At 39.4% G+C, this 72,089-nt stretch overlaps 4 protein-coding genes, 1 long non-coding RNA gene and 1 other non-coding gene across 6 annotated transcripts; 2 read left to right on the top strand and 4 right to left on the bottom strand.

Moving 5' to 3' along the window:
- Positions 1-22,495: 22,495 nt before the first annotated feature.
- On the bottom strand, positions 22,496-25,032 carry LOC133790464 (nitrogen regulatory protein P-II homolog). Its single transcript, XM_062228116.1, has 8 exons — positions 24,734-25,032; positions 24,585-24,630; positions 24,364-24,391; positions 23,778-23,865; positions 23,618-23,685; positions 23,406-23,475; positions 23,003-23,038; positions 22,496-22,876 (listed from the first exon to the last, which is right to left on the bottom strand). Exons 1-8 carry the CDS (start codon positions 24,918-24,920, stop codon positions 22,812-22,814), a joined length of 588 nt encoding a protein of 195 aa, XP_062084100.1. The 5' UTR covers positions 24,921-25,032; the 3' UTR covers positions 22,496-22,811.
- Positions 25,033-26,100: 1,068 nt separating this feature from the next.
- On the top strand, positions 26,101-27,027 carry LOC133790472 (uncharacterized). Its single transcript, XM_062228128.1, has 3 exons — positions 26,101-26,378; positions 26,459-26,533; positions 26,617-27,027. Exons 1-3 carry the CDS (start codon positions 26,235-26,237, stop codon positions 26,776-26,778), a joined length of 381 nt encoding a protein of 126 aa, XP_062084112.1. The 5' UTR covers positions 26,101-26,234; the 3' UTR covers positions 26,779-27,027.
- A 215-nt stretch (positions 27,028-27,242) lies between these two features.
- On the top strand, positions 27,243-27,315 carry TRNAF-GAA (transfer RNA phenylalanine (anticodon GAA)). The gene has a single exon. It is a non-coding gene; the product is annotated as a tRNA-Phe (tRNA).
- Positions 27,316-27,738: 423 nt separating this feature from the next.
- On the bottom strand, positions 27,739-29,384 carry LOC133790481 (uncharacterized). The gene is made up of 2 exons (XM_062228139.1): positions 29,228-29,384; positions 27,739-28,228 (listed from the first exon to the last, which is right to left on the bottom strand). The coding sequence occupies exon 2, from the start codon at positions 28,216-28,218 to the stop codon at positions 28,003-28,005; it is 216 nt and encodes a 71-aa protein (XP_062084123.1). The 5' UTR covers positions 28,219-28,228; positions 29,228-29,384; the 3' UTR covers positions 27,739-28,002.
- Positions 29,385-51,311: 21,927 nt separating this feature from the next.
- Positions 51,312-58,037, bottom strand: LOC133809673 (uridine kinase-like protein 3). Its single transcript, XM_062245971.1, has 11 exons — positions 57,950-58,037; positions 57,465-57,534; positions 57,033-57,151; positions 56,727-56,823; positions 56,371-56,450; positions 55,770-55,964; positions 55,601-55,688; positions 55,449-55,508; positions 52,833-52,893; positions 52,514-52,649; positions 51,312-51,401 (listed from the first exon to the last, which is right to left on the bottom strand). The coding sequence occupies exons 1-11, from the start codon at positions 57,995-57,997 to the stop codon at positions 51,312-51,314; spliced, it is 1,044 nt and encodes a 347-aa protein (XP_062101955.1). The 5' UTR covers positions 57,998-58,037.
- A 2,875-nt stretch (positions 58,038-60,912) lies between these two features.
- On the bottom strand, positions 60,913-61,779 carry LOC133821771 (uncharacterized). The gene is made up of 3 exons (XR_009887755.1): positions 61,508-61,779; positions 61,257-61,319; positions 60,913-61,164 (listed from the first exon to the last, which is right to left on the bottom strand). It is a non-coding gene; the product is annotated as an uncharacterized LOC133821771 (long non-coding RNA).
- Between the last annotated feature and the right edge of the window lie 10,310 nt (positions 61,780-72,089).

A 72,089-nucleotide genomic window follows, 5' to 3' on the forward strand; every position in this document is an offset into this window, starting at 1 on the left:
CAATTGAAATCATATTCCTAATTTCACATCCATTGTTAAACTCTTTTTATTTATTGTTTTGCTTATTGTGTTTTCTGCATTATAATTTTAAAAATCAATTTTTATTGTTGCCAAATAGAAATATAAATCCAATTTGATTAGTACTTAGCTGCAATTCCCTTGGGTTCGACCTCACCTGTGTGAGTTACTACTTGTATGATACGTGCACTTGCGTGTAAAAAAAATATCGCAACACTTACCTTTACCACAGTCATTTGGCATAAGTGGGGTTCCATCTCCAACTGGGTGAACGGGAGGCATGCCAACTGGCAGATCTCACGCCATCTCAGTCGGGTGCTCGAGAGGCACACCGACCGGTGGGAAAGGTGGCATTCCAGCTGGGGTCATAAGGGCCACACCAGTTGGGTGCCCAAATGGTACTTTGCCATAGAGGTTGTAAATGCCCAAATTACCTAATAAGACTTAGGGCATGTATTAGGGGGTCAGGATGGAAAATTATGTTTTGTGTGATATTTATGTGTATCTTTGTATGATTATGTGAGTTATATTATAATATGACTTGATATGCATACTTAGGTGTATTGAATATGCATGTGGGCTCGTTTCTTATCAGAAGGGAAATTTTCGTAATTTGGCTTGTTATGGTTATATTTGGTATTTATGTGATATATGTGTGAGACCACATTATTATGTGGATATGTTTGGGTTACTCCACACGAGGTGATCCTAAGGAGCAAGCTAGTGGGAAAGTCGCAACGGGATTAATACTTGACTCGGGGTGAGTCAAAGGGTATTTTGGGTATTTAGTACATTACCGAGATATTGGGTAATGGGGATGAATATTTGCTTATATATTTGGAGTTAGTGAGATCACGAGGAAATTCTAGGAATTTTGACTATTTTACCCTAGGGGCGTTTTTGGGACCCCAAGCCTTGGGTTTTACTTAAGGTTACTTGAGTTTGAAGTAAACTAACAAAACAGAAGAACACGTTCAGACACTTTTCTCTCTCTCTCTCTCTCTCTCTCTCTCTCTCTCTCTCTCTCTCTCTCTCTCGTTCTCCTTTTTATTTCTCATTGCATTTTTTGAAGGAAACTCAAGTTTTAGGACTCGGATTCAAGCAAGGTTAGAGTCGTATCGATTCTTGGAAAGATTCATAGCTTGTTAGCCGGAGGATTTAGCAAGAAACAACATAATCAGAGGTAATTTAAGCTTTGAATTTCCAATTTTCCTGTTGACCACGATTTTGGCCAACGACAAGTAGATGTCAAAATGACAATAAGCCTTGAATAGAAAATACGACACCAATAATTTTATAGTGGTTCAGCCCCAATTTATCGGTAATAGCCTAATCTACTTGGAGTTGTGATATATATATATATCCTACACTTAAGATTAGATGAACTTGAGTCAATTGAGTTTCTTAAGTGTAAGTAGAAAAATACAAAGTTTCTCTCTCTAGAGAATACAAGCTTTCTCTCTCTAAACTCTCTCATAAATGCCCAAGAATGCCCCAAGTAACAGTCCCAAGTTCTCCAAACCAGAGAGCTCTTTTTTCTTTCAAAAGACCAGATCCCCCTAAATGATGCCATGAGCCATTTATTTATGGGCTCATGGATCGTACATCAGATATATCCCTTTGACCGAGTCCTTGGTTCTTCCAACAGACTTTAATTAATAAATTTAAATTACAATAATATAGCTATTATTTTGGGATATCTGAGAGATTCCCGCGGAAGTTGAAAATGATTCGAGTTGAAGCTGTTACTGAGGCTTTACTGAAGAGTCACTAGATGGTAACTTCTGAGATTCTGATCTGTGGACTAACCAAATCCATCCCCGAAGTGACTGATCGGCGAAGACAACTCACCGGTCAACATAGGCAAGCCCCTCTCATCGGCATAGGCAAAGCTCACCTCTAACACACCTCTGATTGGTATAGGCAAAGCACTCCTCTAGCACACCTCTGGTCTAGCATGACACATCTCTGGTCTAGCATGACACATCTTTAGTCTATCATGACACATTTCTGGTCTAGCAAAACACTTTACTGGTTGGGCAAAACAAATGACTGGTCGGCCAAAATACTCCACTAGTCAGCCAGAACATTTTACTGGTCAGTCAAAAGTCTTTACCGGTCGGACAAAAGTTCTACCTGGTTGGTCAAATCACTTCCAAACCAGATAAATCATTTCCATGACCAGTAATATCACAACTCTGAAGAACCAATACATTTATTGACTATTAATGTGTCATTTATTGACCATGCATTGCCACTTGTCACTTCTGATTGCCACGTCATCAAACTGAAATTTTGGGGATAACATTTCCGTTTCCTTAAGTTTCTTAAGTTTTGAGTTGGATTCTATGTTTTGGTGAGTTTTTGAGTTGTTTAATGCTTAGATTATGATGGGTTTGGGCCATTGAGTTTAATGGAAACTTTGTTTATGGGATTTGGCTATGTTTGGGTAGGTTTATGGAGGGAATTGGCATTAGAAAAATGAAGAAAAACTGAGCTTTTCAAGTTGAGTCGCGACCCTATTCTTGGGGCACTGCGGCTCAGATTGGGCGAAGGAGAAGCAGGTAGTATTTGGGGCTTTTGAGCCACGGTGCATGTGAGTGTGCATCACGGTGCTTGTGCATACAGAGAAGAGGCTCGGGCCTCTGACTTGAGCAGGTTGCGACACTTAAGGGATTTTGGGCCTCGGGGAGGTTTTGAGTGCAAGAACTCAAACCTAAAGGCATGGGATCGTTCCTACTACCCGATGTAGTAGGATTCGATGTTCTGGAGGATAGGACTCAGTCCAAAAGCATTTATTTACTCATTTTGGATGGGATTCTATAACTGGTTGTGACTAGGTTATTGCTAGAGGCTAGGGATCAAGGTTGTGCTCGAAGGTCGTTCTTATTTTACATTACACTCCGGCCTATGGTAAGAAAACTACACACAATACGTGATGTACATGATTAGGGCTTGGCCCGAATGTTGAATACATATTTGATTGGGCATTGTCCTTGTAAATGTGCATGATTATGATTATGCCTGTTATTATTGATTAAGCATGTTGAATGCTCTGTATATGGATACTTGCTATATGATAAATGCCTGTCAGCATTATACATTTGAGAAAATCATTGACTTATCAATCAAGGACCACAATAGTGTTGGTCGAAAGGCATTGACTTATGATTCAAGGGTGGCAATAGTGCGCTGAGCACTGTTCGATATGATTAGACCTAATTAGGAGCGCATTATTCGCTTGTTGGACCCAATGGTCGTAGAAAAACCAAAGCGCCAGGTATGCTGGGCCAGCTCCAAGGCTGATTATACATAGGATAGGGCAATGGGCACCGGGATGACTTATTAGTCCTAGATCCTAGGGTGTTGAGCCCAAGAGTGACTTATTAGTCATGTAATTGGGCAACGAGCCCTGATTTGATTCAGTTAATCATTTATTTAGGGCATTTGGTCCCATATGACACTGTAGTCATTTATATGAATGGTATGCATGCATGAGTAGGGTTATTACTACTGGGCATATTTATTATGATTTAGAAATGTGTCAATCACTGCTTATGAGAATGTTAAAGTTTTCTTGCTAGGCCTTGGCTCACGGGTGCTATGTGGTGCAGGTAAAGGAAAAGAAAAACTAGACCAGCCATGAGTTGGAGAGCTTAGGTGGCGATGTGTACATATTCGGCTGCTTGACCACCACGGCCAAGGTTTCTCAGAGGAACTAGGGTTAAACCCTATTTTTGCCGCTTAGGTCAGCGGGTTGTAGCTTTTGAGTTGTAATGACCATTTTGGAACTATAACCAACTTTGTAAACGTTTATTATGGGATCCCATGTACAATTTTATGTTTTAATGAAATATCCATTCCTTTTAACTGAAATTTTTAACCCGAGATCATTAATCACATTTAAATGCACGTTTACGGCCTAAGACTCGTTTAGTGAGTTAAGCACTATTTAAAATACACAGTGTAACGGTCTTGGCTAACCAGGGCGTTACAACTTGGTATCAGAGCATGCCAAGGTTAAGGGTTTCTACAGACAGGCTGGGCATGTACATTCATCACTAAAGACAAGCTTGACTCAGGGTTCGGTAATTATTTATGTGGTTATGTGTTTAACTGGTTAAATAGAATATAAATGCCTTATCTGCATGCCTTATTAGGTAGCATGAAATTTACTGATAAGGCCTAGCCATTGACTATTGCATGATATAAAAGGATGTGCTTATTAGCACTGATATTGCTTGTGAATGCCAAAGAACCGCTTATTAGCGCTGTTATATGGACATGTAGGTCCGGACACGCTCATTAGCGCTGTCATAGACACATGTATGCCAGAGCATGCTTATTAGCATTGTTAATTGTTATGAATATCAGGAAGTGCTTATTAGCACCAGACTTGGATATGAATATGATTTGACATGATTGTTGTATGTGAATGATGATTTTCTTGATCTTGGACCGTGAGGTGGCAAGAGGTTTAGTTATCACTACCTAACTGGTCGAATTGATTATTGCAGCAAGGTATAAGCTTGGAAGTATACTTCCAAGGCAGATTGAATCACCAGCTGGCCAGGAAGGTCAGGACCAGAATGATAGACAAGGTCAGGATAATGACCAAGGTCAGACTCCTCCGCCAGCTCCTGAGAACTAGCAGCAGGTGCTTGCTGATTTGCAAGCCAGGGTATTGAGGCAGGAAGAAGAAATCTGCCTCCTGAGACAATAACAGGTTCCTGCAGGGAACATTTTACCATAGGCACCACCTGTGATAGTGCCAATAGTTGAGCAGCCACCAAAGGCTGGGAATAAATGGGAACCTCTTTATGAAAGGTTCAGGAAACAATACCCTCTAGTCTTTAAGGGTAGTGCAGATCCGGCCAAGGTCGAATAGTGGATGAGTATGGTTACCACCATCCTAGACTTTATGAGGGTAAATGGTAATGAGAGGGTGGCTTGTGCCACATATATGTTTCGAGAGGATGCCGGAATCTGGTGGGAGGTGATATCCCAGACAATAAATGTTAATTCCTTGGATTGGGAAGAGTTTCAAACTCTGTTTAATGAAAAATATTACAATGATGTCATCAGGGCAGCAAAGGCTGAAGAGTTCAGCAGATTACTTCAAGGCGAGTCCTCAATGACTAAATATGCTCTGAAATTTGATAGATTGGCAAAGTTTGTCAGGGAACTATTGCTCACTGATGGGACCAGAAGGGAGAGGTTTCTCCAGGGGCTACAACCTATGATAGCCCGGGATGTTCATATTACCATTGTGCCAGGAGTGACTACCTATGCACAGGTTGTTGGGAATGCGCTCATAGATGAGAGCGCAGATAACAAGATATGGCGTGAGAACACAGCCAGAAGAGACACTAGGAGGGTAGGACCTCCATTTTTGAGTTCAGGTTGGGGCGGGGGCCCCAGCGATTAAAAAAGGAAGGCTCTTGATGCCTTTCCAGCTCCAGGCCCTAACAAGAGACCACGTGGTATTACAATAGGCCACCAGGGTGGCAATGAGAGCTGGAGAACTTTTCCTAAGTGTGCCAGATTCAGGAGGCGCCATATAGGAGAGTGTCGGGCAAAGGCCTGCTTTTTATGCAGGATAGTGGGACACTTAAAGAAAGATTGCCTGGAGGAAAGAAAGGAAGATAGCACAACCCCAACTCGAGTGTTCGCATTGACATAGGCAGAAGTTGAGGCTTGTCCCTCAGTAGTCACAGGTCAGTTTTTTAGTGTTGGAACCCCTTATACTGTTTTGATTGATTCTGGTGCTACACATTCTTTTGTTGCTAGTAAAATCTTTGATAGATTGTGTAGACCATGTGATTATTATGGTGTGGGGTTTGGGACCTTATTGCCCATGGGGGAGTTAGTAGTATCTAGAAGGTGAGTTAGATCATTTCCAGTGACAGTGGAAGGTAGAGAGTTGTCAGTTGATTTGATAGAGTTTGTTATGATCAACTTTAACATGATTCTGGGTATGGACTGGTTAGTGAAGTATGGGGAAATCATAGATTACAAAAGGAAAATGGTAACCTTTGAGCCTGAAGGTGAGGATCATTTTGTGTTTGTTGGCACTGTGCACGGACCCCGTATACCTATGATATTTGTATTGAGGGCTAGAGATCTATTGCAAGGTGGTTGCATAGGATTATTAGCCAATGTAGTGTATACCACTCAAGTCGTGCCAGTGGGACCAGAGGAGACCAAATTAGTCTGTGAGTTTCTGGATGTGTTTCCAGAGGATTTACCAGGATTGCTGCCACACAGAGAGATTGAATTTGATATTGAACTGGCACCAAGAACAGAGCCAGTGTCTAGGGCACCATACAACATGGCCCCATAAGAGTTAAAGGAATTAAAGGTACAGTTGCAGGAGCTGTTAGACTTGGGTTTTATTAGACCCAGTTTCTCACCATGGGGTGCACCAGTCCTGTTTGTAAAGAAGAAGGATGGTTCTCTGAGGATGTGTATTGACTACAGAGTACTAAACAAGTTGACAATTAAGAACTAGTATCCTTTGCCAAGGATAGATGACTTGTTTGATCAGTTGCAGGGTAAGATGGTATTCTCAAAGATAGATCTTCGATCTGGTTATCACCAGCTGAGGATCAAGGAGGGAGATATACCAAAGAATGTCTTTCGTACCAGGTATGGGCATTACGAGTTTTTAGTCACGTCATTTGGTTTGACTAATTCCCCAGCTGCCTTTATGGATATAATGAAAAAAGTGTTCAAAGATTACCTAGATCAATTTGTGATCGTCTTCATCGATGATATTCTAGTTTATTCTCAGTCAGAGTCAGAACATGAGTAGAATTTGAGGTTAGTACTACAGAGACTAAGGGAACACAGATTGTTCGCAAAGTTCAAGAAGTGTGAGTTCTGGTTACCTCAGGTAACTTTCCTTTGTCATATTGTCAGTAGGGATGGGATCAAGGTGGATCCAGCTAAGATTGAGGCAATCAGGGATTGGCCAAGGCCAAGGAACACCTCAGATATCAAGAGCTTCCTTGGATTGGCAAGGTATTGCATGCATTTTGTGGAAGAGTTCTCCAGGATTGGTACTTCATTGACTGAACTGACACGCAAGAATCATAAGTTTGCGTGGTCAGATAAGTGTGAGAATATCTTCGAGGAGTTGAAGCAGCGATTAATCACAGCTCCAGTTCTGAGTCTTCCAACAGATCAGTAGAAGTTCGTGATTTATTGTGATGCCTCACATCAGGGTTTGGGTTGTGTTCTTATGCAGTCGAGGAAGGTGATCGTGTTGGAAAAAGCTTATACAGGATCTTTATTTATTTTCATGTATATCTAATATTAAACAAATTAATACGAGATAGCCTAAAACATGTTTCTAAAATTGAATTCAAAGAGAAACAAATAATATAATACTTACAGTATACGCAGCGGAATTAAGAATCCTTCCTTCAGTTTCTCTAACTCTTGTATCCTTTCTGTCGCAGAGTATTATCAAGAAACTGAACCGATCTTCTATTTTCTTCACAATCTTCCAATGTATCCTTAGAACCACCTAGACTAGTGTGGGAAATTCTCAACACATGAGATAGATATAGAGAGAATAAGAGAAAATAACAAAGAGGTTTAGAAAATGACTTGTGTTTAGAGAGAATCTAAAACTATCAGAAAATCTGACTTGTGACTTATCAAACTTATATTTTGACTTCTCTATAAGCACTCCTTTTATAGACTCAATTAGGCCATTTAATTTAATTAAAAAATCAATAAAATAACAGTCATTTTGAAGCCCTAGGTCGAAATTATCATGGGCTATAGGCCCGTGAAATTTCTCATTTGATTATAAGCCCATTAGACTTAAAATCAAGGCATGTATTATTTTCTATTGATTTAATTAATTAAATAATTATTTAAATCCTTTATCAAATTAATTATTTATAATTTGAACCTTGATTTAAACTTATTTATTAATTTAGATACCAATTTATCTTAATTAATAAATCTGCCATAATTTCTCTTTTCTTCTCAAAATTACACAACTCTGTGAAACTATCCAAAATTGACCTGGTCAACTTTGATAATTCTAATTGATAATTAAATCAATTAATTGAGACTATCTAGATGATTTTATCCAAGGTACAATGGGGACCATGGGCCTATGAAATCAAGCTCCAATAAGTTATCATAAATCTAACAAATAAATTTACTAACTTATTAATTCCTCGTGACTCCACTATAGACTTGGAATTGCACTCTTGAATTCATAGAACGCTCTATAACAAATATAGATACGCTATTAATTATCCATTGTTACAACCATAATTGTCACTCAATCCTCTATAGACGGTCTACAATGAGATAGGACTAAAATACCGTTTTACCCCTCATTGTATTTTATCCTTAAAACACTTAGTTCCTTGTAAATGATATTTCAATAAACTATAATGTGTAATGTGTAAGTAGATCATATCGTAGATTGGCAAGTCAGTGTAAATCCAATGCACTGACTAATCTTAGGACTCACTTATTTTGAACATATAATCATATTTATATTCCACTGTGATTACGTCACTATAAATAAGATTAGCTATATGCTCGGGATTGAATAGAAGTTTATATTAAACAAATAATCATGAAAATAAAACATGTGAGCAAAGTGATTGACCAAGTCAAAAAATGATTTCTATTATTTTATTGATAATAAAATGAGATTACAAAGAATTTGGGTTTTAATTAGGGCATAAAACCCCAACAGATCGCATATGCATCAAGCAAGTTGAAAGATTATGAACAGAGATATCCCACTCATGATCATGAGTTAGCAGCAGTGCTCTTTGCATTAATGGTATAGAGGCATTAAGCCGGAAGAGTCCGAGACAAATATATGTCTTGGCCCGTTATGGGTATATTTGGCATATATGTGATATATGTGTGAGACCACAATATTATGTGGATATATTTGGGTTACTTGGCATGAGGCGATCCTGGGGAGCAAGCTAGTGGGAAAGTCACAACAGGATTAATACTTGACTTGGCGTGAGTCAAGGGGTATTTTGGGTATTTAGTACATTACCAGGATATTGGGTAATGGGAATGAATATTTGATGATATATTTGGAGTTAGTGAGATTAGGAGGAAATTTTGAGAATTTTGACTATTTTACCCTAGGGGGCATTTTTGGGACCCCAAGCCTTGGGTTTTACTTAAGGTGACTTGAGTTTGAAGTAACCTAATAGAACAGAAGAACACATTCAAACACTTTTCTCTCTCTCTCTCTCGTTCTCCTTTTTACCACTCGTTGTATTTTTCGAAGGAAACTCAAGTTTTAAGAGTCGGATTCAAGCAAGGGTAGAGTCGTATTGATTCTAGGAAAGATTAGAAGCTTGTTAGCCAGATGATTTAGTGAGAAACGACATAATCAAAGGTGATTTAAACTTTGAATTTTTTATTCTCCAATTCCTTAAGTTTCTTAAGTTTTGAATTGGATTCTATGTTTTGGTGAGTTTTTGAGTTGTTTGAAGCTTAAATTTTGATGGTTTTGGGCCATTGAGTATTGGAAACTTTGTTTATAGGATTTGGCTATGTTTTGATAGGTTTATGGAGGGATTTGGCATGAGAAAAATGAAGAAAAAAAATTGAGTTTTTCAAGTTGAGTCGCAGCCCTATTCTTGGGGCGCCGCAACTTAGATTGGGCGAAGGAGAAGCATGTGGTTTTTGGGGCTTTTGAGCCGCGGTGCTTGTGAGTGAGCGTCACGATGCTTGTGTAGATAAAGAAGAGGCTAAGGCCTCTAATTTGAGCAGGTCGCGGCGCTTAAGGGATTTTGGGCCTCGAGGAGGTTTTGAGTGAGGGAACTCAAACCTAAAGGCTCGTGATTATGATTATGCCTATGATTATTGATTAAGCATGCTGAATGCTCTGTATATGGATACTTGCTATATGATAAATGCATGTCAGCATTATACATTTGAGAAAAGCATTGACTTATCAATCAAAGACAACAATAGCGCTGAGCGCTGATCGAAAGGCATTGACTTATGAGTCAATGGCGGCAATAGCACGCTGAGCGCTGGTCGATATGATAGACCTAATCAAGAGTGCATTATTCGCTTGTTTGACCCAATGGTCGTAGAAAAACCAAAGCGTCAGTTACACTGGGCCAGCTCCAAGGCTGGTTATATAGAGGATAGGGCAATGGGCTCCTGGATGACGTATTAGTCCCAGATCTTAGGGCGCTAAGCCCAAGAGTGACTTATTAATCATGTACTTGGGTAACGGGCCCTGATATGATTCAGTTAATCATTTATTTAGGGCATTTGGTCCCATATGACACTGTAGTCATTTATATGAATGGTATGCATGCATGAGTAGGGTTATTACTACTGGGCATGTTTATTATGATTTACAAATGTGTCAATCACTGCTTATGAGAATGTTAAAGTTTTCTTGCTAGGCCTTGGCTCACGGATGCTATGTGGTGCAGGTAAAGGGAAAGAAAAACTAGACCAGCCATGAGTTGGAGAGCTTAGGTGGCGATGTGTACATATTCGGTCGCTTGACCACCACGGCCAAGGTTTCTCAGAGGAACTAGGGTTAAACCATATTTTTGCCGCTTAGGTCAAAGGGTTGTAGCTTTTGAGTTGTAATGACCATTTTGGAACTATAACCAACTTTGTAAACGTTTATTATGGGATCCCATGTACAATTTAATGTTTTAATTAAATATCCACTCCTTTTAACAAAAAAATTTAACCCTGTACTATTAATCACATTTATATGCACATTTAAGGCCTAATGACTCATTTAACGAGTTAAGCACTATTTAAAATACACAGTGTAATGGTCTTGGCTAACCAGGGTGTTACAGGGGTCCACTCGTAACCCTTGGGCCGCCAAAGTGGCCCTCATGGTGTTAATCATCTCCTGCAGGGAAACGATGTTACCCTCTTGGGTGTCGATCTTCTGCTGTTGAGTGGCCACCTGGTCACGGAGCGCCACCACTTCTGGTGTCTCCTCCACGTCCATGGGGTGAGGATATTCCTCCTCATAGTATTCATCGTCGCCCCCGTCTTCCATGTTGTCATAATCGACATTTTCGTCGTAGTCTTCCACCACGTCAGGGTGGTCTTGCAGCAGCATGTGACTAGTTTCTCCTCCCTCAGCTGTGACGTGAGGGGCGATATCGTCTGGTGCATTCCTTTGAGTGGTCACCATGACTATTTTCCAAGCTTCCTTCAAGCTCTCAATGAAAGCACCAAAATGTCGACTGTCTTTTTCGTTGTCAATGTAATCCAAAAGATTAAAAAAACAAGGAAATAACACAGGATTTTACGTGGTTTAGGCTGTAAAAAAGCCCTAGTCCACGAGTCTCTATTATTTAGTGAGCTTAAAGCTTGTGAGCAAGCTTTAATGGATTTTCTCAGGTAGTGTATATATTGCACTAAACACAGAGCTTCTTTCTCAAAAAAATCAAACATTTTTCAAGGAGATATCTTAGCCCTATTTATAGAGGTTGGGGTCATTAATGTTAATCACCTCTCATTAATATCAAATTCCCCCCTCTTGGGGCATTAATATTAAGTTAATACAAAAAGAGTCATGCTAAAATAAAGACTATGGCCCACGTGATTCTATGGGGCCCATTGTAAAAAGTTACGCACCAACTTTATGGGGAACATATCAGTGACTATCAAGGTGCGGCGTACGTTTGCCCATGTCAAGCGGCATTGTGGGAAATGCCTATTGTCAAGTGTACGAACTCGACACCACTAATCGAGACTTACTAAAAGCTGTCAGACAATCACCTAGTGGCCCACAATTGCAGTGATTAACACCTGGCAGCTTTCGAGGACTGGAATCATAAACCTGGTGGATGAGTGAGCGAAGAGAGCTCCTCCGGACATGGCCTCACCTGTAGAGATCCCTGCCCTGAGGACAGACCTCGGGGCGTGACCCACTTGGAGACATCCACGACTTATCTAGTGGCATGGGAGGTGGCATCACTTGGAGGTACCCTCGCCTCGAGGACAGACCTCGGGGCGTGGCCTACCTTGGAAACGTCCACGACTCATCTAAACTGGGTTTCCTGAAGGGGTTGCACTCCAAGCACCTCATGATTTACCTCCTCACTAATCACTATTAATTGTCACATGTCAAGAGGTGAAAATACGGACAACATATGTAAATAAAGCTTCAGAATAAACTTTAAATTTTGGTGATGAACTCAATTAAATTCAACAAACTTTTTTTCTTTTAATCACCAATGTCCAGCTATAATAGAACTAGAAAGAAAAAAAAAACTATTTTTTTAAATGTATAGAATTAAAATATTAAATGCATTATCTTATTTTGTTTTTTATATTCTTTATATATATATATAGATTATTTGATAGAAAATATAAAATGAATGCCATTATGAGGGTATGAGATCCTCTATTACTTTTTTTTCATCCAGAGAAAATTTAAAAAAATAATTCGATTTTACTAAGATGATCACATTGCATATACAATTGCCAAATAATGTATATATTGATCTACTATAATCGTTCTCTCTCTCTAAATATATATTATAAAAAATAGGAAACTAGAAAAAAGAAAAGAAAAAAACTAATTGAAAAAAATACTATTGTTAAAAGTCGAGAGATCATACCGTCAACATTGTTAGTTGCCTTTAAAACGATGAAGATGTATTTAACCAAAGTGCTTAACGTGATTGTGTAAAAGCACCCAAAACATCATCATCATCATCTTTGATACCATTAGTGATGTTCTAAAATCACCATAATTCAGGGACGGTGCTAGAAAAAAAATATTATGGGACAAAATATAAATAAAAATATTTGGGGGCATTGATAATTTTTTATTATATTAAAATATATTTTTTTACTAATTTAATATATGAATATATAAAGAATTAAAAAAAAATTGGGGGCTTCAGCCCCCAACTTCTATTACTGCCTCTGTCTCTGACCATAAACAACTCCAATGCTTCGGAACGCTAGAAGAAAGATCATTGACCATTTCATAACCTAATAATAAAATCATTGTAACAAAAAAAATCAAGTGATGGCCTATTATATATGTGATATTATAAATAAAAATTACTTTGGAGTCATGGTGGGGATCGGGAAAGTAGTTGAGAGGTTTGATATCGATCAAGAGAGTCATAATTTTTTAAAGTATTTTGCAAGAAAAGTGTGTTGGATCCATGTAGTTCTTGGACATGGAAAACTTGGTTTGTTTCTTCTTTGTTCGTAACATATATATCTAAAAGTTATTTCTAGTTAGGTAGTTGATAAATGAAGAAATAATCCAAGAAAATAATAATTACAAAAGTCTTGCATTAACAAGAATTAGATAATTACCGGTAATTCTCCAGTAGTCTCTCTTAAAAAGAATTACCGATATACCTCTTGTGTTATGAAATAGATATTTAATTATAATTCTAATTTTTTTATAACTATATACATTATAGTCATAACATACATTTTAATTGAGAAATTCTGAATAATTTAAAGTGTCAAAAACAATGTTCAAAATATTATGTTGCATGATAATTTTGCAAAATAAACAAAAGGAGATTTGAGAGAGAATCAAAAGGGAAGCTAGGTTTTCATTATATCAAAAGAGATGAAAATAAGAGTATAAGAGCAACAAAATATATAGTCAAAATAATGAGAGGCTAAAAGACTAAACTACCCTTACATATTAATAAAACTTATATTATTAACATCCCCTCAAACTCACGATGCATTTGCGGGAAGCATCGAGAGTTTGCTAACTAAGAAACGAAAACGATAAATAGTATGAGCCTTCGTAAACAAGTCGGCAATCTGCATAGCGGAAGTGACAAATGGTAAAGTGATGGTCCCACTCTGATAGTGGTGACGAGTAAGATGACAATCTATCTCAATATGTTTCGTGCGCTCATGAAAAACGGAGTTACGAGTAATCTGAATAGCACTAACATTGTCACAATGCATCGGAGTGAGATCTGAGAGAATAACACCCATATCAGCAAGTAACCAACGCAACCAAAAAATTTCAGCGGTAGTGGAGGCCATGGCACGATATTCTGCTTCTGTAGACAATCGAGAGACAACAGTCTGTTTTTTACTCTTCCAAGAAATAAGAGAATCTCCCAAAAATATACAAAAACCAGTGGTAGATTTGCGATCAGTACAATCACCACCCCAATCTGCATCTGAGTAGGCACGTAACTCTAAAGTAGACGTAGATGGAAAAAGCAGACTCTTAAATTGAGTTCCCCGAAGATATCGAAGAATACGAAGCACAGCTGCCCAATGAACGGTAGTGGGAGATGCAACAAACTGACTGACAATGTGAACTGCATAAGCGATGTCTGGCCTGGTGATAGTAAGGTACACTAAGCTACCAACCAGAGTGCGATATAGAGAGGGATCTGACAAGGCAACACCATTAGATGAAGAATACCTGACATTAAGCTCAAGAGGGGTATCAACAGTGCGAGCATCAGAGAGACGAGCCTGATCGAGAATATCAGCAATGTACTTAGATTGAGAAAGAAGATAGCCACGAGGAGAGTAAGCTACTTCTATCCCTAAAAAGTACCGTAGGGAACCCAAATCTTTCATCTCAAATTCACGAGTCAAGTGCGTTTTCAACTCCGTTATCCCATTCGCATCATCACCGGTGATAATCATATCATCAACATATAAAGAGAGTAAAGTGCGACCAGAAGAAGTACACCTAATAAAGAGAGCTGCATCATGTGCACTGGGGTGGAAGCCGAGAGAAGTAATCACGATGGAGATTTTTTCAAACCAGGCTCGGGGAGCTTATTTAAGCCCATAAAGAGCCTTCTTCAATATGCAAACTTCTCCTGAATTATGAGGAACACCTGGTGGAGGAACCATGTAAACTTCTTCTTGAAGAGTCCCGTTCAAGAAGGAGTTTTTAACGTCCATTTGAGAAATGGACCACTGTCGAGCAGACGCAACAGCAATGAGAGTACGAATAGTGGTATGTTTGAAACTGGAGCGAAAGTTTCCTCATAATCCATCCCATACTCCTGAGCAAAGCCTTTAGCAACCAAACGAGCTTTGTACCGCTCTACTGACCCATCAGACTTAGTCTTGATCTTGTAAACCCAACGGGAACCAATAACACGCTTCCCCACAGGAAGAGGAATAATATCCCAAGTACCTGTCTTGTACAACGCAGAGAGTTCTTCAGCCATTGCCTGTGTAACGCCCTACTACCTTAGAGCCGTTACTTAGTGAGTTTAAAACAGAAATCGTGCTTTTAACTGACTCTACGTGGTTTCTAAAACCAAAAGTGTGAATAAACCAGAGTTTAAGGCTGTACTCTTTGAAAATGTTTAGTTTCATTGAAAACATTTAGAATCAAACATCTGGGATCCCAAAAATAAGGTTTACAAAATATTTACAACTCAAAAATAGATTTACACCAGGTTAACTATCAAAAGAATGAGTTAATACAGCCATATACAAAATGCCCCCAACCAAAGCAGTCGAGCAGGCCGAACATGTACGCGCCGCCCCCACGCTCTCCATACTCATGGCCGGTTGACTGACTCCTTGCTTTTACCTGCCACACAGAGCACCCGTGAGCCGAATCCCAGCAAGAAAACCCAAATAGTACATAACATATGCATAGTATATAGCTGACATAATCCACTGATAAATAGGAAAACCATCAGACTAAACAAGCACGGCCATGCCGCCCCAGAGGCCTTACCAAAGCATGGGGTCTCGGTCCTCACCGTCAGGATAACTCATGTATCCCTTGGGTCCCACCTTGGCTATAAGCACCCCATGTGCTGAGTGTTACTTCCGGCCCCAAAGCCGCACCTGGCCCTTGCCGCTCTCGGCCTTAGCCGTTCATTTCATTATAATCGCACGCATAATACATTTCGAAATAATCATTCAAACATATAATAATTCACCCAAGGTCATACATTTGCAAGTAAAACAATCTAGGGCCATGCCCTGCAATAACACTGTGGGCCCATGCCCTGATCCCGGGGGTTACGGTTTTCTTACCTTTAAATTCGATGGCCTTGATCAACCTGACTCCTTGAGCACGATCCTACTCGAGCCCTAGCGCTTACCTAAGCAAAATCCATAAGTCAAAGTCATTACCAAACCTCAAGTCCAAAACCTAGCCTCGGGACCAATCCCGAGCCCCCGGGAAGTCCTAGATCCCCAAAACAAAGTGGTGGAATCGAGCCCCGAACCCTAGGTCAAAATCCCTCATCAAAAACCCAAAAATCCCCTTCTGTGAACAGTGCAGCGCTACAGCGCTCTAAAGAGGGCGCTTTAGCGCTACAAGCAGAACCACCCCCCCCCCCCCCCCAGAAGCAGGGGCTAGCGCTACAGCGCCCCCTGACTAGCGCTAGTTGCAGACCAGCAAAACCCAAAAATCGCATCTTGCGATTTCCTTCTACCATTTCAACCCCAAACTTGTCCAAATCATTCCCAAGCCCAAAAACAAACTTAGCAACACCTCACACTCATCCCAAGCATCCCAAAAACTCATACCCCAAGCTCAAGCAACCCAAAACTCAAGATCTACCATTATGAACCCAAAAACCAGAAATTCACTCAAACAACAAGGATAAGGTCTTAGAAATCATACCGTGGATGGAAATTCGACCTTGAGTTGAACCCTAGACCTCCTTAGCCTGCACCTTCACAACCTTGACCTGATTTCCCTAAAAATCCCATCCATTTAGCTCAAAAATACAGTTCAAACCAGTAAAGCCCTAAAACTGAAATCCCCAAGAACTTACCTCAAATTTCTGATGTGATCTTGCTAATCCCTTGCCAATCCTCAAGTCTAGCTTAGGATCCTTGATGCCTAGCCTACCCTAGCTCTCCACTGAGCTTAAATCCAAGAAAAATGAAGGAAAATGGTTGGGAGAGCCACAAACCGAATCTTGGAACAAAACCCTTCAGCTTTTCTCTCTTTTCCTTTTTCTTCCTTCTTCTTTCTTTTCAGCCTATAACTCTTTTCCTACAAAATCCACTAAGTATAAAGCCCCCCTTTAATTCATCTCTTACAAGCCTAAAGACCAAAATGCCCTCCCTTAATAATTCTAAACCTTTATGCCCATAGGGGCATTTTAGTCATATTACCCAAATTCTCACTAATTCCTCAAGTGTTCCTAATAATTCCCGCTCGCTACCCAATACCTGATTAATCACCAATTATACATTCCTCATCATCAAGATTAACCTCAATATATTTTCCATATTCTCATTTAAACTCCCCAGGCTTAACCCAAGCCGGTTATAGATTCTCGCTTTGACTTTTCCGCTAACCCGCTCATTCTAGGATCGTCTCGAGTCATAGATCACAGATACCAACACAGTCATGCCCAACATGGCCAAATTACAATTATGCTCTTTCTAAGATAATCAGGTCTACATGCATACTAATTCACATAGTCATGCATCTCAAATAATCAAATAGTCATATAACATGCATTAAATCATAATCATGCATTAAACTCATTAAAGTCACACACAAAATCCCATTATGCCCTCCAGGCACACTACTCAAGGCCCTTAAGCCTTAATAGCGAATTTGGGTCGTTACAGCCTGCTACCAAAGAGGGTCAAGAATAGCCTCTTTATAGGAAGAGGGCTCAGAGAGTTGGTGAATAGAAATCAAAAAAGAAGAGAAAGAATCAGAATAAGTGGAGTAGACAAAATCAGGTAACTGTGTGGACTTACGAATTCTTTGAGGGTAGCGAGGAGGAGGAGCAGGATCCACAATCTCAGAAGCATATTGGGCAGTAGTAGGGACAGAAGGGACTTCAATAGGCTGAGAACCGACATCTGCAGAGTTAAGAGTATCAACAGTACAAGAATCAAATGGATCAATACGAGTGAGATCAGATTTGTGTAGATTGGGGGTGCCCGATGAAATAGAGTAGAAAGGTATATGCTCAAGAAACACAACATGACGAGAAACATAGAGTTTTTGACTACAGGATCATAACATCGATATCCTTTTTGACCTTCACCATAACCAAGAAATACACAAAGAGCGGAACGAGAAGTAAGCTTACTACGTTCAACATAAGGACGGAGAACAAAACATGTGGAACCAAAAACTCTCAATGAAGAATAATCAGGAGCGTGACCATAAAGTTTTTCAAAGGGAGACAGACCTGAAGTGATAGATGATGGAATTCTATTGATTGAATGAACTGCAGTCAGAATGGCTTCCCCCCAGAACTCACTAGGAACATAAGCAGACAATAAGAGAGAACGAGCAGTTTCAACAATGTGTCTGTGTTTTCTTTCGGCAACCCCATTTTGCTCTGGTGTATCAGTACAAGAGGTTTGATGTAAGGTACCATCTAAAGAAAGCAATTCAGAGAAACGATTGGAGGTATATTCACCACCCAGATCACATCGAAAACATTTGATAACAGCATTATGTTGAGTTTTAACAAAAGCACGAAACATATGATAAATCGCGAGGAAATCAGAACGATGTTTCATAAGATAGACCCAACAAAAACGAGTATAACCATCAATAAAAGAGACATAGTAACGTGATCCACCTTTTGTTAGAATGGGTGATTGCCCCCACACATCAGAGTGAATCAAATCAAAAGGTGCAAGAGAAACAGAAACACTCTTATAAAAAGGTAAAGCAGAAAATTTTGCCAATTTGCAACCACAACAATCTGAAATATCATGGGTTTGTAACTTTCCTAATGCTCCTATGGAAGCTAAGTACTTTAAACGTGAACCAGATACATGTCCAAGACGAGAATGCCATAAATAAAAACTAGACGAAGACGAACTTAAACGAAATGAAGACAAATCGACACTAGAAGCTGCAACATCAGGAACTCTCAACTCATCTAAAATGTAAAGCCCCCCTGCCTACGGCCTGTCCCAATCAGCTTCTTGGAATGAGGATCCTGCACATAACAACAAGAATTAGAGAAAATAACTGAGAAACCAGAGTCACATAATTGACCAACAGAGACAAGATTCAAAGTAAGATTTGGAATATGATATACATTAGAGAATGACATTTTTGGAGTGCAAATCGAGCCAATCCCTGCTAATGGCATGGGAGTGCCATCAACGGTCATGATACCATGGCATGGGAGTGCGCAGCGAAAGCGTGGGAGTGCGCAGCAGAAGCGTGGTGGGCCCATAACCCACAGGTCCCAGGATCGTAACCTGGCTCTGATACCATGATAATTTTGCAAAATAGACAAAAGGAGATTTGAGAGAGAATCAAAAGGGAGGCTAGGTTTTCATTATATCAAAAGAGATGAAAATAAGAGTACAAGAGCAACAAAATATATAGCCAAAATAATGAGAGGCTAAAAGACTAAACTACCCTTACATATTAATAAAACTTATATTATTAACATTGCACTCGTGTCTATTCGATTAGAATATCTTAAAAACTTGTATATTATAACTATAATATACACATCCATATAAAAAATTATTAAAACTTAAATGAGTATGTGTGCCAAGAACACAAAGATATACCGGTAGTCTTCCCCTTTTCTTAGGGACTATTGAATAACTACCCACATAAATACACATATGAGCTACACAAAAGCATTTTCTTAGTTAGTTTTTATGTTATTTCTGCGTACTATTTATAAAAAATGAGTTATTTCCGTGTGTTTTATAAGAAGAAGAATAGTTTGATTTTTGAATTTGCGTGTGTAGTAAATACAAAGTTGAAGTTGATTACTGTATGTAGTAACAATTCAAAAATTGAATAGGAATAATCAATGTATCGTAAATCCCCGACTAGAATAAGAAGAATATTTTGAATTTAAATGTTAATCTTCACTTATGTATTTAATTTTCAAATGTACTTGAAAGGCAAGGCAAGTCATTTTCCGTATAAATTATTATAAAAGATTTTGTTGTTTTTCTTTTTTGTCGTATTTAGAAAAAACATCTGATATACATTACTTAAAATTTACACATTTTTCAAATTAAGTGGAACCATACCATATGCATGAACTATGGAAAAAAAAAAAAGGAATACCTGTGTCAGTGTCCTACAAGTCAAGAAGAAATGGAGGATATAAAAAAGTTCCCTACTCAAATGTTATAGGATCTGTTATCTAATGGTATGAAGGCTACACGGATTGTGCAGGTGACAGAGATAGAAGAAAATCTACCTCAACCTATGTGTTTATGATTGGGGGAAATTGTATTAGTTAGAAAGTTCAGCTTCAACCTGTAATAGCACTCTCTACTACTGAACTCTCTACTACTGAATCTGAGTATATAGCTACTACTGAAGCAATTAAGGAAGTTATATGGATAAAAGGTCTCATGGGTGAACTTAAGATTCTACATGGAACACCTAGTGTGTATTCTAATAATCAAAGTTGTATACATCTGTACAAAAACCTTGTTTTTCATGATAGGACTAAATATGTGAAAATTAAATATCACTTTATCAGAGACAAAGTGACACAAGGGGAAATCGACATTGAAAAGGTTCCTACGGAAGACAACATTGCTATATGGGTACTAAGGTTGTGACCCTAACTAAGTTTATACACTATATGAACTTACTAGGGATTGCTACAGGCAAATAACCCAGAGACCTACGAGTTAGGACCCTCAAAGACTACTGCACTAATCTACCTAGCTCATAAGGGAATTTAGGTGGAATTTTGTTGAATAAATCCCCTCGTGAGCTGCACATTCAAGAATAACAAACAATCAGTTACATTCAATTAAAACCTTCAGACACATCTCAACAAATTTATGACAACTCAACACAACAAACTCAGATAACTACTTCTATTTTAATCTACTTGTATAGAGTATATAAAAATTGTAATAGTTTAGTTTAGGGTTTTACTTGTGATTTGTCGAGCTTAAGAGAGAGAAAGTAGAGAAAGATGTGTAATCTTAGGGAGAGAGAGTTTCTTCTTCAGTTGTTCATGTAAAAGAAAGAAAATAGTAAAAGCTAGAGAGATAAGAGGAACAATAGAAGAAATCACAGAGAAATGAGATAAGGAGTTCGATTACCTGTCAAATTGTGGTATTGGAATCGAACTTGACGTTGTAACTGGATCTAAATCGATTTAGTGCATAAATGAGTTGTCTTTGAGGCGAGCTCAACGAGGACGTAGCCCAATTTTCGAAGGTGAACCTCGATACATCTGCTGTTTTCTTTTACCTCTCATTGTTTTCTGAATTTTTCTTGTAATTGCTCAGTTGTGGTTGATTCAATTTCTGGTGCCCTAGATTTGTAAAGAGTTTTGAAGTTTTTGTTAATCTCCGCATTTGGAATCAATTCTTTTACTTGAGGAACAAGGGATTTAATTGAGTCAATTCTTTTACTATGCTAATAGTGATACATGTATGGTGTTTGTTAATCCACATTCAAAAGCTTGTGAGGTCAAAGGTCATAAATGACCTTGGTGTTCCTGATTTAATTGTGTGTTGGTGTAGGGGTAATTTCGGTACTAAAATCCTACAAATATACTACCAAATTTTTTTTAAAAAATTAAAAAAAACATAAACAACATCTTGTTGGGACATGAAGTGTCATTCCCACCCCTTCCTTATTTAACATTCTTGATAGAAAATTGTTCTCATCCCCACACTCATGCTTTGCTGCACTTTGCTACAACAAAGTTCACTTTTTAGCTTCAAAAAAATTTCTACAAAAACTTTGACGCTAAGATTTCTTAGCATTACTTCTTCTCAACCTTCAAAATAGAATTCACACCTTTTAGCTCTTTATATTCATTTGCCAACAATAATCAACAATAAACAAAAGCTAAACTCACGAACACAATTAAAAGACAAAATACATCAAAAGAACATAAATCACTCTTCATTAATGTAGAATTTAAGTTCAAATGCCCTAAAGATATAGAGTTATCATACCTTTGAACTTAAACTATTTGTTCCTCCTCGAATGGTGACTACAACAAAGGACACTAGTACACTCCACAAATAAACAAAACAAAGAACAAGACTAAAAACACGACACATACACCACAGAGAAATCTTTCTACAAATTATAGTGCCTAAACAGAGGTGAATTGCTCTCATAAAAATTCATCCCTAAACAATGCATATATATTTACATCTTGTTCGATCATAAGCCAATTTTCTCAAGTATTAAAAATGATAACAAAAAATGACTAGAATGTTCATCCTGAATCATCCTCCTTTCCTTAAATCAAACTAAGCCTTGATTCCATAGGGTGACTAGTTAGCTCAGCAGCCTAAAACGATAGTTTTTTTTTTTTTTTTTCAATTGTAACATATGCAAGGCTAGGGGTGGGAATAAAGAATGAGAAATCTAGGCTAACTATCTACAAATTCATAATATTTGCTTTTATTTTTATGTTTTTTTTTTTGTGGAACATTTTGTACCAAAACATATAACCAAACGCGACCAGAATGAGAATGGAGATGAGATTAGTATCATAAGATTTCCTTTTTATTATTATTATTTAAAAAGAAATAAAAAAAAAACCTCTAAAATTTTATTCCTTTTCAACAGGTCAAAAATAAATATAGTAATTGTTTTTGTTCTACATAACAGTGAAGATTCCTCTTTACTTCTGTTCCAACAAAATAAGCTATAGCTCACGGATCACTTTAATGATTCTACAAAATGAGAAGTTACATCTCATTATCTTATTTTATTCTCTACTTCATCTCACACCATTTTGGAGATTAAAACCATCTAATTACTCTACGCTCTTAAAGGATAAATGGAGAAATGCAGTGAAGGGTGGTTGATCATAGCAGAGAGTTAGATGCTAATCTTGCAACAATCATGCAGCACCGGACATGTCAGAATGGCCCCCGGTCATCCTCTCTGCCTTCTCCCCGCGCTCGCCTATCAAAGTTTGACACACAGCAAGAAGTGTCAAGAGTAAGATTAAGGATCATCAATCCAAATGGTGATAGAAACAAAAACAATAAGCTTCCAAGAAGTTTTGATTATCAAGTGTGGAAAGTTTACCTGTGCGAACTCTAATTATATCTGCCACGGGTATCACTATAGAAACAATAAGAGCCTTTGTTAGAAGCTAACATAAAATCCAGAGTTTTGTTACGAGAAGTTTGACAAAATATATATATATTTTAAATGTCACTCTGCGAAATTGCATTCTTTTTAATTCTTTGCAAATAGCTTCCTCACATACTCAACAGGCGTTCGGGAAGACTACTTTGTAAATAATTATCATAAAAAACTATTTTGTAAAACTAACATTAAAAAAATACCATTTTCACTGAATACTCTTTTGTTTGTTATACATGTAAAAAATTAGCACAAAGATTTCAGAAGATTTGGCATGAATGGACTCGAATTAATGCAATGCCTCATAAATTCCACACAGGGCAAGAAAAGTAAGAGGTCTTACAGAATATTTTCCCATCACCAATCTCTCCAGTCCTGGCCTCCTCAATAATCTTGTCAACTACTGCTTCAACCTACAAAGAAGTAAGACAGCTGCAAGGTTTAAACTACAGTACTATAGACTCTTTTCTCTAGAACTGAGTCATTGATATGCTAATTACAAATATGTAAGATAAATCAAAGCCGGGAATTTCATTATAACACTTCTTATTGTACCTGATCTTTCCTCACCACAATCTCCATTTTAACTTTAGCAATGAAAGTATCTTCAGAAAATTCAGAACCTGTAAATTAAGAGCAAATATATTAAAGAAATAAAGAAAACAGAGGTTAAACTAAAATAGATAAGATCCACGCCAACATATAAAGGACATACCACCCTGCCTCTCTGTTGAACCACCTTGAGAACCAAAGCCACGAACATCAGAAACCGTAACACCACGAATCCCCATTTTTAGCAGTGCCTTTGTTTTTCAGAAAAATAGAGATCAAAAGTTAGAAACAATGGTAAAGAGAGTCATTGAATATGCATATATGATCTTGTCAACATTTCTAAAGTTTAGTATATGGTAACATGGAACCAGTACATAGGTCTTGAATTTTGAATATGTATATTGTCTAGCCAACATTGTCTTAAGTTGTCGCACTAGTACACAGGCCTTGATGACAAAGCTTGAAACATTTGATTATGAATATCGGCTAGTCATTATCATTTAAACTTTGTTAGTATATGGTAAAAACAAAGCTTGAAACTTTTTGAATATGTATATGATCATTGTCTGCAGTTGTGACTATATGGCAACATGGAATTGGTACATCGGCCTTGAAGACAAAGCTTAAAACTTTTTGAGCATGTAAGAGTGAATCACAAGAGTCATAAGCTTATATATATAAATATATATATATATATATATAAGAGGTTAATTAAGAATTGAAAGGGATTGATGTTGCTTGACACTTACCGAAGAAACGTTTTCTACTCGCCATGGCCTGTTTCGTTCCAAAATAAGCGAGCAGCAGACATAAAAACGGAGTTGAGATAGAGTTACTTAGAACTTAACAAGCTCATATTGTATATATACATATATACATGTATTATATGTACAATCAGTCACTTAGTAAGAAAATTTTAGCACACATTTCACAAAAATAAAGAGATAATAAAATTGGAAGAGCTGTGCACCTCAAAATCGCTTCCACTTTGTAAAACTGGGAATCTGGAATATAATCTACTTGCCCAACAAACCAAATAAAATGAAAATGGCAGATACCCATGTCAGAAAATTGAAAGAAAAAGGTGAAATTGAAGAGTGGAATGAGATAATTACAGACCAGGAGAGCTTTGGGCTCTAACGACAGGAACAACAAAAGCATTTCTTGAAGGTGTTAGAGTGAGATTAGGTGGAGATAAGTGAGTATGTTTGAGGGTTGTGCGGATCGAGGTGGAGTCTACGAGAGGAAGGCGTTTCAGATGGGAGTGAATGGGAGAAAGGGCGCCTGCTTTCGCCATTGAAGCCATAGCTGAAGAGAAAGCTCAATCTCAATATGTACAGTACAGTATAGGCGAGCGGTGATAGTCTCTATGACTGCTAGACTTGAAAGTTGAAACTGTGTTGTGTTCTAAAATTCTAACAGCATAATAGTATATGGCCTTTGTTTGGACCTGCTCAGCTTAAATGATGTTTTTCAAAAATACTTGATTTTTGCTTACTTTTTTTACAGAAATACAACAATAATTTTCTTAACTATCTACGAACTTTGAATTTCAAAATCATTGTTTCAGGTCTGTTCAGTGCTCAGTGTTCACTACAAATTTGGTATTTTGGTAGATAGTATTTAAAATATAATTTCTAAATTTTTTTTTATTAAACTAATATACTTCTACAATAAACATATCAAATTACAATAGGATACGAAATTATATTAAATAAGTTTGTTAAATTATGACCAAAATAATATTTCCTTTTCTTTTTGTTTAAAAATATAGTAATAAATAAATTCATACACACACTAAAATTAAAAAGTAAATAAAATAATTCTTGATTAAATTTTATTTTAATATATTTGAAATAAAGTTTTGTAATTTATCATTTTTTTTTGTCAGAATTTATCATTTAATTTTGAATCAACAACAAATTTAATTATACACTTAAGTTCAAGAAGAGATTTTTTTCATTTTCGCTAACTCAAAATGAATTATATAATTCTATAAAAAAAAAGAAGATATTTTGGTTAATTTTTTTTTTACATGCAATAAGATTTTCTATAATATTTGCAAGAATTTTTTTTTTATATACATATATTTTTAGGATTTTGTCTATATAAGGTTTATGTTACATGTTGGGTAAGTTTTTAGTGTATGTTTGGGAAATCTCGCTTGTTAATACGTACACAAAATGATACTTTTGTGTAACAAAGACATAATAAAAGGGGAAATACCACTTTCTTTTAATATTCCTTATAAGTTTATAAACATAAGGAAATACCACATAACATCAAACTATAAATCATGAAAGTTTATAAACATATTTTTTTAAGGAATAAAAGTATTCCTTATTAGATTAAGAAAAAGATAAGTCTTTTACTTCTTTTTTTTTAACTCTGGTTCTCCAATTTAAAAAAATTTATAATAATTTCAATTTATAAGTTGTGTGCATGTTGAGGGGGGTGGGCACCAAAATTAGGTTAAAGATGTGGAATCTTGGATGAAGTAGGTCTAAGACCTTTCATTTTTTTAATATATAAAAGAAAAACAAAACAAATAAAAGGCAAAAGAAAGTTGAAGGGAGAAAACAAACAAAAAAAAGTTTTGATTTTGAAGGTGAAAATTGAAATGGGTGGAAATGGAAGAGAGGAAAAATTTGTTTACCGGATCAGCAGAGCAGAAGAATGGGAAGAGTTGCAGAGAAACAGCTCTACTTTTGGCGGAGACCTTGATAAGTCTTCTTGCTTCATTCACCTAAGCGATCTTCATCAGGTAAACTCTCTTCTCTTCTCGTTTCTTTTCTCTTCTCAATTTTGATTAATCCAATCCAGTCCAATAATCTTCAAATTCAGGTACAGTCCACTCTGCAAAACTTCTTCCTCAACACCAACCATGACCTGTACCTCCTCCAAATCGATGCCAACAAGGTCTATATCATCATCCTCTTTTGTTTTGTTTTGTTTTGTTGGGTTAATTTGATTTTTTGAATATGGAATGTGAAATGTTGCAGCTTGGGGATGGATTGGTGTATGAAAAAGTGGATGAATCGAATAGTTTCCCTCATTTGTATGGACCATCTGGGAGCTTCATGCCTCTTCCTTTAGATGCTGTTACAAAAGCTGAGAAGCTTTCCTTTGTGGATGGCCGATTCAGCTGTACTTTGCTCGACTGATTCACTTCATCATTTTCATTATCTTCTATTTCATCTTTGTAATAATAGGTGATGATATGGTCACTTTCTTGCATTATTGTTCTTCTAGTTTAGTTTCATATTATGATACACAACTCGTTCTGTTTCTTTTATACTTGAAATATATAGCTTAAATAAGAATTTGATGTAGTGTGTGAAAACTTTTTTTTATTTTGGCTTTTGAAAATGTGTATGGTAAACAAACCTGTCAAATGCTAGACCACTTGCCCACTTTGTCAGCTACTGTATCAAACTTTCTTGGCAAAAGCTCAGCATCAAAATTACTAAATTAGGAATTAAAAACAGAACTTGATAGTATTTTGCAGGAACAAGCTTAGCTAATAATTCAGCTTCTAATGTAGAAGTGCATCTCAGATAACCTGCAACAATTAAGCAAATCATTTAATAAGTAACATATATTATTGTTTCTTTTAGACAAACATCAAGCGGGGATAGCTCAGTTGGGAGAGCGTCAGACTGAAGATCTGAAGGTCGCGTGTTCGATCCACGCTCACCGCATATTTTTTCCTTTTTCTACTAAAAAATAAAGTACACAGTTTTAGGCTGATTTCGGTGTGTGTATCTCCAGCCATGTGCCCAATGGTTTGAACAAAATATAATCTTCCATACACATGCTCATTAATATTAATATTAATATTTTTTACCTCCAATAATCAAAGTTTTTGTAATGTATGAATAATGGTTACTTCTGTGGCAATTTGAGTTACGATTTTATGAGTAGAAAATAAGTTGAATCTATATAAGTAGGATTATATGAAACCATATCTCAAACCAACTCCACATCAACTATGAAAGGGCACAATAAAATAAGAGAAAAGCCAGTTCCAAACTCATATGATGACAATAATCTTGGTAGTCTTGGTGGCAAATAATAAAACGAATCAAGCTTCGCAAATTTAAATGACAGAGGGCAAAATACAATTCCAAAACCAAGTAAACTGGCCTGTTAACATTGACACAAATTTTATTGGTGCAAACAGTTTAGCATTTCTCTCAACGCTCACAAAAAAAAAAACAAGCAAAGTTAGATAACAATGGCAAAATACAATTCCAAAGCAAAGTAAACTGGCTGCTAACATCACTTCGCCACAAATTTATATAATAAAAGTGCAAACAATTCATTCATATCAGAAAATGGAACTTTGTTCTTCATTGAACATTGTTCGCAAGCATTTCTCTCAATGCTCACAAAAATTTTCTGTATGGTCTACCGTTATCTTCATCTTGCATATGAAATTCTTTGACGATACCCTTGTAGACGAAGATTGGGATGGCTATGCCGAACAATCCAATAAGGGCAAAGTTGCGGCGTGTCCAACGGAAGTTGTGCTCAAGGTTCTCTCTTGCAGAACCCCACTCCTCTATGAACTTGTTCTTGTTAGCCTCCATTCCTCCCCCCATTTTGGCCGTCCTGTGTTCAAAGAAGAATGTTTAATACTCAAGAAGAAATGTTTTGAAAGCAATAATCATTATTCGTTAAAAAAAAAGTGCTACCATCTCTGCAAATTAACATTCAGTTCACAATATTTTGTCCCAAAGACATATTATAATACATTCAATTAATAACCTTCCAACCAAAGAAAACAAAAGCCAAACATTTTCAATATTTGACATTAAATTACAATTTCTGCATAGAGAAACTTATAAACATGCTCCTAGCTCCATAAGAATAAGAGCAACATAATTAAGAGGAATGAGAGACTCATGGCCTGAACAAAGAGGTGGAGAATGCAGCTTCACAAGGCCATGGAAAATGAGACTGCCCACAATAGAGAAGCTCCCATAATAAAGAAGGTCATCAACATTGTTAAGCTTTAATTTACAAACACAAAAGAGGTATGCTAATGCTCCTCCAACGAAGCAAGCAATAGATTTCATTTTCTTTGAAAAAATCTCATGTCACGTTAACCACCACAAATGAACACAAACCAATCAAGTAAAACAAGAAATTAATAAAACTTCAGCTCAACAAAAGAGACAATGTTGAAGTTATTGATTTCTGCCTATTGTCTCTAACTTTGTGACTTGGAATTCAGGCTCTATAAAGTATGTTGTCAAATGTTACCCAACTTCAGATTGTTACAATCTGCCTAATTTATTTTTGATATCTTTGGACTTTGGGGGCAATGTGAGGGTCTAGAACTAGCAGAAGATTGAAGGGTTTTCACAGATGGTGTCTTACTATCTATCTCCATCTAACAATTAGAAAACAATATACAGATTTAATCCCCAGAGCAGCACACAACACAATACATACATATGTATACGTAATTCTCCAAAGTCCAAACAGCACACTACACAAAATTCAAACCTAGTTCTTAGAACATTAATATATATTTATAGAGAGAGAGAGCAGTTCTAACGATCACAATACAAGATAAATTAACATAAATCAGGTTCAAGAAAGTACCTTTGGCCTAGTCTGAAGGGAAAAGTTTGGCAAAGCGGAGTCGCTGAAAAATTCTGAGTGAAGGAGAAAGAAAGATTGAAGCGGAGGTTGACGGAGGCAGAGAGAGATCGAGTCGGAAGGATTGAGAATGAGGTGAGTTGAGGAAGAAAGAGATGGAATTGGAAGGTAGACGGACTTAGTATTGATTGGGCTCATCAAATTGGGCTTGCGCATGGGCTGAAGAAAGTGTTAAAAATCTAAAGGGAAGTTTACAAAAATACCTAAGTTTTTACAAAAAATACTAAAAACACGGAATTTGGAAAAAAAATTACAAAAATACGGAGGGATATAATCGTAAATATGAATTTTTTTTAAAACAAAGTTTACAAGTAATGAGAGGTAAAATGATGAGAGAGAAAATGATGAGAAAGAAAGAGATGAGAGAAAAAATGATATAGTAAGTAATGAGAGATAAAATGATGAGATAATAACAGATAAGAGAGAATATAAGATGAAATGTGAGAAAAAATAATAAGAGAAAAAATGTGAAGATAGAAAGTGAAAAGAGAGAAAATGGCGAGAGATAAATTGATGTAAGAAAAAGTGATGTTAGAATAAATGATGTCAGATAATAATAATAATTAAAAAAATGATGTGAGAAAAAAATATATAGATAAAAAAATTGAGAACAACATAAAAATAATTTTTTTTTGTTCTCAAAATTTTTTGTGTTTTGTAACTTTGTTTTTAAAATTGTTTTCTAAAAATAATGTCAAACATCCCTACTTGTTTTCAAAAAATTGTTTTTAGCTTTTCAAAATAAAAAATATCTTTTTTAATTAAGGAGGCAAATCCTCTAAGTAGCCATTGTTAGTGTTTTAGTTAAATTGTATCATATTTAGTCACAATTTCAAAAAAAAAAATCAATACAAACAATTTTAATATTTTAACAAACAAGCTATAGTTAGTGTTAAGTTTTTTTAATTATTGTTGTCAATGGAAATTTTATAATTTTTATGTTAATATTTTTATTATTGTAAAAATCTTTTTAGTATATTATGAATATTAATATGTTGACGCGGCTTTTCGCCAACAGGTAATTAAGAAAACAAGAGAAAGAGATTAGTGCTTAATAATGAACCGAAATAGATGAGTGATCTTTAAATGGACTGATGACACAAATACGTTTTTAGGTGGTTCAAAGGTTAAAATCCTTCTACTCCACCAGCCAATATTATTGCTATATTTTTTGTATTCTTTACAGGATACATTTTTACATAATAGAATCCAACCCCTTGCAACTCCCAGGGTTTCCATATTTATAGGAGAGGGTACCTGGGAGTTGGTAAGGGGGGGTCATCCCGTGACCTTCTTACCCATCATGTCACTCCTGTGACATTCATGATTAATTCCTAAAACCTGACAAATGAAGTGTGGTCTAATCAACAGGTAAGAGGGATATTGGGCCGCACGGCCCAACCCAGTCGTGGGTGCCTGAATACGCACATTCATGCTGCGTGTCCGAGAATTCAGGGATATATCAGACACGTGATGTCTGATATATCCACGTTTACATTGCGTGGTTGACTTTATAAAAGGTCATAGCTTCCAACTCCAGCCCGTATCCGGAGCTGGATGCCTTCTCAACCTGCGGCCTTCATAGTCCTGACTCGGCCCTTAAGTAGTCTTGGCGAACCTTTGGCTACCTCGAGTCAAAGAGGTAGGACCTGACGACAGCAGCTCCGGTCATGGGGTATCCACGTGGCTGATATAATTAGGCCATATCTCAGCTCGATAATAGCCCGTTGGAAAATCAAGGCGTACATTTGCCCCCCAAGTCCCTGCTCGTGGCACACGACGTCGTGTAGGGCCACAGTAGGGGATTTTAGGCTTCTCCATGGACTCTCCATATTCCACCTTTTACGCAGGCGCCGAATACGTGGAACATCGTGGTTGGTGACGGTACGTCTTCCGAGAACCGCATTAAATGGCCTAGCCTATACTCAGCCGCCGTTTCGCCTTTCGAGTGGGGAGCGTCGGATCCCACATCAGGGCAATCCAACGGCCCTCCTCACGTGGCCTTTCACGTATATAAAAGGGGTGGCCACCTTACACATGGGCCACCCGTTTATTCGAAAATTTTCTAAATTTCCCATCTTCTTATCTCTTCTCACCCTCAAAAACCCTCTTTTTCTCCCGGTCACCGTTCCCAGCACTCCAGAAGATCAGGTGCAAGGACTCCTTTGAGGTCTTGGAACCAGTCATTCCGCGCGAGGACCCAACTCAGACGACCCCTTCATCTCCCCCACCGCAAAACACTTTGTAAGTTCTCTGACTATGCACGCTGTAAATTTTCTTTTCACTGTAGCTTAGGTAAATAGTTCCTGTAGCTGCATGCAATATTCTGTTGGTTTTTTATGGGTACGAAGGGTGTAGGTTTTTATTTTAGGGCATCGATTGTAGAAGAAAACCATTTAGGAGCATGGTTCAGTAGGGTGCGTTTTCTGGGGAAATCTTCCGGGTAGATTTTTGGGTATGCTTGTTAAAAATATCCAGCATTTTGGGTGCAAAACCGGGTAGCTTAGGGGACACGCTTCACATGCGGTTTTTCACCTCTTGCCTATTGAAACTTTCCTTCCAAGGCAAACTTTTACCCTGACCCTTCTGACACACGAATTCCGAGTAATCGGGGATCTGTTGGGAGCACAGGCGCGTGTTCATAGAACCATGTGGTCTCACTCTCCACAGGCTGAGATTACCTCAGCCCGTGCAAAGGAAACACTTCTCTTTAGATTCTCCCCTATGTTTAGGTCGCCCTTTTTTAAAATTACTTCTTTTGTTCGCTAGGCGACCAGATGGGACCCAAGAAGAACGCTCCTAAGAGGATCGCAGGCAGCTCGTCCTCCCAACAATCCAAAGGAAACGAGGTGATGACAGACTCCCCAATCCCCGTCTTTGGGCCGGCCGTGGAGCAGGAGCTCGAGGTGGCGCCCGATGCTTTCTTCGAGGCCGAGAGGATCGTCTCGAAGATCACTAACTAGGGGAAAGTGAATAAAATATTCCTTTCCCACAACATCGAGCTGGGGAGGGGCGCCCTGATCGCCCGACCTCCCGCAGAAGGTGAGCGGAGCTGCGCGCCGCTCGACGAGGAGTATGCAGCCTGGAGTGACGAGCATTTCAAGGCTGGGGCCTTCCTCCCGCTGGACCAATACTTCACCGACTTCCTCAATTACGTGAAGTTGGCTCCTTTCCAGCTCCCCCCCAACTCCTACCGTTTGTTGGCGGGGTTGAGATACCTGTTCCTGAAACAGGAATGGGAGGTCCCCACTTCGGTGGATATCTTGTACTTTTTCTGCCTCAAGGCCAGCCCGGAGCAGCGGGGGAGAGGCAACAAGTTCTATTACTTGACCCGATTTCCAAATATAGTTGTGGTCATTGAGCTGCCCAGCCACCCCCAACGACTTCAAAGACCAGTTCTTTATGTCCAAGGGGTTTCGCAATTGCGAACTGCACTACTTCAACCGTCCTCGTAAGTACCTTTTACTCTTAGCTCGTAAGTTAAGTATTGGTTAGCTCCCCCCTTTTATCCATTTCTGACTTAGAATAATTATGCAGCCATTTTCGCGAGGACATACAAGTCTGTGATCCTCGGGAGTCAGTACGAGATACTGGCGGGCTTGCCCCCCAGTGAAAAGGACTATCGCCAACTCGTGACAGACGAGACGATGTTGGCGTGCAAAATGATCTCTCCGGGCCAGACTTTGGCCCTGAGGAGACCCCGGGGGCTTCCCCCTGCTCGCGAGATGAGGCCCATCCCCGAGGAGGAGGCCGCGGGGGAAGGAGAGGATGAGGACGAGGTGCCCCTCATAAGGACGAGGAGGAAGAGGGCACTGGAGGTCGCCCAAAGAACGAACGAGGAGAGGATCCGGTCCGGAGCAGCCGTAGGTCCCTCTGGGCAAGGTAATCCTTACATGTTCAGGGGCTTAGATAGGGCCACCGCCTGTAACGACCCAAACTCTCTAATTAGGCTTAAGGGCCTTGATTAGTGTGCCTGGAGGGCATAATGGGAATTATGTGTGATTTTAATGATTTAGATGTATGGTTATGATTTTAAGCATGTTATATGAATATGTGTATTATGTTATGTGATAATTATGATATGTGATTTGTACCACGTGGGTGCGGTGATTTCAATGTGATGCACGTGCCGAGACGGTCCTAGAAAGCTAGATAGTGGTAACTGGTGTTTTGGTAACCTGTGTAACTGTTAGTAACCATAGAGGGTAACAAGTTTTGTTGGAGAGGTGGTAGAATTGTAAAGCTAGTAAAAGGACAAGTAAGCCCTTGAGGTCTAGTTAGAAAGGGATACTAATAGAGGGATAAATTGGTCTTTTGGCAGTAAATAGGTGAGTTTGAGCTGAAGGAAAATACACTTACGTATAGCATTTTGGGAAGTTGGTTTTATGCTGAATTTTGGAGACCTAGAAGTAGAACAAAAGAAAGATAGAAAAGGGAAGCTGAACTTTAGCTCTTGGAAGGAGAATCAAGGGGTGTTTGAAGTTATCAAGCAAGCTTAGGCCAAGAATACTCAGAGGTAAGGATTTAGCTATAATATGTTTAAGTTTCAAGTCTGGTTTTTAGATGATGAGTATGAATTGAAGCAAGTTGGTGGCTGGTTTTGCATGAATTCAGAGTTGGAATAATCAAAAGAGAAGGTGATTTGAAGCTAGAGTTGAGGAGAGTTCAAGCTGGGTTCTTGACTGAGGTAAGAGTGTATCATGTTTAAATTTTCGTAGCTGTTATGGTTTAAGAATCTAAAGGGGCTGGTTTACACTTTTCTCAAGCTTTGGTTCAAGGGTTTGAATCTGAATTTAAGTGTGAATTCTGTGGGTGGCTGTGTAATTGAGCTAGATTATAATGTTTATAGGTTATTGGTTGGTCTATGTGGGGTTTTAAATTGGTTTTTGGGCTTAGGTATGAAATTGGGATGGTTTGGAGTGATTTGGGTTCGGGAAAAACGCAGGGAAAACCCAGATTTTCTGGGCTCGCGAAGGAGCGCTGTGGCGTAAGGCTGTTTCTGAGCGGTGTGTGTGCTCTCTGACTTGCTGAGCGCCGCGGCCCTATAGGGCAGTGTCGCGGCGCTAGGCCAATTTCAGGATGTTAGAATTTGCAATTTTGAGCCTTTGCTTCGGGGGTTCGGGGGATGTCTTCGGTGCATTGTTTTAGGGATTTGGGGGTTCCGAGAGTGTGGGATTGGTTTCAGAGAGGTAGCTTTGGTTTGATTAGTGACAAAGGATGTTTCATTTGTGTTGTGATTAGGACTTTGGAGAGGCTCGGGGTAGAGGACCGTGCTCGCGGCTTCGTGGCATCGGAAACCAGTGAATTGAAAGGTAAGAAAACTGCACCCGGGTAAATGTTGGTAATGGGACCAAGTGCTCCCAAGAATTGTGTCGTGTCAATGTTGGTATCACGCCAAGGGACATGTAAAAGCGGCCTAAGAGTGCCGTACTTGATATCAGCGCACAGGGCGCGGGTTGGCCATTGGGAGCCAAGAACAACAGGATAACAGAGGGAGCAGCCTGAGGGCGCTAGCCCTGGTTATCGTTTGTGAATTGTGTGTTATGAACTGAAATGCCTAGTATGTGGAATACTTGATTATACCGATTGATGATATATCTGAGTCTGTGTGATGCAATATGAGTTATTGACTTGTCTGTTAATTGTTCATGCTTTGTTGTTGTTGTGTTTTCTTGCTGGGCCTTGGCTCACGGGTGCTACGTGGTGCAGGTAAAGGCAAGGGCAAGCTGGACCAAGCCTGAGGTGGAGAGCTCCGAGGTGAAATGTACATAGCCAGCTGTTCGATCACCATGGTCGAGGAGTGTGACAGGACAGGGATTACCTAACTGCTCGTTTTGCCTTAGTATGGCTGGTTAATGTATTTTAACCTTGTAACTTTTGGTAAATGGTCGTTAAACTGATATTTTTCGGGATCCCGTGTAAATAAACAATGTCTCTTAATGATAACGTAACTTTTGAGACCAAAACGCTTTTAACCCTAGTTCCTTAATAGTTTCAATAACACGATTTTATTTAAATGACTTGGTTAGCAAGTCTGGCACTTTACAAACACACAGTGTAACGGTCTTGGCTATCCAGGGCGTTACACCGCCGATCCTCGGTTAGCTAGGTTTAATCCCAACCAGCCCGTCCAACGCCATCGAAACAACCCCGACCTCGACGTAACCCTACTACAGTGTGTCGACCGGCTCGTGCTGGATTATGAGAGTAGCCGCCCTAGGGGTACTGTAGTCGTAGACAACACCTTAGCCTTTAGGTCAGCCCTCTTTGAGGAGTATGGGACTAATCTCCAGTCGTGGCCCTCTCTTCGGGAGGGTACTGTAGCTCCGGGTCTTAGGCAGTATGTAGAAGAGTCTAGTCCCGAACCAGATTCGGACCCAGAACCTGTTCCAGCTCGCGAAGTCATTGTCTTAGATTCCCCCGCAGGAGCTCCGGGGCCGATGGTCGTGACCATAGATTCCTCTTCTAGCTCGGGGGTAGGATCCCTTTCAATATATATACTTGAGTTCCGCTTTTTCCCCTTTATTTTAGTTCTTGCATAAATGCTTACTTGTATACTAATGTTGTCTTTGTTTTGCCAGAGGAAATGTCTCAGCCCGGGAACAAAGACCTGGGAGCTATGTTCACCGGAGGGAACTCTTCTGCTGGAGCCTCTGGGCCCAAAATGAAGAAGCTCCGGGTGGAGAAAGCCGCTGGTACCCCAACCAAGTCCCCTGCAAAGGGGAAAGACCAGACCCCAGTTGCCCAGACCAAGGTACCTCCACATCCTGCCGCAGTGGAGAAGATGCCCCCGCCCCCTCCATGAGCTCCCGCATTTGTCCGGGATATAGGGGCGGAGCCCGGGATTTTGGCAACCGTAGCCCCCGAGGTGCGCATTCCGGTGGACCCCCAGGCCCTGGAGAAAATTCCTGACGTCTTTCGGGGGACGGTGTATGAGACGGCAACCTACACCGTCGACCACTACTACGGCGCCACCGAAAGGGACCTGCGGGCGATCGAAACAAGGAGCCCGGAGAGCGTGATGGAGTCTTCACTAGGAATGGCTCTAACGGTAAGCTGGCTTTACATTTTGTACCCTTCGGTTACCATGCATCATACGTTCTTTTTTTTTTTTTTTCTAAGGCAGTTGCCTCTTTGCTTTGCAGGGTGCCCTGGCTCTTCACCGGAGCATATCCAGGTCCAAGGCTCGCCTCGAGGACATGAGGGGCAAGCATTAGGCTGTTTTGGCCGCCCAGCAGACTACTTTGGCCGCCCTGAAGACCGCCCAAAAGCAGGAACAGGAGGCCAAGGATGCCTTGGCGGCCGCGCGGGCTGAGCTGGACGCGTCCCGCCTCAAGCTGGAAGAGGCCAAGGCTAACAAGGCCGCCCTAGCCGCTGTAACGGCCAAACTCAAGGAGGCCAGGACTGCCCGGGCCGCGCTGGACTCCGCAAAAACCGAGGCCGAGGAGGCTAAGGCCACCTTGGAAAAGGAGAAGGCGGCTTCCAGCTCCGCCATGGAGGACATGCTATACCACTTCTGGGTCTTCAACTCGGATGGCGACTTTTCCTTCCTAGGAGTAGAAGTCTGGGAGCCCTTCCTAGAGGGGTTTAAAGCCTGTCTTCAGCAAGAGGCACCCTCTGAGAACGGGGAGACCTCCACAGTGGCCGAGCAGGAGGGCGAGACGGCGACCTCAACGGAGCAGCCCGGTGGGGCCTAGGGCATTTCTTTGTCGAACACTTTTATTATTATTATTTTTTGTAACTTTTGTATGAGGTTTTTCCACCTTGAGACAATTGGCTTTATCCATTTTTGCTTCTATACACTTTTCTTTTTGTTGGTGCTATGATTGACGCTTTTATGCTTTTCTTAGAGAACACGTTAACCAATCTTGACCCAACTTCTAAGATAAGTCCCGGTTGCACTCCGGACATTGCATTAAAAACTTAGTTCGTGTTAACCTCTTATTGGTATCTCGTGCTTTTTAAGAAAAACAACGATCAATCAATTTGAATTAACTTCTAAGTTTTATGACCTGGTTATGTCCAGGACGTTAGTTTGAAAACTTAGTTCGCGTTAATTTTTATCAATATCTCGTGCTTTTTAAGAAAAACAACGATCAATCAATTTGAATTAACTTCTAAGTTTTGAGCTGACCTGGTTATATCCAGGGTAGGACTTAGTTCGCGTTAATCCTTTATCAATATCTCGTGTTTTTTAAGAAAAACAACGATCAATCAATTTGAATCAACTTCTACGCCTTTAAGGCGACCTGGTTATATCCAAGCACCATATGCCCCCAAGTAACTAGGAAAGGGTCTTTCGTGGTTACTTAAGATTACACCCACAAATATACACAATAATAAACAAAGATTTAATCCTCATTGCTTAAAAAAAAAAGTGGCCTTTAAGCCTTACAAGGGTGCTACTGATAATATTTATTCAAATGGATGGCGTTCCAAGTTCGTGGGATGGCCCCTCCATTGAGCCGAGCTATTCTATAAGCTCCGTCCTTAATGACCTCGGTGATTTGATATGGCCCTTCCCAGTTCGGTCCCAATACTCCATCTTTGGGATCCTTACCGGCCAAGAAGACTCTTTTGAGGACCAGGTCGCCAATGCTAAAGGCGCGTTTTTTGACCTTTGAGTTGAAATAACGAGTGATCTTTTGTTGGTAATGCTAAAGCTGGGAATCTTCTCGTCTTTCATTAATCAGGTCGAGGGAGGCGCGAAGTAGTTCGTGGTTGCGGTCCTGGTCATATGTCTGGACTCGATGCGAAGATACCTTAACCTCAACAGGGAGGACTGCCTCACTCCCAAAAGTTAGAGAGAAAGGAGTATGACCCGTAGGAGTCCGATGCGAGGTCCAGTATGCCCACAAAACCTGGGGGAGCTGTTCTGGCCAGACCCCCTTAGCTTCGTCTAGTCTTTTCTTAAGGCTCGCCTTTAGCGTCTTATTGACAGCCTCGACCTGGCCATTTGCCTGGGGATAGGCTACGGATGAGAAGATTTTCACAATTCTGTACCTTTCACAAAATTTGGTGAAGAGGTCGTTGTCGAACTGAGTCCCATTGTCGGATACGATCTTCTTCGGCAGCCCGAACCGGCAGATAATGCTCTTGACCAAAAATCGAGGACTTTCTTGGAAGTGATTGTTGCCAAAGGTTCTGCCTCAGCCCACTTCGTGAAGTAGTTGATGGCCACCACAGCGTAGCGGACCCCGCCCTTTCCAGTAGGGAGGGTGCCAACCAAGTCGATTCCCCAGACTGCAAATGGCCATGGGGACGAGATTATCTTCCGCTCAACTGGGGGGAGCTCGGGCAACTGAGGCGAATCACTGGCACTTGTCACATCTCTTGACGTATGAGATCGAGTCCTTTGATAGAGTGGGCCAATAATACCCTTACCTTAAGACTTTTAGGGCCAGGCTTTGCCCCCCAGTGTGATCCCCGCAAAAATCTTCGTGCACTTCCTGTAGGATGGCCTTTGTTTCGCCTGGCAGAACACATCGTAGGAGAGGTATAGAATGCCCACGTCGGTATAGCACCCCATCTACCATCGTATACCTTGGGGCCTGGTACAGTACCCGCTGTGCATCATTACGTCCTTCGGGTAACTTTCCTTCAGTGAGGTACTCGAGGATGGGAGTCATCCAGGTTGGTCTGGCGTCAATCATCTCGACCTCCGCCCCGACCTCTTCTATACTTGGTTTTTCCAGGAATTCCACCGGTACTAACCCCAGCGTCTCCGTCTCCCCGGAGGTAGTGAGCTTGGCGAGGGCATCTGCGTTAGCGTTATGCTCTCGAGGAATCTGCTTTATTGTGCCTCGTTCAAATGTGGACAACTCAGCTTTTACCTTGGCCAGGTAAGCAGCCATCCTGGCTCCTCCTGCCTGATACTCACCCAGCACCTGGTTTACCACGAGCTGGGAATCGCTGAAGCTTTGAACGGAACTGACCTTTAGCTCCTGGGCTACCCTCAGTCCGGCCAGCAAAGCTTCGTATTCGGCCTCGTTGTTGGAGGCCTTGAATCTGAATCTCAAGGCCGAGTGGAACCTATGCCCTTCAGGGGATATTAAAATGATTCCAGCCCCGGAGCCGTTCTCATTGGATGAGCCATCCACGAAGATCTTCCAAGACGTCTAGGCCGAGGTGACTTGGGGTGAGTCTTCCACAGGATCCTCCCTGAATCCTGTGCACTCTGCCACAAAATCAGCCAGGGCCTGACTCTTTATGGCAGTTCAGGGGATGTACAAAATTTCAAACTGATTGAGTTCGATAGCCCACTTTAATAGGCGTCCCGATGCTTCAGGTTTTTGCAAAACCTGCCTTAAAGGCTGATCAGTCATGATGTGTATTGAGTGGGATTGGAAATACGACCTGAGCTTTCAGGAGGCCGTGATAAGACAGAATGCCAATTTTTCCATCAACGGGTATCGGGATTCAGCCCCAAGAAGTCTCTTGCTGATGTAGTAGACCGGTTTCTGAACCCGGTCTTCTTCTCGGACCAATACGGCACTAGCTGCATCCTCTGTGACAGCTAGGTAGAGGAAAAGGGGCTCTCCTACCTTTGGTTTGGACAATACGGGCGGCTCGGCCAGATGTGCCTTCAGGTCGAGGAAAGCACTCTCGCACTCCTCTGTCCATTCGAATTTCTTATTTCCCCGGAGTAGGTTGTAGAACGGCAGGCACTTGTCGGTTGAATTTGAGATAAACCGATTTAGGGCTGCCACCCTTCCTATCAGGCCTTGAACATCCTTACGCGACCTGGGTGAGGTAAGCTCGAGCAATGACCTGATCTTATCGGGGTTCGCCTCGATTCCTCTAGTGTTGACAATGAAACCCAGGAATTTTCCAGACGCGACCCCAAAAGTGCACTTCTGAGGGTTAAGCCTCATGCCGTATTCTCTTAGTATCTTGAATCATTCTTCCAGGTTGGAAACATGGTTATCGGTAGTCTTTGACTTGACCAGCATGTCATCAACGTACACTTCCATGTTCTTCCCGATCTGGTTGGCGAACATTCTATTCACTAATCTCTGGTATGTAGCACCAGCGTTCTTCAGCCCGAATGGCATGACCTTGTAACAATAGACGTTAGTCGGGATCATGAAGCTGGTGTGCTCCTGGTCCGCCGGATTCATGGCGATCTGATTATAGCCTGAGTACATGTCCATAAAGGACATGAGCTCGTGCCCCGCCATGGTATCCACCAACTGATCAATCCTTGGCAAGGGAAAACAATCTTTGGGGCAAGCTTTATTCGGGTCGGAGAAGTCGATGCAGGTCCGCCATTTCCTGTTGGGCTTTAGGACCAGCACGAGGTTGGCGACCCAAACTGGGAACTTGGCTTCACGGATAAAGCCGCATTTCTTGAGCCAGGCTACTTCTTCTTCTAAGGCCTCAGCCCGAGTTTTTCCCAGGCGCCTCTGCTTCTGGGACTTTGCAGGAACGCTCTTATCCAAATGAAGGGTGTGCATGATGACATTTGGACTGATTCCCACCATGTCCTCGTGTGACCATGAGAACACATCCAGGCTATCCTGCAAAAACTTGATTAGCTCTGCTTTCCTCTTGCCACAGAGGTTTTTCCCGAGCTTGACCATCCGTGAAGGATTTTGTGGATCGATGTTTACTTCCTCAAGCTCTTCAATAGCTTGGAGCTCGGACTTGTCCTCGCCTATTCGGGGGTCAATATCCTCACTTAGGATGATACTTTCCCCCTCGGTGCTCTGAGGTTTTTCAATCTCAGGATTAGTTAAAGGTTCCTGAGATTCCTCTCCTCCACCTTGGATGGCCATCGTTAGTTGCCCGGGTTTCGATTTTCCCTTCATGGAAATGCTGTAGCATTCCCTGGCAGCGAGCTGATCGCCACAGACCGTGCATATTCCCATGGAAGAAGGGAATTTCAGTGCGAGGTGGCGAATGGAGGTGATGGCCTCAAAAGCTATAAGTGTGGGTCGGCCCAAAATTGCATTGTATGCGGCGGGGCAGTCGATGACCATGAACTCGAGGAGTTTTGAGACTGTCCGAGGTCCCTCTCCTAAGGTGATCACCAGCTCGATCGTCCCTATAGGCGCTGATCATTCTCCCGAAAAACCATACAGCATCATGGAGGTCGCCTTCAGCTCGGCGACAGTCAAACCCATCTTCTCCAGTGTGGACCGGAATAGAAGGTTTACCGAACTCCCATTATCGATCAGCACTCTCCTAACCCTCCGATTAGCGAGCTGCACTGCTACGACCAGAGGGTCGTTATGAGGGAACTGAACATGGCCATCATCTTCTTCTGTAAAAATGATTGGTTGCCCCTCCAACCGCTGTTGCTTTGGCAGATGCTGCTCAATGACAAACTCTACTCCATTATGAGCCTTGAGTTCGTTTACGTACCTCTTTTGGGCACCCCTGCTCGTGCCAGCCAAATGTGGACCTCCCGAGATTGTGGATATTTCTCCTCCTATCACTGGAGGAGGGACGTCTTGATCGACCCGAGACCCGGGCTGACTGACCGGGGCTTCCGGAGCAGGTCGGCTTGTTGGAACCCTGTTCTGCGCGTACTGAGCCAAGGGGTCGGCTCTGATGAGAGTTTTGATCTTATCTTTCAAATGCCTACAATCATCAGTATTGTGGCCAACGTCGTTGTGGAAATGGCAAAACTTGGAGGTGTCTCTCTTCCCCTTCTGGTGCTTCAACGGCTCCGGCTTCTTCCAGGGGAGGCGAGCAGAGTTCGCTAGGAAGATGTTCTCCCTAGAGTGGGTGAGCTCTGTATAAGTCGCGTAGACTGGCTTAAATTTTTCTACGAACCTATTCTTCTTTGGGCCGTGCTGGTTGCCCTCGCCGTTCCCCTTTCTTTTGCCTCCACCGAACTGGTTATTCTGCGTAACGTTCTGGGTCACTGCCACAACCTCCGTTCCCACTCCAGCAGGCTTCTCAGGGACCTGGCTGGTTCCTGTAGCGGAGGCTTGGGCCTCCTCCAAGTTGATCCACCCTTGGGCCCTATTTAGGAATTCGTTTACTGAGCTGACTCCCTTCCTTTGTATTTCATTCCAGAGTCCCCCTCCGACGAGGATTCCAGTTCTCAAGGCCATGAGCTTGGAGCTGTCATCTGCGTCTCTGGCCCGAGCAGCGACATTTGCGAACCTGCTCAGGTAAGCCTTCAAAGGCTCGTCGGGTTGTTGCCTCACGTTAGCCAGGGAGTCGGCCTTGACGCGGGCAGCCTGGGAGGCTCGGAATGCCCTTTTGAAATCAGCAGAGAAAGTTTTCCAGGAGCTGATTGATTGTTTCTTGCTTTGTTTGAACCATTGTCTGGCTGGCCCGGTCAGTGTGGAGGGAAATATCAGACACCTCAGCTCAGGGCCAATGTTGTGGGCCATCATTAGGGTATTGAACATCCCCAGATGATCCAACGGATCTCCATCTCCGTTGAATTTGGACAGGTGCGGCATACGAAAACCGGGTGGGTATGCCGTTGCTGCTATGCTGGGGGCGAAGAACTCAAGCTCGTCCCCCGAATCATATTCATCTTTCTCTTTCTCCGATAGGAGCTTCCTCATTAGCTCCTCCATCTGAGCCAGGAGTTCAAGGGTTTTGTCCTAATTTCCTTGGTTACTCAGGGGCTGTTCAACAGCTCCGGATCCATTGTATACGTTTGGTGGGTTATTGCCCCTCCTATCTTGAGATAGGTTATTTGGGACATTCCCGCCATTACGTACCTCAGACAGGTCCCCCCCTGAGCGAGCATGGTTGCCACCTCTTACCGGGTCCCCCCTATGAGAGTTAAGGCGATCTCGTAGGTCGCCCCTCGGGGTGGCTTAAGGACTTTGCGCCGAGCTTAAGCGTTGACGCATGTCTCCACCAGAAAGGTCACTCCGGCGACTGCTGGTCCAGTAGCTCCCGTTAGAGAAGCTCGGAGTCCGCCTCTGGGGGTGAGGATCCGGGCTCCCTCTAGGAGCCCTGCTACGACGGGAAGGTCCCGCAGATGGCGGGTTTCTCCTGCTGGTTCCATAAGCTGGAATATCTCGGATAGGCCGAGGAGGAGACGGATATCTTATTGGTGATGGAGGATGTCTGACCGGGGATGCGATCCTGGTTCCATCCGGGCGGATCAAGTTAGGTGGGGGCCTTTCGGCACTGCCAACCTGCGGGCCCTGTGCCTGGCGATCTGGATGAGGCGCAGGACGTCTGGCGGGGACGGGCTGGTGCTGTGAGCCCTCCCCGGATCTCCTTCTGGAACTCCCTCAAGCCCTCCTGGGCGTGCTCGAGGCTGGTAGTGAGCTGGGAGTTGAAGTTCGGACCGAGCGGCTATACTGTTGTTTGGCTCTAGGTATTTCTTCGAAGTTTGCCTCTTGACAGTGCGATGAGGGAGTAGAGTTGGACGTCGGAGGTCTAACCGAGCGGCTAGGCCTGGACCGATTACCCCGACGGGACTTACGAGTCTCGCCTTGCCTCTTTCCGACGTTAGCGTTGGTTGTAAGAGGGGGTAGCCGGGCCAACACCTCCTTAATCTGCTGACTAGCTTTCGCCAGTTGACTCCTTAGCTGAGCGTTCTCCATCTCTACCACCGTGCAAAAATCCGGGTTTGGATTAGGTGGCCGGGGTGCCGAGCTTCCAGTGTCATCCTGGCCTATCGGCTGCTTGCCCCACCGCTGCTGGACTTCAAGATTTTGCTCACTAGAGATGGCAGCATGATGAGCCTCCTACCCATCATGTTGTTCTGCCTCGTTACCGTGTCTTGATCGAGTGGTCACCATAGTTGGATATTCGCGATAGCACCAATCTAACAAGCTCTCAATGAAAGCACCAAACTGTTGATGCGATTCTTCGCCAACAGGTAATTAAGAAAATAAGAGAAAGAGATTAGTGCTTAATAATGAACCGAAATAGATGAGTGATCTTTAAATGGACTGATGACACAAATACGTTTTTAGGTGGTTCAAAGGTTAAAATCCTTCTACTCCACCAGCCAATATTATTGCTATATTTATGATATTCTTTACAAGATACTTTTTTACATAATAGAATCCAACCCCTTGCAACTCCCAGGGTTTCCATATTTATAGGAGAGGGCACCTGGGAGTTGGTAGGGGGGGGTCATCCCGTGACCTTCTTACCCATCATGTCACTCCTGTGACATTCATGATTAATTCCTAAAACCTGACAAATGAAGTGTGGTCTAATCAACAAGTAAGGGAGATATTGGGCCGCACGGCCCAACCCAGTCGTGGGTGCCTGAATACGCACGTTCATGCTGCGTGTCCGAGAATTCAGGGATATATCAGACACGTGATGTCTGATATATCCACGTTTACATTGCGTGGTTGACTTTATAAAAGGTCATAGCTTCCAACTCCAGCCCGTATCCGGAGTTGGATGCCTTCTCGACCTGCGGCCTTCATAGTCCTAACTCGGCCCTTAAGTAGTCTTGGCGAACCTTTTGCTACCTCGAGCTAAAGAGGTAGGACCTGACGACAGCATCTCCGGTCATGGGGTATCCACATGGATGATATAATTAGGCCATATCTCAGCTCACTAATAGCCCGTTGGAAAAGCAGGGCGTACATAATATATACAATTTTATACATACTATATTTTTTTCGACACTACAATATTTTGTATTCTTCCACTTCTTTTGCCGATGGTGCTGCTGGATTTGGTTTTGTTGGTCGATTGTCAGATCTCGTCGAGAGCGGGTTAGCTTTCCAACAATCAATCTCCATTGATGCGAACATCATATCCATCTCCATAGGTGGAGCTAGTAAGGACTATTTCAATGACCCAATTGATATTGGACCTTTCCATGGCACGAAGAAAGGGGATCTTACTTCCTGCTCAGTTAGGAACGACGACCTTGTTACCTTGCCTATCTAATGTGTTGCTCCATCTATGCCGAGATAATTCGGATCAACGTCGAAAGCCAATTTGCAAATATTATCAAAACTTAACCTTACCAAAATGTTTTGTAGAACTATAATCTGACTTGTTTCAGAGGCCTTTTGTTAGGATAGTTTTTATAGTATTTTGGAGAGAAATTTTAGGGAATTTATATGCATTTCTCGTTATGTTTGTGCAATATGTCGCTTGTGTTTGCTAATGTTTTCAGGATCTTATGCGGAATGGATAAATGGACTAAATTATGGAGATATCTTGGGATTCTGAGAATAAAATTCCTAAATTGGAGAAACAAAAGTTAAGAGATTTCTGCTGGATTGATTTTGTCCTTCGATGAGGTTCTCAAGATTGAAAAGGAAAATTTTGAAAAAAAAATAATTTTGAGTTGCAGCGCTACATTATTAGGGTCGCGGCTCTGTGGAAGACAGAGAAGGCAAAGGCTGGGTTGAATGAGGGCCGCGACACTGGACTTTTGAGTCGCAACACTATTATTTGAGAAATTTGAGCCACTGCGCAATCAATTTAGGGCTGTGGCACTTATAGGTGAATAGTTGATGAAATTGATAACCCTATATTTAATCCATTGAATTATAATTTTATTGGTTGAGTTCTTTTCTGTTCTTGATACTTATTTCATTTAGTTTGTTTAGTAATTTCTGAAATTTGATCTTCTTAAATCAATTAGAAATAAAGATTAATTCTTGGTAGTTAGTAGTTAGTAGGCAGTCCATGTTGGTTCGACACTTCACATAATTATATTACTTTGTTCGATTGCATACACTTGCGTACCTAAAAATTTCCAACAAGTTTTTGGCGCCATTATCGGGAACTGTGTTATTAATATCGAAATAGTTAATCTTTATTCTAACTTGTTTTTTTATTATTGTTCTATTTCGGTTGGTGTTTTAATCCTTTGATTTCAGGAAGTATTGGATTATGCGACGTGTTAAACATTGAGAAATACTACAGGTGAATCCTGAAATAGAAAGAACTTGTAGACATAACTGAAAGAAGAAGAGGTTGGAGACTACCATGGCTGAGAATCAAGGGAATTCAACAAACAATGTTGCTAATAATGTTCAAGGGGCAACAGTTACTACTGAGATCCATATTGAACAATGACCAAGGACACTAAGAGATTATGTACTTCCTTTTGTCACGGGAGTGAATTCCTGCATCCGACACCCCACCATTGTCGCTAAATACCATGATGGGGGCGACAATCAAGTCTGGAACGTTTTTACTAAAAGATGTGGTCCTTGAAATCCTAACAGATAAGTGTCAGGGACCACCCCTAGAATGAAGTCCACGTTGGGCATATCTTTTGTGGTCCCCAGGACATATTGAAAATCCACTAATATGTTTCTCGAGGAGACTCCTTGGGCTCTCCGAGATGTCGACGTAAATGTTTCCTTCCCGAACATCTCTTCGGACACCCCGAGAAGTTCTACCCTAAGGGCTTACGGGTGGATCTCAGATCATCCCTTCTCGGGTAAGTAGCTAATCAGGTTCAGACGACTTCTCGGACGAAGTTGACGCAACAGTATCCTCCCGAGGACTCCTTGGGAAATGAGAGCTTTATGGCCACGTGTCAGGAATTGCTCATGTGGAATTGTCCCTCGAGAAAGACCTAGAATAAGTAACAAGTTTTCTTTTTAAATATAAATAATAAATTTTAATAAAAATTAAGATTATGTATTATATATTATTATAATAATAATATTTTATAAAATTTGAATTTATATTAATATAATTATTAAATATGTAGTCTTGAATTAAATATTATTATAATAATGATATTATACAATATTTAAATTTATATTAATATAAGTTTTATAAAAATTAGGATTATATCATATAATATTATTATAATAATAATATTTTATAAGATTTGAATTTATATTAACATAATAATTAAATATCTAGTCTTGTATTTTATATTATTATAACTAAATATAAGCAACGTGCAATATGCACGTTTTCTTAGTTTTATATATAGAATTTATTAATTATTTTTATTAAATTTATATTAATGTCATATAAATTTTAAAATAAATATCCTATTTTAATTAAATAATTTATTTATTTTTGTTTAAGCTTATATTTGTTCTAGTTTTTGAATTTGGGAGTGACAACAAGAGATTATATATTAAATGTTTAATGTAATATTAAATATTATAAGTAAATATTAAATTTAAGTTTCTTGCTAGTTTTTTTTTTTTAAAAATAATTTGTTGTTAATTCAGAGTATATTATATTATATGTTTAATATGATATGATTATATTATATGTTTGATGTGATATTATTAGAATAAGTGAGTTTAAATTTAATTAAATTTTATTTAAGTTATATAACATATGATTTTATTATTTTTAAATAATTATCATTATAAAATATCTCAAAAATATCATATTTTAATTTGTTTCATTATTTATTATTTTAAAATAATTATTATTGTAAAAGATCTTAAAAATATCGTATTTTAATTTTTATAATTATTTATTATTTTTAAATAATTATTATTATAAAATATCTTTAAAATATCTTATTTTAAATTTTTTAATTATTTATTTTATTTTATTTAAGTTTAAGGGTTTATAAACTACCGTTAAATATAAGAATATTATGTTAAATATAAGAATTTTCTGTTAAAGTTAACATTTAAAAAATAAAAAAGTGTTAAAACCAAGAATTTCCGTTATCTACACATTTATTATATAGAATAGATAATGATATTTTATATATTTGAATTTATATAAATATAATTGTTAAATATTCAGTATTTTATTAAATATTATTATAATAATTATATTTTATAATATTTGAATTTATATTAATATAATTATTAAATATTTATTTTTAATTGATTTTAAAAGTATATTTTGTTAAATATTTGTAATATTATGTGAAAGTAAAAAAAATGTAAGGTATTCATATTACATATATTTTTAATATATGATTGGTACATGTTTGGCAGGAGAGCGAATTTATGAAATTATAAGAAAATTTGAAAACTGTATATTCTAAAGAAAAAAAAAAAAAAGAAGATCGTAAATGTTTTAAAAAAAAAACTCTTTATTTAAGTAGGAACTCGAGCATGAAACTTGAAATTTACAACATAATCAAGCTCAAGTTCAAATGGCTGACCTACAAATATCATGTTCCAATGATACAACAGTAATAATTTATTTGTTACTTGTTTTATATTTGAGGCTATTCTCTTTTAAGATCACCCAAGTTGATAACAGCTCCAAAATATTATCTTATTATAGATACTTAAGGGCAAGGCCTCCAGTTAAATTATACTTAAAATTAAAAGACTTATCATGTATAAAAGAGTAAATAATGATTAAATTTTTTAATATTTTCAAAATGTTACACTTCTATACTTATTTTTTTGGGAAATATACTCAATATTTTCAAAATATTGTACTTTATACCCAATTTTTTGTGTGTGGTAAATATACTCAATGTTTCACAATTTGTATTTTTATGTCCAATGTTTTTTTTATAGTAAATATACCCAATGTCTTAATACAAAGTTGATCTATGTTTACCATGTATTAATATGCAAGTATAAAAGTGTAATATTTTGAAAATATTGTAAGCTTGAAAATTAGTGGTATAATAAATATGATCTAAATTGTAAGCTTGAAAATTGGTAATATAATAAATGCGATCTAATACGTTAAAATATTGTAGGTGGTATCAAATACGTTAAAATATTATAATAATACATTCAACTATTGTAGACTAATAATGTTATAATAAATATGTTCAAATATTGTAGGCTTGACTACGATATTTAATATATAATTAAAGATTATTGTAAGTTTAAAAATTGGTGACAACTAATAATCACTAATATTTATGATTGTTTGATTTCTATTTTAGAAAATGTCACTTTTAATATTTTATAATAAAGTTATTTGACCAGATATAAACTGATAGCTAATATTATATTCCTCATTTAATAACTAGATATGATGTTCGTTAAGAACATTTACTATGTTATGTGATAAATTATTAAACTGATTATGTAGACTTTCTTTTAGTTCATATATTAATAGATCTATATTGTTACTATATATATTGAGTTGATAGAGTTTATTGGTATACTTTTCTATGTTTCTAGGTACGTTCATATATTCCTAGTATTTTTAGTAAATAAGAACTTCTTATATATAGTTTATAATTGATTATAATAAAAATAGTTGTTTTTATAGATATGAAAAATACTTGGGTTGAGAATAAACTTTATATTCATATGATAGTAGAGTGTGGATGAAATATTTTTATTGAAACTGCAATTCTTCTAAAAAATATTCTTATCATGTAAATTTATTATTTTCTTATATAAAATGTGACGTATCTATGCATATTCATATCTAGGGTAAACTTCAACACAACTTTTAACAAGTCTATTAATGGCATAAACAAGTTTAAACAAACTTTAAGTGTGCTAAAAGTGTGCAAAAACGTGTTTGATATATCAGCGTATGTCGATATATCGCAGCTATAGGGGCCGATATATCGCCAATGGGTGATACGGAAAACACGTCGACTTCGCACAAACGAAACCACGGAGGCTCGGGATATAGGTGTAACGACCTAATTTCTCATAAATTACCGAGAGCACAGCGTTGGATCATAATCATAAATATTGCTCTTTTATTGAATAAAAACTTGAAAATAAATATATAGATTCATGGTCTTACAAAAATAAAATAATTGTCTTTAACATAAGAATGAGCAACATTTAAATAAATTTTTAAAATAAACATGTTTTAATAAAAATAGGCATGCTTGATCTTCCTCGACTAAATGGTCCCACTACAAGAAAAAATGCTTTTAATAACACCGAAAATGTGTTATCAAAACATACGATAACACTTTCTGATGTATTAAGACCGACTATGTTATCGTAGGTCAGGGTACTTTACATAACACTTTATCAGTGTTATACAGATGTGTTATTGTACTGTCAACGATAACACAATTTCTGTGTTATTTTAATATATAGATAAGTGTTTAATTATGTTATTTATAGTCGATTATATACCACTTTTTTTGTGTTATACTACACTTTAGTATAACACATTTTTTGTGTTATACTACACTTTAGTATAACACATTATTTGTGTTATATAATGAAGTTTGCATAACATAATTTTTTGCATAAAAAGTGTTATTGTAATAGATATTATAACTCAATTTTCGTATTATTGTTATATTTAGATATGTTTAAATTCTCATTATATATTTTATTTATATAACACTAATTTATTCCATTATATTTTAATTTTTTTTTATATAATTAAAATTAGCTTTCTAATATATACTAGCATCATCAAATGAACTTGATTTTCAAATAACAAAAAGTAAGAACATTCAACATTGAATTAACAATCCACAATTTAGTTTAAAACATTCAACACTGTCATCAACAACAAAATATTCTTTAAGTATTCAAGGAGTCTAAAAGTTACCACTTTCAACACAAATAAATAAACAAAGTTACTACTTTCAAGGAGTCTTAAGTATCCTTTTATACTTCGCTTGTCACATCTGCAAAATAAACAAAGAAATATTTTATTGTTATTATCTAGCATCACAAATTACTTCAAGAAAAATGCTATGGAAATTATATCCAAGAAAGGACACCACATACAAAATAATGGATTCACAACTACACCAAAGCAAACAAAAACCATTCTACTTCGAAACTACTCGGAAATGAGTATTTTACTTAAGAGTGTCAAAAACCATAATTTCCAAGTCTCCACATAAGATATAAAGGAAATACTAGCAGTTTTTTCTTTTTTGGTTTCATCAGGTTATGACAGGTGAGCAAAAGAAACAATTAACTGAAGTCGCACAAAATAGATTAGCATTTGCTAGTTTGGTAAAGTTGAGTCCTATTGAATATATGTAGTCTAAGCTAAACCCATGATAGTATAATATCATTTCCTCTCAACAATGCAAGAATAAGCAACAAGTTTTGCTATTCTATTGATATGAATCATGATGAGAAATTGATTCTTATTATTGAAAATGAACCAAGTGATGAGTACAATTGGGTTAGCCAATTAGCTTTATTTATAAGCTGGCTAGCCGATCAGGAGAATTCAATCAAGATAAGCTCAAAAACAATTACATGTCTTACATGAGCTCAAGAACAAGTGAAGAAGCTCCCCCGCCACCGTTGCATATGAAACCAACCCCGTACTTTCCCTTTTTATGTCTCAATACCTGCAACAACATTATTCTTATTTCAGAAATTCCAAGTAAAATATATCAGAGAGAGCATAGTTACCAATGTCTCTTTTATTCCACAGCTAAACTCTCAACAGAAATTTAAAAGAATAAATGACAAACACGAGATCACTTCACATGAGTATATGTAGAAAGCATAAGCTTAGATATGACCACGAACTATGACTTTAGATCATTAAGAAAACATGTAAACAAAACCAGAGAACTATATAAATGATATTAGAATGTCAAACTAGGAATGCATTGCAAGAGAAGGGAAGCTTATAGATTACCCCTAACAATGTGACCAAGATACGAGCTCCACTGCATCCTAATGGGTGTCCCAATGGTACAGCCCCACCATGTGTTCATGTATATGTGTGAAAGAGAAAGAGAGGAAGGAAATGATAGAGAAGTTAAACAAAATTTATATATGTACCATACTATTCCAACCATAACAGTAATAAAGAGCACTATATATGCTTGTGTGCATATAAACATAACTGCATGATGTAAGATATATATAAGATCCAATGGCCTAGAATCTAGATGACACTCATATTATATGTGTGCAAGGCAAACATGTGATTAGGCTTACTAAGAAAGAAGCAATAAAGAGCATAAATGGTTGTGCCAATTCATTAGTCTGAAATAGTTTGAGAGATTAAATAAAGAGCATGACCATGTGTTTAGACTAAGTCCAACAAGCCATAAGAAACTCATAAAAGAGAAACACAAATAGAACACCACAATAAACTAAGCTACAAAAATCAGCAGCAGAGTGTGCTTTATGATCGAAGCCACTGCCAAAAAAAAAAACAGAGAGAGAAAACACAACAGACTAAACTTGGAAGTTTTATTAACCAACAATTCTGGACCAAACAAAAAGTTATTATGCAGCATGTCTGTTTTAGTAGCCAGGATAGCTTTTCCCAAAGAATAACTGCTGTCTTTGTAGACAGAATTGTACAGTAATGGACAAATACACAATTGATCAAGGTATTGGGCTTCAAGGGTAGACAAAAGTTAATTATTTTATCTCCAAAACGATTTGTAACCACCAATAGTTTATCATAAAGGTTGATTAAAAAATGGAATCATAGAAATACGTTGATTAAAAAATGAAAGACAATCATAGAGGGAATCGAAACCTGCTGGCCATTGTCTCCTTCTCTGTGGATTAGAACTTTCCCAATCTTGATTCCCTTATAACATGCTCTCAGAGCATTCTCCATACTCTCACCGCTGTAATGACAAGAATAAGTGTGCAATGAGAATATATCGAATTAGTACATTGTGAAAAATTACAGCTTTGAATCTTATTTTTTGGCCCAAGAATAGAAATCCTCTAGAGTTTGCTTCCAAATATAAAAATTATATGAAAAACTGACAAAAAAAACACATGCCACAATTGCTTTGTGAAATTACCTCCTGATTATAGACACACCACATAATCTCTTACAGAAATCTACACCAGTATACACGGACTCTGCGAAAGACAGGAGATGTAAATTAGCTATCAGCAATTATAGTTTCAAGAAATTGGACTCTCTTAGTGAAATCTAAATTAGAAAAAGAAAACAAAATAATGAAGGTATCATCTATACAGCATAAACTATCTTTAGTCTTTGAACAACAAACATGCATATGAAGCATGGGTCCTAAACTGTCATATTAGGACAGTTAATATTAGATTTTCCTTTTTAGAGATTTGCAGTACTGACAACATAATGCTTTGCTTTTTGATAACTCTACAAATTAGAGTTATTCTACCATATTTTATATGCTAATTGTTGCTTAAATCTTGAGTTTTTAAGTAATTTATTAAGTTTTTAAGTAATTTTGAATTTGTTAAGTTTATTTTGATTTTATATATTTTTGTGTGTTTTTATAGTTATATTATTGTAAAATGTTATAGTTTAATTATTTAAAATTAATATTGTTAAGTTATGAGTAAAAAGATGCAATTTTGAGCTTAAATGTTTAAGTAAATTAAGTTTTAATTAATATTTTCATGAAACTTTTGTTGTATATTTTATTATTGAAAATATTTAGTTTTAATTTAATTTATGTTTATTTTTATAATTTGTTGCATGTTTGTGCTCTTGAAAAAGCAAGCAAAAGGAGAGAATAGTGGTATTTTTGGGAGAAAAGCTAAAGAATTGGGCATTTTCCTCAAGCCAAGCCCATCAGCCCGCATCAGGCCCAGGCCCGCCTCCTGAAGAAACCTCCTTGCACCCAGCCCCTGTAGCCGAGCCTTCCCTCTTCAGCTGCATCAATCTTGATTGCCTCCTAGTGCCAGCCGAAGTCAGCGCCTGCTTCCCCCAGCCTTCACTCCCAGGCCCACGCAGCAAAGCACCAGCCAGCTCAAGGCTTGCCTTCAGCCCAGCCCAAACCGTGGGCTTGCCTCACTGCCGCCAGCTGTCACTCATTCAACATCTTCCATTCAGCCTGCTGCCTTCAGCAATGCTTCTTCCACTCCACGCAAAATCACTCCCCAGCTTTAGCATCTCCTCATATGCACTTGCCTCCAACGCCTAGCATAATTGCCCAGCCATTTCCTTCCAGGCCCATTAGCTTCACCAAGCTCCCAGCCCAACCGGCCCAAGTCCCCAGCAGCCTCCAACTGCCCAGCCGTACACTGCATTCACCAAAATCCTCTTGAGCCCATCAACATACTCATTTGTCCCCTATGACAAAAATGCCAACCTTTTTACCCTTTTGTCTACACACTTTTACCCCAAAATCATCATCACTCCTATAATTTACCCCTATTTACTATTTTATTATTAATTTAATCAATTTACTTAATTTAAATTGATTATTTTAATAATGTCATTTTGGCTATAAATAAGGGTTTTGAAGACCATTTTTTGGTGCTTAATTTTGGTTACCATCTTTTTTTTCCCATTTTCTCTCTACCATTCTCTCTTCCATTTGGGTTTTTCAAGAGCATTTTGCAAGTATGTATGTCTTTTATTTTGTAATTTCTACTCTAGTTACGTGCTTCTAATCTTTTTCATAAGATTATTAAGATCATGATGAAGCAACTTGTAACTAGGTAATATTTATGTTGTATGTCGATTTCCCTTGTAATGCAACAAAGTCTATGGATTTTTCTTCTTCATATATTTCTTTCATCTTAAATATCTTGTATTTTAGATTGTTACAACATATTTACATTTTGTTCTTCATTAGTGCATAAACATAATATTCTTTGTGTAAGATGTGTCATTAAATTGTACACATTCATGCTTAGAACAAAAATATTATGTTTTGTCTTATAAATAATGTTCATTGATTTATTTGTTATTTCATTAGATTGATTTACACTAAATGCTTTGAAATTATAATTTTGAAAAGTGAAGAAAAATCCTATCTTTTTATAAGAAATTTGTGTTTAAAGTTATAAATCTATTTAGAAAATGATAGTTTAAATTATTTTAACTATCACTAAAACTTGGGAATCAATATACTAATAAATATTATTAAACTTACATTTTGTGGATTCTAGTATCTTAAAAATTTTCTTTTAACACTTATTGTCAACTCATTATTGCTTTATTTTTATTCTCTTAAATAGCTTTATTTTTCAATAGTTTATTTTATGTTCATACTATTAAAACTCATCAATCTTTGGAGCTAGGTTAGAATTTATTACTTTTGATTTAAAATAGTTTTCTTTTTTATTTTAGACAACTCTGTTGGGTTCGATCTCGTGCTTACACGAAAACTTTTCTATAAATACGATTCGTGCGCTTGCGAGTATAAATATTTAAAACATACTCGTTTTGGGTCCATCACTTTTCTAATATGAGTAGTGGCACTTAATTGTTGAGGCTAAACAGTTAATGCCCTCACATTCAGACAAGAAGCTAATGTTACTCATATGCTAAAAAATTTCCTGTTTAAAAAAAGAAAAAAGGAAAAGTTACAATATGATAAGTAATTTTTCACATATAAGCTGAAGGAACCCATTAAAAATGAAAACAGAAAACTGAAAGGGACAAGGAACTAAAAAATTCCATTTGACTGTCAGCTTACCAGTTGGAGTGACCACCTGTTTTTCTGTAAATGGCAGATGTCCCAGACCATGCTCAACGACTTGGTAATAATTTCAAGATCATTACTCATTGACTAATCCATTCTCAAAATGCAAAACCATAAATAAACTTTATATTCAAAGAAACAAATACTCACCAAACGAATCAACCGATCAGCATAAAATACAAAATCATGCTTCGTTGTTTGTGAATCACGTATGAGGGTATGCATGCCCCGTATCTGCATGAGTCAACCGGTAATTAGTGCCATAGAAAGTTGCTGAAATTACATTAATAACAGAGAATGAAGCTTGCCAGATACCTGAAAAGTTGAATGTATAACGTATAAATTAGGATATATTTTACACAAGTCATTCTGGCCAAGCTTTGTACGGATATGTTGTACAATCAAATCAATAGCCACGTGATTATCTCCTCCGCGAGGAATAATGATGTCAGCATATTTTTTTGTAGGAAGAATAAAGTCATCAAATGCAGGCTTCACAAACTTTGAGTACTGCATTAAAACAAAAAACTGGGTAAGAAAATGAAATGGTGAAAAATGTAGCCTACTTTCATCAGATTATTCTCTCATTTTCATATGATCAAGTACCAGAGACTAATAGTGAACCCTCAACCCTATCGAGTGGAGATTTTGCGAAAGGGAATGACATAAATAATTAAACAACAAGAGTTAATCAAATAATAAGAGCAAACCATCCGTCACAAAGATCACTTTAAAAAATAGCACTTTGACATTTCTAGCTACTAACAAGTAACAAAACATAATTACCACCAGAGTTGCAGTTTCATCTCCTGAGGTATATTCATTGATACTTTAAACTTAATTGAGGCCCACAAATTCAAAGATATAATCTCTTGGAAATAAGAATGATTACAAAATTACATGAATAGTTGCTAACCTGATCAAGAACTGTACCAATATCCCTGTTTTTTTCTACTGTGTCACGCTTTATCCTCCTTGCTAAACGAACATCAGCATCTGCACTGAAAAATTTTCAATGTGAAGTGCCTCAACTTAGTAACACTATAAAGTGACATACCACGGCATCCCATAGTTAATGCAGAAACTATAAAAGAAATCATTATATTAATTGAATCTCAAATGTAATGGTATAATACTGAATAAATTAGAAAAAAAAAATAGTCAGATAAGCATCTCAAGACCACATGTTTGTAGTAGTAACTAATGAAAAGCATAAAAAATACAGAGTAAGAACATCAAGTAGCCTAAATGATAAAAAAGAAAATAAATGACCTGTATCGACAAATATCCTCATATTCATCAACTCTCGAACACGGGGATCATGAAAAATGAGAATGCCTTCCAAAATTATCACATCTGAAGGGTTTACCTGCACAGCATATGCCGCCATATTGTTGAAGTAAGGGTCCTCTAATTCAAAATTCTAATAGAGATAAGAAACATACTGATAATTGCAAGCATGCACATACTGTAAGTACTGAATAACTTTAATTCTCCTATAACTTCTCTTTGGTAAGACAAGTATAAGAAAACAAGAGGCAATTCATTAGACCAGCATGTTAAGAAAACAAAAGTTACCCTTCTAGGCGGGAAGACATTGTTTTTGTAACTCTTGAAGTCATACTTTGGAATATCTACTGCTTGCCCATTCCTCAACTTATCCATAGAAGCTAAAAGTTTCTCATTATCAAATGCATCTGACAATAAAAGCAATTTTACATCAAAAGACATGAAAGAGACAGCATGCACCATATAGGAGAAATACATACCATAGTTAGGCTAGTTATGGCTACAAAGCAAACCAATTCTAATGTGCCCCACTAAATGGCTAAAAATATACTATATTTTTGTGAATTTTTAGCAAGATACAGGTATTAGAAACTGTGTACAAATGGGCACTAAATTACATAAAGTTTAATAGCACAAACCTCATTGCTTGGTTTAAATGCAGTCAAACACTATATAATCCTAGAAAAAAATATAATGCGACTAAAACAGAAATTCCCTCACCAGGATGATCAAAATTGTATTCATGTACTCTTGCATGTTCTTTTGGTGTCAAATTATGGTAAAAAGAATCCTGAGAAAGCATAAACAAAAGTATTATAAGAATGATGTGCAACACATATACACGGATATTTTTATAAATAAAAGCTTTCTAGATTTTACCTCAAGCATAAAATGACATAAATATTAGAAAATTTATGAAACAAACAAACAGCAGAAATATGGATTTCCATTTAGTTAAACTTACCATCATAAACCAGAAAATCCACAAGTACCCAAAAATGTGCCAAAAGAAAAATCAACTTAAGAATCAACACAAAACTATTTTAACCCTTGAGCTAAGTGTTACCAAGTTCAGCTCATAAATATAATTAAATTTCTTACAAGCAAATAAATCAATAAGTATGTTTCAAATCAATTATATTCAAGTAGAGAAAACCAGAAGCCTAGAATCATACAAATCATGAAAATTTTCATGATGAGATTACCTGGTTAACAAGAACAACACGCTGGTCATGAAGCTGCTGTATAATCATATCGCAAACTGTAGTCTTACCAAATGTTGCTCCACCAGCAACCCCTGCCATGCAAAGAATAATGTGATATCTAGAAGAGACTACAGAAGAACAAGCTTCTTCCAACAATTCTTCTTCCTAAAAGAACGAAAAACTTATGCGCCAAGACCATAGTCCAGCATATAGAAATACAAGAGGCTACCAAAAGAAACAAAATAATGAATTTTTAAAAAAGCTAAGGGTGGAAACAATAAAATTTTTAAGAACCACATAGATAAGAAGGTGAAATTTTGGGAAGATATATTAAAAATATATATATATATACAAATCTTTTGTAGGGGGGCTATTTCCCATCCTGGTCACTATGTAGGTCCATCCCTGACCACAACATAATTTTTCCCTCAACTTAGGATGATATCTATTTAGTAAAGAAAAGTGAAGTATTGGCTGCTTGTACGTGTTCCAATCCAAGTTTAAAGGCATATTCGTGATATATATTAAAAAAAAAATTAAAAAGAAGAATGTCGTAACAATGTAGTTTTCCAATCCAACTTTACCTATGACAAAAGGTTGCATAAGAATGTTAGCTGTAGCAGAGGTTGTTGGTTGGTCCACATTTGAATGCCTTTCCTGCAGACCGTTCATGTGAAATCCAGAAAAATGAACCCCTGAGGAAGCTTCTATTAAGTCCGCAACTGATTTGGACTCCATGCCCATAGACCTATCCCATAAAAGATACAGCGGTATACGAACAAGGTTATGCAAAGAAGAAAATGAACAAACATAAATCATTCTCAAGAAAAAAAAAAGCACTTCATGTCTAGCAATGTGAATCTTGAGTCCAACTGATGGTTCGATTGAGTATAAGTTTTTATGAACCATTAACCAACTCGGCTATTGAACAATCAAATTCAGTTAAAAAAGATGGTCAAGTCGCTTGATCAGAAGTGGGATCAAAAAATAATACCAAAGGGTACCCACCTAGCGTTATAGGATCTTAAACTGGTAAACAAGCTTGAATTCAAAGACTTATTACAATGGACAGAATATATCATCTTAAAAACTCTGGCTTTATATGTTAGTGGCAGTGATTGATCAAAACAAGCAACAACAACCCAAATGGAAATGCTATCTCAGTTACATGTACCAAATCAGTATTCCAAATGCTTCTAACCCAATAATCCACACAACAACAGTCCAAGTACCGACAACACCAAGTTCCGTGTACCGACACCAAGTGAAGAGGCACTTTGAGAATGGGATGTTGGATGCTATTGCAGGGGCAAACACAGCATTTAGAGACTTAGCAGCATCAGTGGCATCAAATCCGAATATATTATCCCCTGTTGGACAATATAAAAATAGGTCCCCAAATTAAGATCAAGTGGCAGTTAAAAGAGATTGAGTCATTGGGCAACTGGGTATTAACAGAGCAGAGCTAAAACATAATTAATTCTAAGAAAACCAACTAGCACAAGGTATATACTTATAGTCACGGACTGAACAACCCAACTAGCTATTATCATGTACATGTTATTTTCAAAACTGGGTTGTCAATTTTCATGGCTAGCAAAATTCACTAAAAATCTCACTATCAAATACAAACCCTATTAAAATTTTTTGTAAAGTAGACAAATCACTATGCTAATAATTATAGAAAGAAAAACAACCCCAACTTAAGGATACCAAGTCAGTAAAAAAGAAACGAAGAAGGAAAAGAGAATATTACCAGTGAAAATGATGAGATTGGGTTTCTCGGCAATGATCATGCGGTGGATGAAGGCGGAGGTGTTGAGATCAGAGCAACCCTTCTCCTGTCTTGAGAGCACATCAAGACAAGCAGTGGACTTTCCATCACCAAAGTGCATCAAGATTCTTTTGTGATATGTTGCTTGAAAGGTTGAGTGCAGAGAGATTCCTGTTTTCTTCTTTAACTCGTTGCAGTTTGTCTTCCATGCCATGTTGGCGCATCTCCAAGTCATTCAAAATTTGGAGCCCGTTCTTCAGTTCCAATGCCAAGGCTCTTTGGTCCTCTTGAGATTCAGAATGCAACTTCTGTAGAGCTTGGAGCGTTGCTTCAACTTGTAGAAACCTTGAGTGCTCCTCTTGCATCAGGGTCTAAAATTTATTTAATTCATCATTTTTTTCTGTAAGTTGTAGGTCTTTCCTAGATATCTTCTACAACAAATCATCTGCCTCTGATTGCAGAGTTTGGTTTGATCTCTCCAACTGAACACACTGTTCTTCAGCACTTTTCAATCTAGCAGCTCCCATTAAAATTTCATCATTCAGGCGTTCTACATTCACTTGAGCTTGAGAAATTTCAGCTTCCATCATAGCAATAATCTCCTAGCACTGCTTGTACTAAAGTGCTGCAGCTTCTTTCTCAGCATTCAGCCCAGCGACAACTTTCTTTAGTGCTTCAACTTCAGCTTCTGCTCTTTCAATTTGCTCATTAAGTAACCTGGCATTTTCCTCAGCAAGTGATAGTTTAAATTCCAAAATAGAAATTTTCTTAAGACAATATTTGTACTGAACAAGCCCAGCTTCTTTCTCAGCCTCTAATCTACAAAGTTCTTGGTTAAGATTCTGACATTCAGCTTCTTCCCTTAGAGCTCGTTCATTTTGCCCCTTTCCTTCCTCTTGTGCTTGAGATAACAGATTCTCTAGGTTAGATATCTTCTCTAAACACTGATTGAATTGAAGAAGACCAGCATCTCTCTCAGCTTCTAGTTCTGAAAGGAATTCCTTCAATATTTTGATTTCGATTTCAGCTTTGCTTGCTCATTCATCTAGGAGGCCAACATCTTTTTGTGCATGCTTAAGTTCTCTATCCATATTAGATAACTTCTCTACACTTTGTTGATATTGAAAAAGGAGAGTATCCTTTTCAGCTTGCACATTTGCCAAAGTTTTCTTTAAAGTTTGAACCTCAGTTTCAGCTTTTGATGCCCGTTCAAACTCAAATAGGACCTAGTTTTTCAGCTTCTGGCTTCTAGTTGATATCTGCGAAACACTATCAAAATTTTGTCCACTCTCTTCTGCTACAGATAAACTTTGGCCTTTTTTCGTCCTTCCGTATGCAACCTTTGGGTTTTCTTGCACTGCTCCTTCTGAATTAAACATCTCATGCAGCTGTTTTAGACCCCTTTTGCTTATCCCCAAGTCAGAGTCTTCTAAATTTCCACCTGTGCTTTTCACTGTAAATAAGTCGGTTGATGGGTATTGTTCAATGTAAATTTCCACCACTGAAAGTCCACTTGTCGTATCTTAAACTCACCATTGGACCCAAATCTGAGCTTCTTTTGATGATGGGTATTGTTCGGTTGGGCAGCTAAAACACCTGTCGAAAGCAACGACACTGAAGCTATTAACAACACCACAAACGTTATACTAAGATTGAAATAAAAACCTCAACAAGCTAATAACAAGATATTATACAGATTCTTTACGAAATAAAAACCAGAAATGTATATAATTTGACAATCAAAATTATTTCAAAATATAAACTAAACAATTTAAGACATTTACCTTACGGTTTCAGTGAACTGTGAGACTCATCCCGTGTCCTTGAGTTAGAAAGTGGGGTTGAAAAGAAAGTTGTCGATGGAGGGCTGGAACAGGGTGAACGACTGTCGAGATGAAAGCTGTCGATGGAATAGAGTGGAAGGTCGTCACCGAAGATGAAGAGAGTCCTCGCACATTATCGGGAGAGGGGGAAAGGGGTCAAACTGCCGATGGAGAAAGATTGAAGAAATGGGTGTAGGGGAAATGGGTACACGGGAAAGGGGAGTTACTGTAGAAAAAACTTACGGATTTGGCGCTATTTTATTTTACCTTTGCCGCCTGAAACTTTTTTCATATACAATGACTCTTTTTAAATACTATTATAATTATGTGTTATGGTAATGGGTGTTTGGTGTAGTGTCCCCACGAGGACATTATGAAGCTCCTAGGTCCCACTCGCCACCGGCCTTTCTATCATCAATTTTCTGCATAACAACATCATAAGGGGTGAGTTTCTAAGTCGAGTAAGGAAAATACAAACAAGGATTAGTCATATAATCATTTAATCAACATATCCTAAATTACATAAGAGTCATAACAAAAACTTATTTATACTAATCATATCACATTACAAAATCATAGGTCATATCATGGCCTAAGTCATAATCATAGTCATAAATCATAAGCTAGGTCATAATCATAGTCATAAATCATAGGTCATAAGTCATAATCGTAACTATAGGTCATAAATCATAATAACAAGTCAGATATAATAAAAAAAGTGCTTATATAGGGGGTGGCAATTAAGCCCTGAACAATAGTCTGTCATACACCGGACATCAACTTAGGTCCGTCATAAAATTTTGGCAACCGATCCTATCGGACATAAGTCCGTCATACATCATTGGACACCTTAGGTCTAGACACACTTACTCCTTTATTGTACCTGAAATGTTAGGTCATACAAACACAAACTAAATCATAAACTAAACTACCTAATTTACCTTACCAAAAACAGGAATATTGGAGACAAGAGCGGGGTTGGAAACTTCTAAAACCAAACATAAAGAAACCATAAGTCCTCTAGAGAAAGAAGATGAACCGAAGATCTAACCATCAAGATAGTAACTTATCGAAGACCTTAAGTTTCAAGAAACTCAAACACCTAACCAAAAGTCATTATAACTGTTATCCCCGTTTCTTCCCAATATTCACGGGTCCACATATTGAGTTCATGGGCCACCCTGAAGGGATTTAAGGCCTAGATCAGGCCCAATAAATGGGGCAGGAGTAAGTCTAAGCGATCCATGTACCAGTAAAGCCCACACATTCTCGGAAGAAAAGCCAGGACCATGAAGTCGGCGTGTTTCATCTTCCCGGACCCCTTGTCCGGTGTTACCCGTGGTGTGATGAAGAAACTGTTTCCTCAAGTCTACGAATGGACGGGGACGATAGTGTATAAGCCCGGATCATGGTAAACGAACCAGGGTCCTAGTAAATCAAGAGGGATGTTAGTAAACGAACCCGGACCAGGCACCTAGGTTGGGCGTGATAAGTGGTCCCCGATACTAACTTCACTCCGAGAAACACAGAGTTTTGTCTCCATAACTAACCTGTAGAAGATGTTACATGCGGAATGTACGCTGTCATTGCAAAACTGTACTGCCACTATTTTGACGGATCCTGTCCCCCAGATCTCCTTCGAAGCCCATGCGAACCAGATTGAAGTTGTGTACTATTGTCATTCTTGTAGCGTGGTTATGCTCAGGGCGGCCCAATGGACCCTAGTTAGTGCATCTTATTTATTAAAATCCTTTGTATTAAGCCTCCATCAGCGAGCAAATAGTGTTTATACTCTTATTGGGCCCGGATTAATCCGGCCCAAACCCAAAGCACTCAACTGCCTATAAAAATGAACAGTTGTGCACTGGGAAAAGGGGATCAGATTTTTCTCTTGTAAGCATACACTTTGCTCAAATTCAGAGAGATCTCATTACTTAAGCTCCTAAAAGCTCTAATACAATCAACTCGTGGACTAAGGCTCTTTAACGCCCCAACCACGTAAAATTCCTTGTGTGATAATCTACGCTCTTCGCTTTCTAAGCTCTCTTATCTCTTATAATTCTAGTTTCTGAAAAACTCGATAAACATTTTGGTGTTTTCAATGAGAGACGAGGAAATATTTTTTTTAAAAAATATATCGGATATCTATAACAATAGTGAACACAAGACATACCACGTTCGACCTTGCTCACCGAGAATAAGGCAATGGAGAGCCACTGCCCAATCAGCCTCACCCTCAAAATCAACCTGAGGATACACCTTATCAAATGCCCCAGCTTGACGAGTCCCAGAACTATGAAGGCGGGGCAGATTATGAGGAAGATTACTACGAGGAAGATGAGGGAGATGAAGGGGAATACCATAATCATGAAGCTGAGGATCCGACGATCCCAGAAGAAGTAGACCCCGAACAGGAGGACCCAGAACAGGCAACAAGTCCTGGACCAAGAGGCCAGGGTAGCTAAACAGAAAGAGGCCACTCACCAGATGCAAGAATCCCTCCTGGCCCTGTAAGCTTTCATTGTTGCCCAAGGGTTGGCGGCCAACCCTCCAGTTGTTCCACCTCCAGGAACACGACCATTTGCGCCGCTGGTTAGGGCCAACGCTCTCGAAAATGCGAAGCCGATCCCTCCTCCAGGACAAGATCCCAAACACAACCTGTAACGACCCAAAATTACTAATAAGGCTTAAGGGCCTTGATTAGTGTGTCAGGAGGGCATAGCTGGATTATGTGTGATTTTAATGATTAAATGCATGATTATGTGATAAGCATGCCTATGTGATTATTTGGATATATGAGAAGCATGATTATGTGTATTAGTATGCATGTAGGCCCTGATTAGGTTTTAAGGGCATAATCGTAATTTTGGCACGTTGAGGGCATAAATGTAAATATTTGTGATAAATTGTTGAGACCACATTATTATGTGGATATATCTGCAGCTTGTGACTCGAGGCGATCCTAGTGAGCGGTTTAGCGGAAAAGTCACGGTGGAGATTTATACCCGTCTTGGGGGAGCCCGGGGGTATTTCTAGGAATCTGAGAAATATATTGGAGACTATTTGAAATTGAGGAAAATAATTGGTGATTAGTTAGATGTCAGGGTTTAAGCAGTAAATATTAGAGACACTCGAGGAATTAGCGGGAATTGGGAACAAATGACCAAAATGCCCTTGGAAGGATTAAAGGCTTAGTTATGTTTGGGAGGGCAAAATGGTCATTTGAATTTAAGGGATAAGTGATATTATGCCTTTATGACTTAGTGGGAAGTGTAGAAATTGATAGAAGCTGAAAGAAAAAAGGGAAAGAGACAAAAGGAAAGAAAGAAGAAAAAAAAAACATAACATATAAGCTAATTCCATTCTCTCTCACTCGGTTCCTTCTCCTTGCACCATTTCTTGAGGGCTTTTGGAGCTGTGGTTCAGAGGAGGCTTAGGCTAAGGCTTAGCACTTAGGTCCTTGGTAAAGCTAGGAGGTTCTACTAGAATTAAGCTTAATTGAGGTAAGTCTCAAGGTTTTGATGAGTTTCTAAACTATGTTAGGATTTATTTCTGAAACTTGGTTTTTGATGGAAGTTAAGGGAGTTAAGTTTTGGGAATTGAGGAGTTAAAGGCTGGAGAGGCTTGGAGGATAACCCAGGGTTGAATTTCTCCATTGAAGGTAAAAATTTCTGGCTTTGAAGTTCTGAGTTTCTGGTTGAGTTCTTGAGTCTTGAGTTCAATTCTTGTTTTTCTTTGTTTGATGATGCATGTAGCTGAATTTTAGGTTGTTGGGCCATGTGGGGTGAGATGTAGTGATTGGTAGGCTTGTTTTGAAGTGTAGTTGAGGTTTGGAAGGGTTCTAAGGAGTTTTGGCTTAAGGAAATTCAAAGGAGAAAACCAGAGTGCCGAGGGTTCTACTTGTAGCGCTGTAGCGCTAGCCTTAGGGCGCTATAGCGCTAGGCTTGGGTTTCTGGGGGCTTTTTGGCTTTGTTTGTAGCGCTGTAGTGCCCACTCTGTGGTGTTGTAGCGCTATCCTGCCTTCAGAAGTGGATTTTTGGGTTGTTTCTTAGGGTTTTTGCCCAGGGGCTCGGGGTTTGATTCCACCACCCCGTTTGGTGGAATTAGGGCTTCCCGAGGGCTCGGGATTGGTCCTGAGGTTAGGTTATGAAATTGAAGTTTAGTGATGGTTCAAATTTATGGCTGTGACTAGGTGTACGCTAGGGCTCAGATAGGATCATGCTTGAAGGTCGATTTCACTAATCAAGCTATCAGAATCTAAAGGTAAGAAACTGCACCCGGTTATGTGTTTGTGTTAGGACTAAGAGCTCCCTATATTCATATGTGATGTCATGAGATGGTATTATGCCATGGGACATGTGATAAATGGCCTAAGCGTGCTGGAATCAATATTTGCGCACAGGACGCGGCTCGGCCACTGGTAGCTGAGGTTAAATATATAATCACCGAGCTCGGCCTATGCGAGCCGGAGTCAGTGGGATAATCGGAGGGTGCGGCCTAAGGGCGCCGACCCTGTATTTTGGCGTGATATGTTTAATATTGTTTAATTGATGATTATGATGAGTTTTCTATCTGAACAACTGATTGTTGGCTTGTAGATTGATGTCACTGTTTATGTTAGCTATGTAACTATTGTATATCTGGTTGATGATTTGTAAATTGTCTATGCTCTGTATTATGGTTTCTTCCTGGGCCTCGGCTCACGGGTGCCTCGTGGTGCAGGTAAAGGAAAGAGCAAGGTGGACCAGTCCTGAGTTGGAGAGCTTCAGGGGCTGAATGTACATAGTCAGCTGTTCGGCCGCCACGACCGAGGAGTGATACAAGACGGGAGAAGCCTAAATTTCTGTTTTGCCCTTAGAGTGGCTAGTACATGTTTATAACCTGAAATTTTTGTAAACTTTCTTTTAAACTCTATTTCTTTTGGGATCCCATGTACAAAATGTTTAATTATATGAAATGTAACTTTTGTGACCAAAATATTTTAACCCTAGTTCAATTATAGTTTCAGTAACACGTATCTAATTAAACGACTTGATTAACAAGTCTTGCACCTTTATAAACACACAGTGTAACGATCTTGGCTATCCAGGGCGTTACATGACCCCCCTAACCCGACTCAAGAAAAAGGAAGGCCAAAGCGACCGACCCTAAGGGAAAAGCAAACCCCTAGAGGAAAACTCCTCCCGTTCAGAAAATAGGGGCCAACCCAAGGCTGCTCCCTAGGAGAGAGAAGGTGCGTCCCGTCCCAGGACGGGATCACCCAATCAATCCGCAAGGGATACGCCCGCAGGGTACCAGGCCCTGAGCTATCCCTAGACAGGCTGGATGGCAACATCATTTCCACCCCTGCGCCTTCGTGAATAAAAATCACCGAGGACGCTAGCATGCTGACGAGCCAGACACCGTTAGTTCAGGGGACAACACGTCCCGAGTAGACTTGCGCGACAGGCTGAACACTTGAAAGGAGCGGGCTCGCAAAGAAAACATCTGCCCCCGAGGGGGAGATTTGAGAAACAAACTCAATGACAAGAGGAATGAGAGGGTCCCCCTGGACGATGGTATGGCGAGACAGTTCATGGAACAACTGGCCGCATTAAAGAAGGTCACAGATCGCCTAGTCCGTAATCAGGAGGGAGGAGGTTCCGATTCTAAAGAAGAGGAAAAGGAACCCTGCGCCAAACACATCCTGGATGTGGTGCTCCCCAAGGGGTTCAAAATGCCGAATTTGCCTGCTTATATCGGGAACACAGATCCCAGAGACCATCTATCGTGCTACAATCGGTCAATGTCTATATCCCATGTATGCAACAACGACAAATGCCTCTGCTTTTCAATTACTTTAGATGGACCCACAGAGGAATGGTGGAAGAGGCTCAAGCCAGGATCCATCCAGTCCTGGTCCTGACTACAGTCGGCGTTCCGCAAACAGTTTGTGGCCGCCATGAGGATGGAGATCAGCGCCCTTGCTAACATTAAATAGCTCCCCACGGAGACTCTGAAGGCCTACATCCAGCGCTTCACAGAGGAAGCCTCAAAAACCAAGGTGGACGATGGAAAGCGCCTGGTGGCCCTGTAGTCCGGGATTCGAGCCGGGTCCCCCCTCTGGGACAACATGCAGCGCAGTAAGGAGGCCACCCTTGAAGAATTCATAAGGAGGGCACAAGGCTTTATCAATTAGGAGGAGGCCCGAATCCAGGCATTCAGATGGCATCCGGCTCCCCAGCCAAGTGCCCAAACCTTTCCGGGGTACGGGATACAATATCCGGCCCCTCAATATCTAACACCCCCAATAGCGCTGAGATCGACGGGTACTCCTGGAATGGCTTTTGCAGCCCCAACAGTCTACGGTCCTACGTCCTCCGGGTACGCGCCGTCCAAGTCCACCCCATTGTCCGGATATGGGATGGCACCAGTCGGGTACAGCGCTGCTCTCGGCGGGGCCCAGCTATCCAAGATGGGAGGGATAGAGGAAAGCGTAAACCCCTCATGGGGGAAGATGATAACTCTACAAAATAGAGTTATTTTACCACTTTTTATGTGCTAATTGTTGCTTAATTCTTGACTTTTTAAGTAATTTATTAAGTTTTTAAGTAATTTTGAATTTATTAGTCTTATCATGATTTTATATACTTTTGTGTGTTTTTATAGTTATTTTGTTATAAAATGTTGTAGATAATTATTTGAATTATTATTGTTAAGTTAGTGGTAAAAAAATGTTGTATTATTGAACTTAAATATAAAATATAAATTAAGTTATAATTAATATTTTCAAAGAATTAAATTGATTTATTTTATAGTTGAAAATATTGTATTATGATTTATTTTATATTTATTTTGTAGGGAATTTATGCTCTTGAAAAGAAAGAAAAATAAAGAAAAAATGTGGCATTTTCAAGAAAGAAAAGAAGAAAAGTGGCAAATGGCCAATGCCACCAATCCACCAATTCTCCTCAGCCCATTATGCCAAGGCCCACGAAGTCACCGGCCCATCTTCCTTTCCCTCTTCAGCCACATATGCCAATCAGCCAGCAGCATGCCACTTCTCTCCACGTCCAGCTGCATCAATCAAGCACCCACCAAAGTTGCCTCCTGCCAGCACACTTCAGCCTCCACGCCAATGCCAGGTGTGACGTGCTGCGTCATGGCACATCTCCAGGGGGCCATTTTGTATGTATGAGCATGCCTTGGTGCTTGATCATTAGTCAAGTCTTGCACCAAGTAACCTCAGGGGTAGGGAATGACACTTTTGTAATTATGCATATGTCTCCCAGACAAAAATCATATATGTTCCTGGGAAGACTTCATTTGCTTGGAATGCTCCTAAGGGGGGGGGGGGGGGTGACCTGGTGACTTAAGGAAGCACCATGGCCACCAGCAGATAGGGGCTTAAGCTGTGTACTCCCTTGCCCTATCAAGGCCTTATATGAATAAAATGATGCTTTGCCATGTCCCTTTGTGTATGCATTCTTCATAGTCTATGTGTTGCTTGTTTGTTACCTTCGTTGGGCCATTGCGTGCCACTTGAATGTGTTGTTGGCTCTGATTGTTGTGTGGGATGTTGCCTCTGGATAGCTTGCCTCGTGTTTGCTCCCGCTTCATAATTGCCCTTACTTGTGTGAGACTTGTAACGTGGCTAACCATTGAGTTTGCTTGCCGCAGGTGTGAATTCTAGGCTGACTTGCTAGTTAAAAGTGCTAACAAGTGCCGCACATTCCGCCCATTCGAGTATCGAAGTTGGCGGCCCGTGACAGTTGGTATCAAAGCTAAGTTTGAGAAATCTTGGGGACCTTGCAGGATGGTGGGGAACACTCAACGAATTGAAGCGTTGGAGAGGCGCGTTGGAGAGCTTGATGGCCTGGACGAAAGAGTCAGGGATCTCAGATCTGCCAGGCTAGAACCGAAGACGACTAACGCACTAAACCGCGTGGCTTTGTTGGAGTGGGATACGACCAATCTGCTGGCCCGCATAACAGCAATCGAGAGGAGAGAAAACCTTTCAAGCACATCCCATAGTCCTCCGAGGGAGGAACGTATGGAGGCAATGGAACGAGCGGTGAAGGACCTACAAGAATCATTAAATGACCTTGTAGAGAATTGCAGGGTGTTGGTTGAGGCAATTAAAGAGGAAATGTTGGAGATGAACACCAAGCTGAACATCACCATGAGGGCAGTTGGGAGCCAGCCTGCAACCGGACCCATTGGCATGGAATATGGCAGAGTAAAAGTCCCGGAGTCGAGGCCCTATGGTGGGGCTAGAGACGCGAAGGACTTGGAGAACTTCCTTTTTGATATGGAGCATTACTTTTGAGCCGTGAGAGCTGAATCGGAAGATGGCAAGGTGGCCATGGCAACGATGTACTTGTCTGCGGATGCCAAAGTGTGGTGGAGGACAAAGTATGACGATATTCAGAACGGCAGATGCGCCATAACAACCTGGGAAGATCTCAAGAGAGAGTTGAAGACGCAGTTTCTCCCAGAAAATGTTGCCTACATAGCTCGATGCCAGTTGAGAGAGCTGAAGCACACTGGCACAATCCGAGAATATGTTAAGAAATTCTCTGGATTAATGCTAGATATAAAAGACATGTCCGAAGTGGACAAACTCTTCGCGTTTTTAGAGGGTCTGAAGCCTTGGGAAAAATAAGAGCTCGAGAGACAGAGAGTGGCTGACCTAGCCACTGCTCAGGCTGCTGCCGAACGATTAACTGATTACTCATCAGGGAACATTCAATCCAAGAAGACCAATCCGTCGACTAGTGGAAGTAATGCTGGGAGTAAAAAGTTTGGGAAGTCTTGGCAGAGCAAGAGTGGGGGAGGAGAGAAAAGGATTGTGGAGTCTAACGCTCCTAGCAAAGGTGGCAACCCCCAGTTCAAGAAGCCTCTTACATGTTGGATCTGTACCGGGCCTCATAAGTCAATAGAGTGCCCTCACAAAGGCCAGATGAGTGCCCTCCAGGCGACATTTTCCCAAGCAGAACAAAACAACGTAGAGGAGGAGGAGGAGGAGTATACACACATGGGTGCCCTCCGGATGCTGAATGCTCTCAAGAAACACGGTGCGAAAGTGAAGAAGACCCCCGGAAAGGGACTAATGTATGTGGACGCCGCCCTAAACGGTAAGATGGGCGGAAGTGTGATGATCGACACGGGCGCCACTCACAACTTCATTTCGGAGATCGAAGCTAAACGTTTGGGACTAAAATGGGAAAACGACCATGGCCGCATGAAAGCGGTTAACTCAGAAGCCTTGGCCACAACCGGCGTGGCTAAAAAGGTGAACATGAAGATTGGCTCGTGGGAGGGGCAGACTGACTTGGTGGTCGTGCGAATGGACGACTTTGATGTGATATTGGGTATGGACTTCCTTACGGAAAAGGGAGCCATTCCCATCCCAGCTACGGGAAGCTTACTCATAATGGGGGAGACACCTGCAGTGGTGCCTGCTAAAGTAGAGCAGCCCCCAGAAACCAAGCTGCTGTCAGCCTTGCAGTTGAAGAAGGGCGTGAGAAGACAAAAGCCCACGTATATTATCCTACCCACAATATACGAGGATACGGTGGATGAAGTCATCCCACCAGAAATTCGAATGGTCTTGAAGAAGTATGGGGATGTGATGCCAGACCAACTCCCCAAAGCCTTACCACCTAGAAGGGGGATTGATCACCAGATTGAGCTGGTGCCGGGAGCCAAACCACCTGCAAAGGCGGCCTATAGAATGGCGCCCCCCGAACTAGCAGAACTGAGGAAGCAGTTGAAGGATTTACTAGAGGCAGGCTTCATCAGGCCATCGAAGGCACCATATGGTGCACCTGTGCTATTTTAGAAAAAGCACGACGGGAGCTTGAGACTATGTATTGATTACCGGGCTCTCAATAAGGTGACAGTGCTAATACATACCCCATTCCCTTGATCGCCGACTTATTCGACCAGTTGAGTGGAGCGAAATTCTTTACGAAACTGGACTTAAGATCAGGCTACTATCAAGTGCAGATAGCAGAAGGGGATGAGCCGAAGACAACGTGTGTGACTCGATATGGGGCATAAGAGTTCCGAGTCATGCCGTTCGGGTTGACAAACGCACCAGCCACATTCTGTACGTTGATGAACCAAGTTTTCCAGGAATACTTAGACAAGTTCGTGGTAGTCTACTTGGATGACATTGTGGTCTATAGCTCTACAATAGAAGAACATCAACGACACTTATCTCAAGTGTTTCAGAAATTGAGAGAGAACCAACTCTATGTGAAGCGAGAGAAATGCTCCTTCGCACAAGAGAGAATCAAGTTCCTAGGCCACATAGTAGAACGTGGTCGGATCCGCATGGATCTAGAGAAGGTGCAGGCCATTCAAGAATGGAAGAACCCCACAAATTTGAAAGAATTACGCTCCTTCCTTGGTTTAGCCAACTATTATCGAAGATTTGTGGAGGGCTATTCAAGAAGGGCGGCACCCTTAACCGAGTTGTTGAAGAAGGGTGTAATTTGGACGTGGACCGATAAGTGTGTCGAAGCATTTAAGAGTCTGAAGGAAGCCATGATGCGAG

This window comes from Humulus lupulus, chromosome 1, assembly GCF_963169125.1.
Source record: "Humulus lupulus chromosome 1, drHumLupu1.1, whole genome shotgun sequence".
NCBI lineage: Eukaryota > Viridiplantae > Streptophyta > Magnoliopsida > Rosales > Cannabaceae > Humulus > Humulus lupulus.

Coding starts and splice junctions, on each gene's coding strand:
- LOC133809673 (XM_062245971.1), bottom strand. CDS start 57,997: ATGATTATACAGCAGCTTCATGACCAGCGTGTTGTTCTTGTTAACCAG. Junction 57,152..57,464: donor ATACAATTTTGATCATCCTG/GTGAGGGAATTT, acceptor TTTTATTGTCAG/ATGCATTTGATAATGAGAAA. Junction 55,689..55,769: donor TTATACATTCAACTTTTCAG/GTATCTGGCAAG, acceptor TGACTCATGCAG/ATACGGGGCATGCATACCCT.
- LOC133790481 (XM_062228139.1), bottom strand. CDS start 28,218: ATGGGGGGAGGAATGGAGGCTAACAAGAACAAGTTCATAGAGGAGTGG.
- LOC133790472 (XM_062228128.1), top strand. CDS start 26,235: ATGGGTGGAAATGGAAGAGAGGAAAAATTTGTTTACCGGATCAGCAGA. Junction 26,379..26,458: donor ACCTAAGCGATCTTCATCAG/GTAAACTCTCTT, acceptor CTTCAAATTCAG/GTACAGTCCACTCTGCAAAA. Junction 26,534..26,616: donor TCCAAATCGATGCCAACAAG/GTCTATATCATC, acceptor GAAATGTTGCAG/CTTGGGGATGGATTGGTGTA.
- LOC133790464 (XM_062228116.1), bottom strand. CDS start 24,920: ATGGCTTCAATGGCGAAAGCAGGCGCCCTTTCTCCCATTCACTCCCAT. Junction 23,866..24,363: donor GAGTAGAAAACGTTTCTTCG/GTAAGTGTCAAG, acceptor TGAAAAACAAAG/GCACTGCTAAAAATGGGGAT. Junction 22,877..23,002: donor TATAATTAGAGTTCGCACAG/GTAAACTTTCCA, acceptor AAACTTTGATAG/GCGAGCGCGGGGAGAAGGCA.